The 52,411-nt window shown below is 36.9% G+C and overlaps 3 protein-coding genes across 5 annotated transcripts; 2 read left to right on the top strand and 1 right to left on the bottom strand.

The window, feature by feature from the left end:
• The first annotated feature begins 14,025 nt into the window (after positions 1-14,025).
• On the top strand, positions 14,026-21,288 carry LOC145608194 (uncharacterized). Its single transcript, XM_081663805.1, has 6 exons — positions 14,026-14,915; positions 15,321-15,532; positions 19,921-20,197; positions 20,289-20,374; positions 20,483-20,574; positions 20,662-21,288. The coding sequence occupies exons 1-6, from the start codon at positions 14,430-14,432 to the stop codon at positions 20,925-20,927; spliced, it is 1,419 nt and encodes a 472-aa protein (XP_081519931.1). The 5' UTR covers positions 14,026-14,429; the 3' UTR covers positions 20,928-21,288.
• A 3,818-nt stretch (positions 21,289-25,106) lies between these two features.
• LOC145607829 (protein DEHYDRATION-INDUCED 19 homolog 4-like) lies at positions 25,107-29,903 on the bottom strand. The gene is made up of 5 exons (XM_081663426.1): positions 29,572-29,903; positions 29,021-29,163; positions 27,745-27,822; positions 26,756-27,015; positions 25,107-25,582 (listed from the first exon to the last, which is right to left on the bottom strand). Exons 1-5 carry the CDS (start codon positions 29,648-29,650, stop codon positions 25,477-25,479), a joined length of 666 nt encoding a protein of 221 aa, XP_081519552.1. The 5' UTR covers positions 29,651-29,903; the 3' UTR covers positions 25,107-25,476.
• Positions 29,904-38,386: 8,483 nt separating this feature from the next.
• On the top strand, positions 38,387-44,168 carry LOC145606775 (two-component response regulator ARR2-like). 3 transcript variants are annotated; one of them, XM_081662606.1, is made up of 6 exons: positions 38,387-39,188; positions 39,754-39,906; positions 40,003-40,377; positions 41,116-41,189; positions 41,292-42,443; positions 43,551-44,168. In XM_081662606.1, the coding sequence occupies exons 1-6, from the start codon at positions 39,008-39,010 to the stop codon at positions 43,617-43,619; spliced, it is 2,004 nt and encodes a 667-aa protein (XP_081518732.1). In that variant the 5' UTR covers positions 38,387-39,007; the 3' UTR covers positions 43,620-44,168. The 3 variants fall into 3 exon arrangements, with proteins under 3 accessions (XP_081518732.1, XP_081518731.1, XP_081518730.1); XM_081662605.1 differs by having other exon boundaries at positions 38,388-39,188; positions 41,113-41,189; positions 43,554-44,168; XM_081662604.1 differs by having other exon boundaries at positions 38,388-39,188; positions 41,113-41,189.
• The last annotated feature ends 8,243 nt before the right edge of the window (positions 44,169-52,411 follow it).

The following is a 52,411-nucleotide window of genomic DNA, read 5'->3' as shown; positions in this document are numbered from 1 at the left end:
AGTATTCTAACACTTTTGCTTTCTGTTTTTGCAGCGGAGGCGTACGCCATGCTTGACTCGGCCCAAAAAGCGGAGGTTGAGATGTCCGAGGTGGACTTGGCCAGATACAAGGCTCGCTTCAAGATGTACGAGCAACTCAAAGAGGTAAACACTTAGCTTATTTTTTGAATTTCTCATTTCTTAATGCGTCCGTTCTGCTATATTGGAAGGAGCCTACTTCCTGAGTTTGCACGGACGCTCTATGTCCGTTCATGCATGCTGGCAGGGAGCCCCTTTCCCAAATCACACGGACGCCATCAAATTGTTCTAACTTGGTATTTTTGCAGACCTCCTCTTCCACCCCGAAGGCCAGGCGGAAGCAGTCGGCCACGTCCACTCCAGATGCGAACGCATCCAAGAGGAGAAAGACGGTTGCTTCCAAGACGTCTTCTCAAGCAGCGGCCATGGCAAAGTCGCAGACTGCTACAACGCAGTCTAAAGGAGAACAACCCCGGCTGACACAAAGCGGGGCCTCCAAGCCCACGGAACCTGTTGCTGGTCAGGTCCGTGAGGAGTCCGTCCCTTCGGACGGTGGGGATAGGTTAACCCCAGAACAAATGACCGGTCGCTGGATCGGGACGGTGCTGGTCAACCCGCCGTCCAGCGACGCTGAAGGGAGCCGTCCGGAGGAGGAGGAAGCTCCTTTACCGCCTCCTCCCACCAACCTTTCTCCTCCAACCTTCTCCACTGGTTAGCCATCTTTTTCCTCACTTTTTATAAGTCTGTTGTAAAATTCAGCTAACTTCTCTTACACGGTCGTCCGCAGATATATCAGAGGAGATGCAGTTGAAGGTACCCGGCCAGTCACTGACTGGCGCGGACAGGAAGGCCATGCGCGAGGCCATGGTTCGCGCGGTCCCACAAGCGCAGCGTGATAAGCTGCGGGGGATCAACGAAGGCTTCCTCGGCCCCATGCTGAACTGCAGTGCCGAGGTATACTTCTATCTCCTTATGTTTTTGCTCTCCAACACTTAGCCAACTTTTTATATTGTTGACTGAGTTTCTTCCTTCTGTCCGCAGCTCTTCCTCCGTTTGAACGCCTTCCTAGATTGGAAGGACAAGGAGAATGAACGGTTGAAGAACGCTTGGATTGAAATCAGGAAAGCTGAGGACGCTGTAACTGGGACGGCCGCCGTCCAAAGGGTACACTTTGAGACCCAAATAACCGCGCTGTCCGACAAAGCGGCGCGGCAAACGGAGGACCTGGTCAAACTGGGCCAGGCACTCGAACAGGAGTCCTTGGCCAGGGAGGCCATGAGGGTTGAGAGGGACGAGGCCGTCCTGGAAAAGGAAAAATGGCGGTTGGGCTTCGAGGCGTCCGAGGCCCTGAAGAGCGAACTGAAGATGGCACAAGCCAACCTTAAGTCTGCGCTAGATGAAGCGGACGCGCTGAAGGCCGAGGTGGAAACCCTAAAGAAGTCCCTTGCGGACTATGAGGAGCAACTTAAAACTCCTCGGCCGATCAGCGTTGAAGAAGTCATCCGCATCGAGCAAAATGCAGAAGACAGGCTTAAGGCATACTTCTATGATGCCTTCAACTTGATGGTGGACGAAGGTGAAGCCGCCTACTACGAGGAACGCTTCAAAAAGCGGCTTCAGTACGTCTGCCTTAAAGAAGAGGCAAGGAAGGCCGGCATGCCTCCTCCAGAACTAGTAGTTACTTCCCCCGAGTCCGGAGAGGACGGGGATGAGGAGGAGGAGGAGGCGGACAAGAAGGCTGCCCCGGCCAAGGACGCCAAGATAGCGGAGGAGCCTGCCACAGATAACACGGCTAAGTAGAGCTCAGGTCCTCCAGCAGCCGTCTGCTCAGCTTTCCTTTTCTTTTTCAGCTTACTGTGTACTTGGTTTATTTTGTACTTCTTTTTTTTTTTTTTTTTTTTTTTGAGGCCGCCTGTACAAGCGGTTATGTAGGCATTTCGGCCGCCTTTGTGCGGTCTTATTAATGAAAGCTTTGTCCGCCTTATGGCGGCTATTACTTCTGTTTCATACTTAGCAATTTTTGCAAATTTTATGCTTTTTGCAAGTTTTCCGTACGTCTCAGTATTATGCCTTTTCGTACGTTCCTAGGGGTATGCCCCTTTATTCGGTGTTCGCCTAGTCCATTTTCTAAGTGGTTTGATTAACTTGGTAGTTTTTATGCCTTAAAAGGGCATGACGGCTAGCAGGTTAATCAAATCATAGTAATGATTGCCCTTAGGCTAGGTGAAGCACCGAATTAATTTAATCGGTCGTTCGGCTATCATTGTACGAGTGGTCCGTTGAATCTATCGCTCGGACGTACCCTAGAAATCCTGAGTATTATCTCAACTCAGAGATTCCTTGATTGGCCGGGCTAAATGCCTAGGTATGCCCTTGCCCTATTTATAAAGGACACTTGTTTTCTACACAAGTTCGGGATACCTTGCCTCAATCGTCCGCCTAGATTTGGGCGGACGCATTGATCTCTAAATTAAATCAGCTCTTTTTTCTCTTTTTTTTTTTTTTTTTTTTTTTTTGGTGTGTGGCCGAGTTGCTATATTGGGAGCAACCTTGCTTCCTTTTTAACTCGGCCATTCAAAAAGAATGGTGGGCCGTGTTACTATATTGGAAGCAACCTTGCTTCCTTATTAACTCGGCCATTCAAAAAGAATGGTAGGCCGTGTTACTATATTGGAAGCAATCTTGCTTTCTTATTAACTCGGCCTTTAATCATAAAAACAACAAATAATTCAACAATGCCTGACTTCATTAATTTGTTGTGGCCGTACGGCTTTAATTACAAGGCTCGGTCAGTAGACCTAGCTGTATAAACAGCTTTTTGGCTAAGTACTTAAAGAAACTAAGCTCAAACATGATACTTCTTCAGGTTATCAGTGTTCCATGTCCGTGGGATCTTCCGGCCATCAATTGCCTCAAGGCGATATGTGCCGTCTCGGACTTCTTCCCTGATTCTGTACGGTCCCTCCCAGTTTGGAGTCAACTTGCCGTCCTCATTGGCACGGCCAACAGCTTCCATTTTTCTCAGCACTAGATCCCCCATCTTGAGCGGCCGTCTAGACACTCGGCGGTTATATGCCCTTGTCATCCTTAGGCGATAAACTTCATGCCTAAGCGCCGCATTGCCCCTAGCTTCCGGAAGGAAATCTAGGGCGGTCTTCATGGCCTCCCAATTGGCCGATTCATCATAAAGCATTACCCGCAAAGTGGGCTCATACATTTCAATTGGGAGTACGGCCTCAGCTCCATAGACCAAAAAGAATGGAGTCTCCCCTGTAGAACTCTTTGCTGTTGTCCGTATGGACCATAGCACATTGACCAGCTCGTCTGCCCATAGGCCGCCTGCTTTTTCAAGCTTGCGCTTGATCCCATTTGCAATCAACTTGTTATAGGCCTCAACTTGACCATTGGCTTGTGGTCGGCCGACCGAGGCAAAGCAATGGGTAATGCCTTGGTCGCCCAGCCATTCTTTGAGTTGACGTGTCTCAAATTGGGGTCCATTGTCGAACACCATTGACTGAGGCACCCCATACCGAGTGATAATGCTTTTCCAAATGAAGGCTGACACATCCGTCCATTTAATGCCCCGGACGGCCTCAGCTTCAACCCATTTGGTGAAGTAGTCTACTGCCACCAATACATACCGTCTCTGGCCGGATGCAGGAGTATACGGTCCCAAAATGTCCATGCCCCATTTGGCAAAGGGAAGTGGACTACTGATGGCTGATAGGCTATTTGCTGGACGATGAATAAGGGTTGAAAATCTCTGGCACTTGTCACATTTTTTCACCATTTTCATGGCGTCCGATTTTAGGCTCGGCCAGTAATATCCCAACTGTGTCGCCTTTTCAGCTAAGGCTCGGCCTCCAATATGCGAACCACAATGCCCCTGATGAAGGTCATCCAACACATCATGCCCTCTTTCGGGAGTTATACATTTAAGGTAAGGCTTCACAAAGGCTCTTTTGAATAGCTCTCCGTCCTTCATCTCAAACCAGGCCGCCTTCCTCTTCAATAGCCAACCTTCTTTCGGATCGTCCGGAAGTATTCCATCCCTTAAGTAGGAAATGATTCCGTCCATCCAGGTTGAACTTCTATCTATTATATGAACGGGCTCGGCATCAATGCTCCTTTTTTCCTTTACCTCCCAAAACACTGATCTAGGAGTATCACATGACGCCGAGGAAGCCAATTTGGAGAGGGCGTCCGCTTGATGATTCTCTGAACGGGGAACTTGCTTGAGAGAGAAAAGCTCTAGGCCTTCGGCCTCATTTTTAACTAGCTGCATGTACTTCATCATGGCCGGCTCCCTGGCCTCAAAGCCACCATTGACCTGATGGACTATTAGCCGGGAGTCCGAGCATACTTCAATTTTGGTTGCCCCGGCCGCTTTACACATCCTTAGGCCGGCCAACAATGCTTCGTACTCAGCTTCATTGTTTGACGCTTGGAACTGAAACCTCAACGCGTACTCATACTTGTCTCCCTCAGGAGATTCACATATAATACCAGCGCCACACCCGGTCGCTGTTGCACTACCATCCACAAACACTTTCCAAACTCGGTCCCCGGCCGACTGAAGATCAGGCCGTGTCATTTCAGCCAAAAAATCTGCAAAGGCTTGCCCCTTGATTGCCTTCCTTGGCTCAAATACAAGGTCAAAACCTCTGAGCTCTAAGGCCCACTTGAGCATGCGGCCACTTGCCTCCAAAGTTGAGAACGGCTTCTTCAAGGGTTGGTCTGTATAGACCACGATTGAATGTGCTAAAAAATATGGCCGCAGCTTCTTAGATGCCATGTACAAGGCCAGGCCAAATTTTTCAATTGGAGGGTACTTCAGCTCAGCGTTGTGAAGTACATGGCTGATAAAATACACTGGGACCTGATGGCCGTCTCTTTCAGCGAGAAGGACGGCACTTAGAGAGTGTTCAGAGATGGCAAGGTAGATGTATAGTTTCTCATTCTTGAGCGGACTGACGAGGCGAGGCATTGTATGCAAGTGATTTTTCAACTGTACGAATGCTTCCTCGGCCTCCTCTGTCCACTCGAACATGGCTTTCTTCTTTATGGTTTGAAAAAAGTAACGGCACTTATCCCCTGACCTTGACAAAAATCTTCCAAGGGCTGCTAAACAGCCGGTCAGTCTTTGCACTTCCTTGACTGTTCTTGGAGACTTCATGTCAAGGACGGCTTGAATTTTTTCAGGGTTGGCCTCGATTCCACGTTGATCAATCAAAAATCCGAGAAACTTGCCGGACTCAACACCAAATACACACTTCTTTGGATTTAACATCATCTTATGCCGCCTGAGTTCGGCGAACGTTTCTCGTAGATCCTTGAGATGGTCGGCCGGCTCTTTTGACTTGACAATCATGTCATCAATGTACGCCTCCATGTTACGGCCGAGCTGGTCTCTGAAGACTGTATTAACAAGCCTCTGAAATGTAGCAGGGGCATTCTTGAGGCCGAATGGCATAACCTTGTAACAGTACAACCCCTGCTCGGTCACAAACGCTGTTTTCTCTTGATCTTCTTCCCACAAAGGAATTTGATGGAATCCGGAGTATGCGTCCATGAAGCTCATGAGGGCGTGTCCGGCTGTAGAATCAACCAAGCGGTCGATCTTAGGCAAGGGGAAACTATCCTTAGGACACGCCTTGTTCAAGTCCGTGTAATCCACGCACATCCTCCAAGTCCCATTCGGCTTTTTCACAAGAACTACATTGGCCACCCAATCTGGGTAAAAGCATTGCCGAATGAAACCGGCGTCCAGCAGCTTTTTTACCTCTGCTGCGGCCGCCTGATTCCTTTCTTCTCCGTGATTTCTCTTCTTCTGGCGGATAGGCTTTATCAAAGGATTCACGGCCAACTTGTGCACGGCCAGGTCAGGACTTATTCCTGGCATTTCACCAACTTCAAATGCAAACACATCTTTGAATTCTCTTAACAGCCGCACTAACTCATCCCCAAGCAATTCCAAGGCTATAGTGCCGACACTAACTGTCCGTTCTGGGCGGTTGGAGTCAAGCACTATATCCTGGTGGCTGCCGGCCGGCTGGGGCCTCAACTCATCTGGCCGGCCGACAGTCATTAGTTGCTAGGCTTCCTCTGTCCTGGTCGCCTTACGCTTCTGGCCGACCTGGTATGCTGGGAGTGAGGTTCCTTCCTCCTTTACCTCGGACGACTTTGGGCCGCGTGCGGTTGGCTTCACGGCCAGCTGATTACATTCTTTGGCCTTTTTCTGACTTCCTTGAATTGTTCCGATTTTTCCATCTGACCTTTCAAACTTGAGCAACATCAAGTGAGGCACTATGACCGCCTTGGCTGCATTGAGAGTAGGGCGGCCAAGGATTACGTTGTACCCAGTCAGCTCTTTTACCACAAGGAAACGGACGACCATGTCTCTTCCTTCCCCCTTCTGCCCGAAACGAATGGGAAGGTCAATCCGTCCGACTGGATGAATGATATTCCCCCCAAATCCTACTAAGGGATGAGTTATATCTTGGAGAGCATCTTCTGGGAAGCTTAAATTCCTCAAGGCAGAGAGACTTATGATATCGGCCGAACTGCCCGTATCAATCAATACCCGTCCCACCTTCAAATTTGCTATTTTCATTACGAAGACCATGGGATCATTGTGCAAAGCTCTGACCTCACCACGGTCAGCTTCACTTATGATCACTTCAGGAAATGGCTCGGCTTTAACAACGTCCATTTGCATCACATTTGACAGGTTTCGAGCGTCCTGCTTGATTCCTTTCATGGTAGGGCCGCCTGAGGCAAAGCCTCCTGATATGACGGCCACAAAACCTGAATCAGTGCTATTCCCATCATCTTCCTTGTCATTCTTCTTTTCGCTTTGTTGCTTTTTCTCGGACGTGTTGTCTGTCCGTTTGAAGGTGAATTTGGACTTGGTCACATAGGGTTTCAGCAGACCCTTGTCGGCCAACTTATCCAACAGTCTCTTCAAATTGATACACTCATTCGTGTCATGACCCACATCCTTGTGGTAATGACAATACTTGTTTTTGTTTCTGTACTGGGCTGAGCCTCTCAAAGGCTGAGGCTTCTCAAACTCAAACTTGTCTTTTATCTCCATCAAAATAGAGTACCCATCCTTGTTGAACTCATACTGAGGCTCGTATGTCTTGGTTTTCTTTGACTTGGGTTGCTGGTCATCAGCTACCCAGATTTCTTTTCTTTTGTTTCTTTCTTTCTTTCGGCCGGCCGAGTCTTGCCGAGAAGATTGTTTCTTCTCAGCCCCCTTGGCCGGCTGTTCTGATTTGGTGAGCGAACAAAAATCCGCGGCCTCTATATAGGCTTCGGCTTCCCGCAATACACCTGCGTATGACCGAATCTTTTTCCTTACCAAATCAAACTTAAAACCATTATGCCTTAATCCCCGGAGAAATTCTGAGTAGGCCATTTCATCCGGAAGATTATGAATTTGGGCTTTTTCTTGGTTAAACCTTTGGACGTACGAGCGTAGTCCTTCATTCTTTTCTTGGACAATTGTAGCCAAGTTGAGACTTGTCTTTCTTGGTGGGATGTTGTATGAGAAGTTTCCCATAAACAACAAACTGAGGGTGGTAAAGCAATTGATGCATCCGGCTGGGAGGCTGTTAAACCAATCCTGAGCTACCCCTTTGAGAGTGGCCGGGAAGCATCTACACCATGTAGCATCATCTACACTTTGCAAGTACATCAGATTCCTGTACGAGGTAACATGCTCTTCTGGGTTGCCCGTACCATCATAGGCACCCACTAGTACACTCTTGACTTTTGCTGGTTGAGGAGATGCTAATATGTCTTGCGAAAACGGAGGCGGCTTATCTCCCAAATTCAACAAACGCATCTGCCAGTCAATGGGCTGAGGCTGAGCGGACGTTCCAGCCAGGTAGGGAGTCTGGCCGAACATCTGACCATACGGCCCATTTTGCCCAAAAACTTGGGGAGTTGGTTGCATCCACCCATTGAGTACCTGAGGGGGCTGATATGGCAACGGCTGAACTGGTCGGGGAGTAATAGTATGACTCTTGCTAGAAGCAGCCGTGTTGGTGTATTGGGAGAAAGATTGGTTGGAGACTCCCTCCGGCATGGTTGGGGTAGAGGCCGTGTCAGAATATGCGGCCCTCTCCCTTTGTTTGTGCCGAATGTAATCCCTTGCATCCTTAAAACGCTGGGACGGTTCAGCCTCTACTCTTTTTGGCTGTCTGCCCCTCCCCCCAGCCGACTGTGTTTTTGCCAGCAGGTCAGAGAAATTGGTCCGAGGGACTCGAGGAGACCTTCCGTGCGGACGACGGAATGGGGTGTTACCAGCATCGGTTGCATTGGTCTTGTTGTTTGCTTTCTTAGAGATACTTCCTCCCCCTTTTTGCTGGACAGCCGCTAACTCCTTGCGGAGCTTAGTCAGCTCGGCCATTAAAGCAGCTGGTGAAGGTTGTTCGGCCTCTTCAAATGAGGCGGTCAAAGGATTGCTTGAGTGTATGGTAGTACATATGTCCTCTACATATCCATCCTCGCCTGGACGAGGTCCAGGATTAGGTGCCTGACCGTCTATTGCCATAACGGACGAGTATCCCCACAGACGGCGCCAAATATTTCGGGGTTTTTTGTGATTCCCTCGGATACTGGTCACGCTCTGCTGGCAATGAGACTCGGACACCTGCAAAATAACGAATATTCCGGTGTACGGAATATTCGCCTCCGACGCTCAAGTTAGTGAACGGAAACGGAAAAGGCTAGAGAGAGAAAGTAGAGAGAAGATGGAGCTTTTTAATGCTCTATATTTATGTTATGTCGCCCAATCCCCTCCCATCATAAATGATTGGGGTATTTATAGGGGTGAGAACATGTACCCTTCTAGGGTTTATACCCTAGAATTTCGTGACATGATTGGCTGCACAATCAGAAGTCGCCACGTGTCGTAAAGGGCGCCGTTTTACGGCTTTCAAGGTTTTCTCGGGATTTGGGCCTGAGGTCATCAGGGCCCTTTTCTCTTTCTGATTTTAGCATTGGGGCATTTAGAGATGGCTGACATGTGTCACTATGACCAGTGGACACGTGTCACATTCTCATAGGGCCACGCGTCACCTGTTTATTGGGCCACGTGTCACTATGAGATTGGGCCACGTACCTGGGGTATTTTTACCCTAAACAATAATGGCTTAACTGATATGTGTAAATTAAAATAGTAATAGTAATTACTCATCAAATTCTCATTTATTTGAATTTATCTTATCTGCTTATTAGATTTTATATAAATGAAAATAAGGTGGACATAATAGACCTAAGTGATGTGGCTCACTTTTATCCGCAATTATTAACCAATTTGTGGGTAAGATTGTGCACTTGCACATAAATTTACTCTCATGATGAAGTAAGAAGACAATACTTCAAATTTTCATGATTTTATTGGTCCACATTTATAAACCAAACACTTTAAAAGTGAGGTTAGCTGAATATTAGGGATTGGGGATTGAGCCCCAACCCAACAAGGCATCGCAATAATATAAAGTGCGATCATTTTCATTATACTCCGCAATTTATATATTCATTATTAATTTTATTCTCATTGTTTGTTACAACCACTCGATTATTTATATATTTTCTTTCGTTTTTGATAATTTGATACTCTTAATACAGATCTATTTCCAAATTTAATTGATGCTTTGATGTGTAACCTAGCTAGACTGCTAGACATTAGACACTAGACAGCTACGAGAAGTATCAAGTACATACCTTATGTACGTTTGTAATATCTAAGCAGTTTTGTTTGTTACACAAGAATATTCTAGGAGAATCTTTTGATTCAGAGTTGAATGATGACAAGTCTCCAATCAATCAATTCGTGGCTACAAATGCCAAACCCAACAAATGTCAAACTTACTAATTCATTTCATATGTGATGAGATTTTGATCAGTGTGTTTAAGTGTTTTGTATTTTAGCCTTCTAATGACCTATTCCAATATTGTATGAATGTACTCTTCCAATATACGAAGTACAAAGCTAGTCCAATTCAATTATGAGTAAAAATGTCCTTGGCTTGTCTGATTAGCTCATAGCTAAATATTTTGAGAATCTTATCTAGTAATCATATACAAACCGAACTAAATCCGATCAACTTATAGTTGTGACAAGTCTAGTGGTAATTAATGAATAAGATGAAAACTAACTACGGAATTACGTGACAAAAAGTGATCAATGGAACTCTACATGCTTTGATATAAAAAGGAATTCTAAAAGAGACAATGTTAATTAATTCTCAAATAGACATTTGGATACCGTTTAATATTTTCTCGCTATTTTGCTGTTATAAGTGACTATATCTATTAATAACTCGATTTTACATGACTATATAATCTATTACATATAAAACACAATATGTAATTGAAATACTGAAAAGCACTTTACATAAATATCATCGTTAATAGTCCATGTAAAATTTAGAAAACAGATCGATAAAGTAATAGCACAATAAGTAAAAATATTAAAACATCCATTCCCAAAAAGGCAAAAACTATGATCATCATGAGTTCATGACAAAACATGCATGTTGACATCCAAGCACTTGCTATGTGTGTGTTTCAAGAACCTCTTTCATAGTGTGGTTTTGTGTTTCTTAAGAAGTGGGAGAAGCCGATAATTTAATAATGTTATCACTTAATTATTATCAATATCATGTTTCATGTCCATGACTTTGTTTTTTGTGGATGCCAGCCATTTCATGGTTTGTAAACGTGCCAATGGACCCTCTTATCTAAACCACATTTTCAATGGTAAAATCTCTTTCTTTGAAAAATAATGCTTATATAACAGTATTTATTAATTATATTATACACAATGTTCATATAATTATTAAAATAATACGAATATAAAATTAATTTCATATGGAGCAACGTAGCAATTTTGATTTACACAACTGCACGTGTTAATATTGTATTCTTGTTAAATATCCCCACCCAAAAATAAAATAAAATACAAAATAAAAAAAATAAAGTGTTGGGATAAATTTTTTTTGTTCTTAACAAGTTAATGAGTCAAAGCCAACTGGAGGAAAGAGAGGGAGAGAGATTTAAAAGAAGTAGTTGGGGTTTGAGTTTGACAAGCATCAATTTTGTCTATGTTTACTTATTTAATTTTCTAAATGGTGGAGTCACAATGTCACATAACCTCACATTACCAATTTCGTACATACTGAAGTTGCTCAGATTGTTACATTTCTTTCAATTCAGATAGACGATATTGTGTAGGTAGGGTTACTAGGGTACTAGAGGAAATTGGGGAGAGTGGGCCACAATTGTAAGATGTCAATTGATTGTTGGTTTGGTTGACAATAAAATTCATATTAAGGGCGTGTTTGACAGTAACTTTCGAATAATAGCTTTAGCTTTTAATGCGACTTTGATCAAATCAAAATCCTACTCATAACTATTTACCCGTTATCTTCGAATATTAACGTACCCTGTATTGCAAATTTGCAATATTGCAAGAATAAAAGTACTTCATTTATAGAAATAGGAATGTGTCATGTTCAATCATTGTACATAATGTTCCCTTCAACTCCCTTTTGTCAATAATGTCAATATTCAACTCTACGTGGCGAACAAATGTTAATACTAGTGCTAAGATTTTTTTCCCTCTCTCTTTCTCATGTTCTCCTTAGTGATAAAGGATCATTGAATCAAATAAAGAATATACTTCATGTAGATCCATTACTAGTTACATTAATGAAGATGTGAAAGAAAACGAGATGAAGAGGGTGTATGTGGAATGGAGGATATGAGATTCCTTGATTTTACGATGCATAAAATGTTACATCTTTCTAGCAAATAGAAAATGAAAAGTAAAATCTCTAAGGAAACTCGAACTTATAACTTATTTATATTCATCTTAATCTATACATGCAAGACTATTAACTATTTTAAAGTAATCCAACATAATAAGAGGATTGCATTATTTTTACCATGTAAAGAGTGATCTAATTTCTTAAGCGCTATAAAATCAACATCATTACTTCATAAGGAAAAAAACACTCGTAAACAAAGATTTTCATTAATTATTGAGTTGAAAATTCACAGTGTGACACATAGTTTTGTCATTCTTTTAAACTTAAAGCCCCTACAAAGAAAGTCATCTTAATAAAACTTTATATCGGAAAAGTCATTCTTTAATTTTAGAATACTCGTATTATATATTTAAGAAGAAAAATATCTTGTTAAAATGAAAAAATTACCAATATATTAGTTTTAAATCGCCAAGATTAGTGTGCTTTACATTATTCATGATGATGCAAGTCGATTTCTTTTTCTTTGTCCTTAAAAATGATGGTGATTTTTTTTTTTTTTTTTTTTTTTTTTTTTTTTTTTTTTGACGAGAAGATGATGGTGAAGTTAAATGATACTTGTAATTGATTTGGAGTGGGGAAGTAGAGATGTCACATAAGCAAATCATAATCTTCATGTACTTATAAGATAGTTTAATACTAGTAGAAGTTAATTAATGTATTATACATTTGCTTAATGCCCTTAAACTAAAGAAGATCCTTGCAAAGAAAACGACACATTTTGGACTTAGTCATCCCTTTATTTAGATTGAGTTTAAAAACCTAATCAAATTTTATAGACTTTTCTTTTACTATTATATTACTTAATATATAGTCTACTAAAATGGAACAAAACAATTTGATGACTAGCTTTTACATCATGTTATCTATTTTCGAGTTGGGAAAATGTAATCGTTAGTCGTTATAATCTAATAATAAACACAAGACATGGAAAACTAAATACAGACTATTGCATTCTATTTTAGGATGTTTATTACATTGATGTGATAATTTGATTTTCTTATATATGTAACTGCGAAAGTAAGAGATGATATATATTTGTATATACTTCAGTATCTTCTTATTCTTTTATATATGTGAATCGAAAAGTTTCCATTCACCAAGTGACATGTAGAATGTACGAAGTAATAGACAATTCAAAGCATAGATTGCATTTTCCACTATTACTGATTTTACTCTAACAAAACAAAACAAAATTATCATATATACTGAACTTTTACAAAAAAAAAAAATTATGGACACATAACCTTTAGTGTTATAAATAAGCATTATCTTTCAAATTTCTAATAATAATGAAAAATTGTTTGTATAAAAAAATACACGTTATTATTAACAAAAATCGATGCATCAACTTTTTATATAACGTCCTATGGCTATTATATTGCATAGCAAGTTACGAAGTATAATTTAATTAATTTATTCAAAGTGAAGAAATTTGTCATGTAATGCTCTTTTATGCATTGAATTGGAAATATAACAATTGCTTGCAAAATCTCTAATCTAATTTGTATTCAAAATAAAAAACAAAATTACTAAATGTCTTTTGCATCATTATCACACTTGTCTTTTCTATCACACAACCATAACTATTTAGGATCAATGCAATTAAACAATATAAATCTGAGAAGTTAATATATAGTCTAGAATGATCAAAAAGATAAATTTTCAACTCATAATTTAACTTTGTATAGCAACTTCGACAATATTTTGACTCTTTAATAAACCGAATAAAAGAGGATTTACTAGAAATCACCAAAAAAAACCATATCAATCTTACTCCTTTATACTACACTTGATAGTGAGTTGGTACCAATATCCAAACCCTTATCCACTCTTAGCCATATTTGCACACTCACTTACTAGTCATTAACTACACCTAATTAGCAATTACCCCCCTTAATCAAAAATCAACCAATAATTAAGAAGCTTCCTCAACTTAACTAAATATCCCAAGTAGACCCCACAATACCACACAAATTTTCACCACATAAACACACAACATGACACGTGTCACAATCTAAACCCAAGATCAAAATCTAGGTAAAAAAAGAGTTCCATAGTAGAATAGTCTAGACTCAACCACACCATAACCTTTCTAAGTGAGTCTGATAATTCCACTCTTTTGTCCGCGGCGTTTCGTCTCCAACAACAATCACTCCCCACACAAAATTCCACCATTTTCTCTCTCCTCTGCAACGACTCCATAAATTATGAGTAAAAATTAAATTAAATAATAATAAAAATTTAATCTTTATTTTTGTGAGAAAGAAAATTAAATCTTTTGGGGTTTTCCTTTATTTTGTACTAGTATTTTAATTTTGGTTTTATTAATAATTCTAAAATAAGTGTGAGGGAAAAAAAAAAGGGGAGAAATTAATCTCATCGAAACCCTAGAAAACCCGAAGAAGAAGAGCTAAAACCCTAGTTTTTATTTGGGGTAAGAGAGAGAAAGAGGAAATCCGAAATCTGAGATTTTGGGTTCTGAAAGTTTCGATTTTTCTAGGAAAGTTTCGGTTTTTCTGGGAAATTTGTGGTTATTTTTGTTGATTAATTAATAATCAAATAAAAATGTCGACGGCATCGTACGGTCGTAGTCGTAGTGGTGATAGGTTTTACAATCCGCCGGCGGTGCGACGGCAACTTCAGCTTCAACAACAGCAACAACAACAGCAGCAACAGCAACAGATTGTTGTGCAACAGCAACAGCAGAAACAGCAGGAAAGAGATGAGATTAAGAAAGAGAAACATCATAATCAGAATCATCAGAATCAGAATCATAGCAACCATAATCAGGCGCAGTTGTCGGCGCAACAGCAGCAGCAGAGGCGGCAGAAATCGGGGGTTGTTGCGGTGGAAGTGGGTAATCAGCCGCAGTTGGAGAAGAGAGTGAAGAGTTCGTCTTCGTTGTCGGAGAATCGAGTGGAATCGGATGATTGTGCTTCCACTGCGACTACTACGACGACACCGGGTGCTTCGGTGTCGTCGAATTCGACGAATTTGGATCGTTTTTTGGAGCATACTACTCCGTCTGTCCCTGCTCAACACTTCTCTAAGGTGTGGGATTGATTTCAATTGGATTTTTGTTGTTTTTGTTGGTTGATTTAAGTGGAATTAGATCTGATTTTGTTAGGTGTTGATACAATGTGGGGTGATTTGTGAAGTTGTTATTGATCGGTTTGTGAAATTTGATTGTTAAGGGTTTTGGGTATTTTGTTAGTTGATTAATTGGGTTTAGATAGTGTGAATTTGGTTGTTAAGGGTTTTGAGTATTTTGTTAGTTGACTAATTGGGTTTTGATAGTGTGAAATTTAATTGTTAAGGGTTTTGGGTATTGTATTAGTTGGTTAATTGGGTTTAGATCGAATTCTGTTGCTACTTTCTGTGTTTGTTGTTATATGATAGTATTTGTAGATTGAAGTGTTGGTTAGTTGAGTAATGAAAATTTGTTCTTTAATTTAGACGAGCATGAAAGGATGGAGAACTCGGGACGATGAGTTTCGACTGTACTTCGTGCTTGGCGATCTCTGGGAGTCGTTTAAGGAGTGGAGTGCGTACGGGGCAGGAGTGCCGCTTTTGTTAAATGGTAGTGACTCTGTTGTGCAGTATTATGTTCCATATTTATCGGGCATTCAGTTGTACATAGACCCATCAAAGCCCTCCCCAAGAACCAGGTCTGCTATTTATTTGTTTTTATTTTTTGCCTCTTATCATCTTGTGTCAATGCCTTTCCTTTGATATTGTGAATGTTTCGTATCAAATTGTTTTTTACTATCTGATTGGATGATTATGCAAAACTTTGTTGAGGCTTGTATGTTTGGGAACTAAAATTACTTATCAAGTATGCCTTTTCTAGCCTTCCACAAAAGATAATAAGTAGTAAAACATGTTCATCAGATTAGAGAATACAGTGCCTTTTGATGTGTTACAATATGCTGATGAGCTCAATGTACTCATACTTGATACTACTATTCTTTTGGTCTGTAGAAGTACATATTATGAGCAGATATGAATGTCTACATTATACTGATTACAGTGCTGACATGATCCGGAAGGAATTTTAACAATTGTGAAGCATGGGGTATGGGAAAGGAGATAAAACAGATATAGTGGATATTCATGAAATAGCAGTGAAGCACTTGTCTTGAACATTGATTTAGATGAATAGAAAAAAAGATGCATAGTATTGAGTACTGACTACTGAGTAACTCATTTTTACATGAATTAGCAACTATCTCTTATTACAATTTTTATGCTTATCCAGCAATTGCTTTATGATTTGAAAATGAAATCTTGAAGGGAAAGGTTATGCTTATGCCTGATCAATTTATTAATGTAGTTTTGCACTCCGTAAAATTTAAGCCTTGAATACATACTCTTGTGTGAGGGATTTCTATTTCTAAGGGCCTTGGGACTAGATTGTATTTTCGAAGAAGTTAGGATCATCAGTGAATAAAAAAGCAGTCTTTGGGCTTTGGGATTCCCATTTCTAAGGGCCTTGGGACTAGATTGTATTTTCAAAGAAGTTAGGATCATCAGTGAATAAAAAAGCAGTCTTTGGGAAAGTTATTCTAGAGATGAGATTTACGTTGTATTCACCAACCATGTTTTATCTTAATCTTTAATTCTCACCCTCTTTCTCTTTGCAGTTTGTATGGGGTCTTTTTGTTCTTGCCACCCTATGGAATTATCAGTGTGCTGAAAAAATTTAGGTTCCAATTTGAATGAGCTTGAGCTATGTGTTTTTTTGCCAACTGCTGTTAGTTATTCAAAACTTTAATTAGATGATTGAAAATTCTAACATTTTATCTTTGAAGCAAACATTTTCACCGGTGTTTTTGTTAGTGATGAGTCTTTTTACCTTTACTTAGGTTTTTACACTGCTTGAGAGCATAGTGGAGACAGAAGTTTCTTTAGTATAAATGTAAAAAATAGGGTGCATTAAATTTGAATGCACAGTCATTTTAGTAATTGTTTGTTTGAGGATGAGGCATCTTTTTCCATTCGGAAGTAACTTGGATGTCGTCATACATATATGTAGAAGTTATTGTATGTGTGGAAGATGATTTTAGAAGTTACTAAAGTGGTGTAGCACATAATTCTTTTTGGAGAACACTCATCCCATGATAAACTTGTAGGTGTTCCCATTGTGAGGTGGATCACTTCATTGTTTTTGGAGTACATCCATCCTTTGTCCAACGTCCAAGTATCCCTGTTTTGGTCTTTTTTGAGCCAGAAAAGGATTAAGCATCTCTCCTAATAGTATAGCAATGTGAGAGTTGTGTGTAAGCTTGCCAGATAAGAAAAGATTAAAAGAAGATGATGCAAATGGCTTTACATGCTTAATTGTATCAACCTGTACATAGTTGCATTTGGGACAATGCTCTCCGACCATTTTAATTATTATAGTTCTTTTGAATAGGATAACATTTCATTGCTCTCTAAAATCTTCGATGGATAATTAGTGGGAGAGGTCAGAGCCGTTTCGGTTTGGTTTAGTAGGAGTTGGGAGAGGCTTAAAAACAGTCTTTTGAAGTTTGGAGGTGTGGTTGGCATTAGTCTTAATTGGAAGGTTGGAGAAGTAGTGGCTCTGAAGGCTAAAGGTGTGGTTGGCTGGTTGCTGTTGTGCAAGAAGGATAAGTTTGGCTGATAGGGGGAAAGGGTGTTGGCTCTCTAGGTGTCAATGTTGGTGGTTGGTAATTATGTGGCTGGTGCTCTTGGCTGACTTGGCATATGATGCTCGGAGTTGCTCTTCATGTAGAAACAAAAACTTGAAATGAATGTAAATTTTTTTTGATTGGTGTTGGTAGTACGCAGGGAAAAATTACTTTTGAGTTTGTTCCTTTCATCAAACTAGGGGAAGAAGAAAGTGAGCCAAACTCTGGAAATGAGGAGAAATACCCCTTTTCCCTTTCTTTAGCATCGTGAGCCAAACAACTCTTAGGATTCGCCGATTCGATGGCATAGAAGTACAATTGGTTGGGTTTGAGGACATTTATGAAGCTGTGGGCTAGTGCAAGGGCCTTTTTTAAAATTTAAATGTTCTTATATTAAAAGTAATGCATGGACTTCGGGGATAATGATACAGCTAAAAGTAGCTCCTAGATTGTGAAGCATTCTGCAAACTATTAATAAAGTTTAACAAGGCAAATGGGGCATTCCTAAAGGACAATGGAATATGATTACGTATGAAGAAAGTTGATGTTTAATCTATATCTATGTTCCTTGTTAGTGGGTGAACATTATATACAGGTAATGGGGCCATATTCTGGATAGAAATGAGATGGAATGTGATGCTGATATTATTATAAAAAGAAGACGTGATTACATATATAACTTTTTAGCTAAAATGGCGTCAAACACGTTTATGCTACAGCTAATTTCCATCTGTGTTTGATGTTAACATGTCTATCAGACTATCACTCTATCAGTGGAAGTGTATGGTACTTAATGACCTACTGTATCACTATGAGAGTGTTAGAGGCTTTCATACGTAGTATGTTAATTGTCAGGGTTGTAACTTCCACAGTTAGACCTGTTAAAGCATTAGCAGACATCATTTACCAATCAATTAATTCGTACTTGCAAACAAGTTGGAGGCACTATATGGTTCTTGATTGGTGTTACTCTGTGAGACAGGCACCTGAGCAGCCAAGCCTAATTGATTATCTCAGAATAATTGATAGCTGTGGATAGGAATTTTTTTACTCTTGCAACTGTAATGTTTTCATGTGCTAAAGAATCTGTTTAGCACCCCTCCCTTACTTCCCCCCAAAATTCAAGAAAATTCAGCACCACTACAATCTGCTAAACTCCTAATTCTTTGTTTGTTTACCTCGTATTATTTACATTAAAGTATATCTCTATTCTTTAGCTTTAACCTGCTTTTGGTTGCAGATATAGTTTGATGCCCACTATATATGATTATATGCATAGTATGGTTGTAGCTTGGTGGTTTCCCATCATTTATTCCACAATAAATTGAATGATACCTTTTCTGAATTACTTTCTTTTTTGAGGATATTGCTTTTAGACAAAGTCTAAGCTAGTTTGGAATGTTTATAGTGGACTATATTGGTTATTTAGTGCCTGATTCATGGGGATGTTGTAGGAATTGAATAAGGAAAAGCTGAGAGGGGCCTTGAAATCTTATACCCCCTATGTCCTTGAACTGTTCTACCTACTTTACATTCATGTCCATTCATGTATATATTCCACCCATTTTGCTTTGTTCTATTTTAGGTATACAATAATTGCACCTTTCCACACTCTTTAATCACTTTATACTACACCCACACCCACTCACCCTTTACAAAATTCTTTTAAACCATGGATTGAATAGAACATAAAGAAACGTGGGTATTACTATTGCCTTGCCTTTTTTTAATCATAGCTCACTTAGTCGCACTGTAAGCAGAGCTAACACAGAGGGAGTGACTTCTTGTAAAATGTTGAATTATTCTAGATCTATCTAATGCGCTTCTTTCAGATTAGGGCTTCATTTTGTGCTTCATAAGGTTAAGATTGATAATTTGCTAGACAGTCTTGAGTTTTTGCGTCAATTTGATCATTATGTGTATCAAATGATTAACCCTCTGCTAATGCTTACACCTATAATATTCTGGGATGGGATTTATATTTATGCTGGAAGTGTTGTGCCAAATATTCTTATTATGTGAATAAGAAATAAAAATTGGCTGTATGATGAGAAATTTCATAGTTTGATGCTTATGTATATCATTTTCTTTCAGATTGCTGCTTATGGTTAGGATGTCTACTGGTCATTAAATGCTTTATCTTCTTTCTCTCTCTCTCTCTCTCTTCATCTCTTGTCTTCATAAAGCATTTAATGACCAGTAGACATCTGCAAATTCTTTGACAAACCAATTCAGTAAAAAAGAATATAGTGAAAGATAGACCTACAAAATAGTCAGTATAAACAGACCAAGCCATTTGCTTCGATTCATATCCAGTTTATGCTGTTTTGAGTGTCTTAATGTTTCCCCTTCGCACTATTTTTTTGCTTACCCAAATGTTTGATATTCTTTTGAGTTTGTTGCAGAATGCCTGGGGAGGAGAGTGATGAGTCATCTAGAGAAACTTGTAGTGATGGCAGCAGCGATTGTGAAACAGAAAGAGGACCTTGCAACTTTGCTGCATGGAACCAGCAGGATCTTGCAGATTCTACTCTGCAGGATATGAAGGCACTTTCACTGAGATATAAACCCTTCAATGGTTCATCTAGCGATGAAGGGGAATTTTCTAATTCTCCCGGTGTTCTTACCTTCGAATATTTTGAGCATGATCCTCCCTATAGTAGGGAACCATTGGCTGATAAGGTTGGTTCTTCTGTTAATCCGTTATGTTATTCTTTCCCTAAACTGTTAATTACTTGTTCACCTTAATTAATTTTGAGCTAATATTTAACAGATATCGCTTCTTGCGTCTCGTTTCCCGGAATTAAAAACATATAGGAGCTGCGATTTGTCGCCATCAAGTTGGATTTCTGTTGCTTGGTATGGGTTTGCCAGTTTTTTTGACTTGCATTTATTAAATTGTAGGTAAATTATTATTTTTTTAGCTTGTGGCTTACCATCATCTTTCCACTGTTTTTTTGGAAAAAGGTACCCGATATACAGAATTCCAACTGGTCCAACTCTCCAGAACTTGGATTCCTGCTTTTTGACGTTTCACTCCCTCTCAACACCTCTTCGTGGTATGTCTCAATGGTTTTTGAAACTGGCTAGTAGCATATTATTCTCTCCTATTGTGCCTGATGGGATGACATCCCCATTTTTTACAGGTGGACAGAGTGAGTGGCAAAGTCATAACAGTTCTTGTCCAAGGGAGATTCCAAATGGCGGCTTTAGTATGGGTCTTAAGATACCATTGCCTATATTCGGCATGGCTTCTTATAAGTTTAAAATCTCCGTTTGGGATCAAAATGGAGTCGATGATTCTCAGAAGGCCAATTCCCTGTTGCAAGCTGCTGATGAGTGGCTCCGGCTTCTAAATGTCAATCATCCTGATTACAGGTTTTTTGTCTCCCACAACTTTAACTGGAGATAAGTGCATGGAGCTATTATATGAACCTGTGAAAGAGTAGAGTTAATAGCTGACTCCTCTGCTCAGCTGACTATATGTATTTTAAGTTGTCGGCTGAGTATGCAGAATCCCCTCTCGCCTTTGTGTTCCTCTATCTGCAACTTTGGTTTTGCATTACTTGTATTTTCAGAGGAAGTTTTAGAAACATCAGCTTTGGTAACTTACAAGCTCTACTGGCGGAAGATGAAGTTATCCCCGTGTAATTTGCTAAATAACTCGCTGTACCAAAACTTTCTGATGTGATACAGTTGTTTGAGGATGGGATTCCTGAGAATTCCTAGGCAGGTTGAAAGTCTGTGGACTTTCGTTTGCCCTTGTATGACTATTGACTAGGTTCTGTTTCGGAAAAATGAGTAGATATCATATGAGCAAGTTATTATTTGTACAAATACATGCTTTGCTTGGAATGAATAGGTTTCTGGTCGTTTGTGCAAGCTTTCTGGTGTTAGAACACTGATGAAATACCCTTTCAGTTTTTACAGGAAACTAACTGAGTCTTACCTGTATAGTTTACCAAAATTGACTTGAGATTTTTTAATACTGGGAAAGAAAAAAAAAAAAACATAGGTATGCTATTGAGGGACCTTGAAAAATGAAATTGTGTTTGGGGATCTGAATCGGCATCTCTAAAAGATGCAAGAGTGTCATGGCTACATAATGTAAGCACAATGGAAAATGGGAAAGGCTACCGCCAACGAATCGGGTAGGATTTAAGGGCTAATTGACCAGAATGGGAGGAAGTCTCCTACATTAGGCTAAAAGCCTCTTTAGTTTTGTAGATGTGACAATTGGATAGTTTAGGTTTATATAATGAGTGACAATTGGATAGTTTTGGTTTATATAATGAGTGGAGTCATTATTGAGTGATGATAGATGAGTAATTTGGTTTTGTTTGTAGTTGAGTGTAATAATTCTAGGTAAATTTTGGTTCAAGACCTTTCAGGCTTTCAAGTGTAAATTGGGTATGCAAAGTGTGAGTTATAGTGCAGTCTGAAACATGGCATACGAATGAACTTGGTCTATCCTCCCAACATAGGTGACATTTGATCTTACACTAGTTAGTAGTTACACCCAAGCTTACCAGTGTTGATAAATTGGGTTATGGAAAGAAAGAAATTATGCTTGAATTTTGTTAAGAGTGCGTTATGCAAGTGGTAATGCTAGAGCTCCTAAGACCCTTAAGACATTATGATTAAATATGAATTAGCTGGTTCCGGGCACTATTAATGACTCCCAAAGCCCTTTGGAAACCCTTGGAAATACTTGGATGCATAATCTCGTCTTTTGAAAAAATGATATACGGAGGCAAAATATAAATGCTATACTACACGAAATCAGAGCAATTTAAGAGGTGTTGGGACTCGTGTCGAAATTTCACGTAACATTACGGGATGCATCACGGTGTCATATAATATTGTTTCGACCCATATGTGACAAATATTCGGCTAAGTACATGCCTCATTAAAGCTTACAGCCAATACAAGAAGCGTATACGAAAACGAGTAAATTGACCGTTTTAAGGCAAATTGGATGGTTCCATCCACCCAATTGGACTCTCGGAGGGTGTTTGGGACCATGGTAAACATCTGGGCAATTTTTAATTTCGGGAGAAAAAAGGTCAAAAAATTCCAAAACAAAAGGCTAATATCCATGCTTTTTGAGGAGTTTTTTAGGTTACGGCGCCCGGTGGCAAAAAGTCTTGAGACCCTAGGAGATACATTTTAAGGTCATATAATCCCGTTTGGAACCATATGTGACCACTAGATAATGTCATAAATGTCCGTGGTAGGCTTGAGCTCACAAAATTGGTGCAAGTTGTGAACGGATAAATTGACCGTTTTAAGGCAAATTGGATGGTTTAACCCACCCAATTGGACCCTCGAAAGGTGTTAGGAACCATGGTAAACATCCAGGAAATTTTTATTACAGGTCGAAAAAAGGTCAAAAATTCCAAAATTAAAGGCTATTATCCACGCTTTTTGAGGAATTTTTGAGGTTACGGGGCCCAGTGCCGAAAAGTCTTGATACCCTAGGGGATACATCTTAGGGTCATATAATGTCGTTTGGAATCATATGTGACTATTATATAATGTCATAAATGTCCGTGGTAGGCTTAAGCTCACAAAATTGGTGCAAGTTGTGAACGGGTAAATTGATCGTTTTAAGGCAAATTGGATGGTTTCACCCACCCAATTGGACTCCCAGAGGATATTTGGGACCATGGTAAACATATCGGCAATTTTTATTTTCAGGTGAAAAAAGGTCAAAAAATTCCAAAATTGAAGGCTATTATCCACGCTTTTATAGTTATTTTTGAGGTGACGGGGTCCGGTGGAAAAAACTCTCGAGACCCTATGGGATACATATTAGGGTCATATAATGCCGTTTGGAACCATATGTGACCATTATATAATGTCATAAATGTCCATGGTAGGCTTGAGCTCACAAAATCGGTGCAAGTTGTGAATAGGTAAATTGACCGTTTTAAGACAAATTGTATGGTTCCAACAACCCAGTTGGGCTCCCGGAGGGTGTTGGAGACCATGGTAAACATCTGGGCAATTTTTATTTCCGGGCGAAAAAAGGTCAAAAAATTCCAAAATTAAAGGCTATTATGCACTCTTTTTGAGTAATTTTTAAGGTTATTGGCCTGGTGGTAAAAAGTCTTGAGACCCTAGGGGATATATCTTCAGGTTATATAATGCCGTTTGGAACCATATGTGACCATTATATAATGTCATAAATGTCAGTGGTAGGCTTGAGCTCAAAAAGTTAGTGCAAGTTGTGAACGAGTAAATAGATCGTTTTAACGCAAATTGGTTAGTTCCACCCACCCAATTGGACTCCCGAAAAGTCTTAGAGACCATGGTAAAAATCTGGGCAATTTTTATTTAGGGGTGAAAAAAAGCCAAAAAAATTCCAAAATTGTAGGCTATTATCCACACATTTTGAAAATTTTTGAGGTTACGGGACCCGGTGGTGAAAAGTGTTAAGACCCTAGAGGATACATATTAAGGTCATATAATGCCGTTTGGAACCATATGTGACCATTATATAATGTCATTTATGCCTAGCCTAGGATGCATCATAGTTGCGCACTTTGTAGCTTTTGAGGACTCGCAGGACCCTTAGTATGTTTGCCTTTTGGGGCAGCAAAACCGTTGTGAACTTGTGACCCCAGGTCAGTCGAGGCTACCCCTGGAGTTTAAGCATATCAATAAGCGGAGGAAAAGAAACTTACAAGGATTCCCTTAGTAACGGTGAGCGAACCGTTAACAGCCCAACTTTAAAATCGGACGGCTTTTTCGTCCGGATTGTAGTCTGGAGAAGCGTCCTCTACGGCAGATCGGGCCCAAGTCCTCTGGAAAGGGGCCGCCAGAGAGGGTGAGATCCCCGTTGTTCTCGGACCCTGTCGCACCACGAGGCCTTGTCACCAAGTCGGGTCGTTGGGGAATGCAGCCCCAAGTGGGCGGTAAATTCAGTCCAAGGCTAAATACTGGCGAGAGACTGATAGCGAACAAGTACTGCGAGGGAAAGATGAATAGGACTTTGAAAAGATAGTCAAAGAGTGCTTGAAATTGTCGGGAGGGAAGCGGATTGGGGCCGGTACTCGTGCTAAAGCACGTAACAAAGCACGGAATATATTCATTGTATATATATTTTTTTTTTATTAGTATGATATTATGCATTTATTTTGTAAATATGATAGTGGAAGTTACTAAATTTGTTTAGTGGAAGTTATAGGATTGGAAGTTAAAATTGAAATTAATAATTTATTTTTTTGGGTAAAGTTAACATAAATTGAGGATTGAAAGTTTGAAGTGTTGTAATTAAAAGTCGTAAAAACAACTCTTAAATTATTTAAAAAACAACTCTTAAATTATTTAAAAGATTTTCACTATATTCTCAATGTAGAAATACAAGATACAACAGTTTGATAATCAGGACATGGAACGAAAGAGTGAGCGTAAAATAGCTTTGGTTGTAACATGCACATGTTCAGCCTAATGTAAGATTAGTAGGAGATAGAAGAAAGAGTGAGCCTCTGACCTCTGTTAAGTAGCTTTTGGGTACAACACATATAGCGTGTAGAATTTATTATCTTTCAAGTTAGCATGCAGAATGATTCAAGTAACTCGATGCTTGGTTGTCTAAGAGGAACCGTTCGGATAAATAGAACATTGTTCTTGTTCTTATTTTGAAGCTTATTACTGCCATTGCGGTACAGAATCTTTCATGGAAGAAACAACCACTAGAAGCAAGCGATAACAGGTAAGATTACATATGTTATTCCACCTTTTAAAATATTGCACTTGCATAATCCGTCTAAATACAACAAATACAACATTAACTTTGAACATTACCCTGAGACCTAATGATATTCCCCCCATCTCTCTCTCGCTCTCTCTCTCTCTCTATCTCTCTTTCACAAGTTACAACATTGGTTTCAATCCTCTTGGCTTTTCCCTTTCCCTCCTATGGCTCACGACATCTGCAATCTTGGCCATCGGCTTTACAAGATGTCATCAAGCATAGTGGAGAGCAGCAATCCTCGGACAAATTCACACTTCCTAGCCTTTTCTTCATGCTCCTTTTCTGAAAGCACAGAATGCTGGGAACTGCATATTATGCAAATCATTAGCATATATCTCATTTCATAACCTCTTAACAAACGAATACAGATTTTTAATGTAAATATTCAAAATGCATGGAAGCTCAAATGGTAATCTCATGGAATGCAGATGGAAGCTAAAAAGGAGACAATTCGTATACATCTAATTTCATTTACTATACCTTTTTCGAAAATAAATGATCATGCTTTCTATCTTGATCAGCCAGCTTATATTTCTAAATACGAGATAAAACTGAAATTCCTCTTTCATTTGCTTACAATGCCGTCCATACAAACAGTTCAGGGGAGCATTGATTCATTGAACATTCATACAAATCTTACATTCTTAATTTACTGCAGTTAATCTTTTTCGTATCAGATTTTCAAGCACATTATTTACATCTTCATTAACCAATGTTCAGTCAATCACAAGGTGAAGTGATTTTCCCTATGCTATAATTCCCACAAAATATTTAAACCCCAGAAATGAAGCACGCAAAGCATAAATAACTTGACAAGGACAAGATAAATTGTTATCAATTTTCATTTGCTAAATATGTTCTACGAGAATTAAGACTGTTCATAGTCATTCTTACAGTATAACAGCATGTTTAGTCCCCAGAAAGAATGCAAATAATGCATGCACAATGCCAACACACAGCTAAGAGCAACCAAACATGTTACTTTGTCCCACTTTAATGAGATAAAGATGGAAGGCTTGGCTAACAAATCAAAACAGGTTTTAAGAAGCTACATAATGAATTATTCAATTTGAAAAAAATGTGTAGCACAATACACAGTTATATGGGTCCTCCAGAGGACTTGATGTGCTTATTAAACATCTGGCATATAATGTGATGGTCTCCAAAGTTGGCACAAGATCACAATCCAAAACTAATTATGCAGAAGAAAAGGTCTTTTTTTTCATGATTCATATTACAAAGAAACAGCATGATTATAGGCGCTCAAGCGTCGTATCAGGATATTTAATGGCTTTTCATTCATTGTCCTTTCCCCATTTATTTGTGAGGTGGGATTGGGTGGGTCAGGGCATTGTGTTACATCAATCAGAGCATGAGCATAAACAATACTAATAATCATTACTTAAAAATATATATATGGCAATTAAAAGACGTTTCCTTTCCAAGAATAAAACATCAAATGAGATGGTTTATCTTACCTTTCAACTGTTTCCTCCACAGCTTGTGGAAGCGGGCTTGGTTCCTTAGAAGAACAAGGTTCTCCCTTTCCAAGTTCTTCTGCAGAGGAAGAGCTGTATATAAGTGAGGACAAGAGAGGATCAGGATCTGGATTGGACGAAGAAAGAGAGAAAGAGGACCCTCCGAAAAGGGATTGCCTATTTCCTTCTCGCAATTCCTTTCTCAATATGCTAAACATTGAATTTGGAACACCCCTGCGCAACCTCCTTCTGCGCTGAACGTAATCTTCCAGTCAAGGAAACACAATAAAACACAACTTAACTTCATATAGGGTGCTTCAAAGGAGATAACAACCAATAACAAAGATGGAACTATTCTCACTAGATAACCCCATTTGTCTTTGTACTAAGGTATTTTTTATCAAACAAACAACACGCTTATATATATGAAATTTTGTCATACTCAGCTAATCCACTTTTAAATTATGGAGACAGGATTAGTTAAAACTAAAAAGAGCTTACTTCCGACAAATGAGACTAGAACTTACTAATGAGGTTGCAAAGATAGGAAGTTAAGCTTTGACTTAGACATGAGAATAATCTAATGGCTAAAAACTTGAGCAACTTATAGCTACAGAAAAATATGCAACGCCACATTGAGCCAAGTAGGCTCCAAAAGTGATAAAGGCTACAATCAGGTCCAAGTACTTTTGTCATAGTCGATTTTGGTTGAGTTGTAAATGAAAACCCACAGATAAGCAATCTCATACTATATCTTCATTTACACCTAGAAAACAAAAAATTTCCTTGACGAATTGAGGATAAAAAAAACAATACTACAAAGCGCAATTTGTTCTAGGCAGGCTCTATCATACAAAAGAGAATTATGTTTATGAAAGAAAAGTGCCTCATGTCACTGAGACCTTTCATGGAACACAAGGAAAAATCAAAATTATGATGATACAAAGTAAACTTCAAAAAACAGTTTATAAAAAAAAAAAAAAGGATATCTTCAATATATTTCCATGCTGCATTGTTATGTGACCAACCATGTCCATTCCTACCCTCTTTGCACAGACAGGGCAAACCTGCAAGAAGTAAAGCAATTATGTGCATTAATTCAGTATCAAATAAAGCCAGAACTAGTTATGAATTTACAAGGCCACACATGTTTCACAAAGATCTTCATTATGAATTCCCTGTGAAAACTACAAGAGTAATAAAAAATGAGTGGAAGTCATCACATTTCACATCAACAATCTGTTCCCTAATGATCCATATACAAGAGAACGTAGATCAGTCTAGCAACACGTCAAGCAAAAAAAGGGGTAAAGATATTTGACCAAATAATTCTCATTTACAAAAGGAGAAGGGAATTTGACGTTGTCTTGTCATTACATGCCACGAGGCAAAGAAGTCTCACAATAAATGAAATCCATGGCCTCCAACATCCACCACATTGCATATCTACTCAGAAAAGCAAAAAAAAAGGCAGAAAAGGAAGCATAAAATTACAAGAGACAGGCTAGGGGAACATTTGTCCAAAGCATGATTATCCAAATGTTATGCATACACTAATGGAAAAAAGGCCTAAATTTTTGTCATATCTATGTCACAAGACCACAAAACCCGTGACGACCTCCAGTATCAAAGATGTCACTCAGGTCATGAAGATCTAAAATTGTATCACAAGATCACATCCAACACATATTCATGCAAAGGCAGTATAGTATACCATAACACCAGTACATGATTACAAAAAGCTTCCCCATTTGAACTTACAAGCTAATTAACATACCTAACATTGTAGACATATACATGGGTGGGACATCTATGCAATACAGTTCAATTCAACACCAATGATCCAATAAGTGTCATAGAAGCATCAACAACTATCTTCATAGATTTCTACAACAAAAGGGTGTGAAATTACATCATGCTCCACAAACAATTCATAAACCGAGCAACACAATCTCTGATTCTCACACAACCTTACAATGAAGCCACAGCCCCAGCATGAATGAAACCCACATGAAGCCCAGCAGCAAAAAATCATGTAAAGGTCATAAGTTTAAGTAACTTCTAATAAAGATGCACATGTATGGCGTAATGCAAAGCTAATGAAAGCTTCGAGTATATGATCAAAAGGCTAAACTAACGTATCCTACAATGGACAAACAAGTCCCGAGTAGTTAGAGGAATATACTAGTTTACTAATAAAATAATTACAGATTATGAACACCTTAATTATATGCTATACTATGATGTAATGTTAAGGATAATTACCCCATTTTTCAACTCCACTTGATGTTCTTCATCCATATGGCAAAACAACCCCACGATATCGAACTCATCAGCACAAAATGGGCATGAAAACTCTTGTTTGTAATCATCTTCGACCTCTAAATCATCACCTCCCAAATAAGCCTCTGTTTAAAACCAAATTTCCCAAAAGTTCATTTAATTAGATCATCAAATTCAGCTTAATCTCACCAACCCCAGAAAACCCTCTTTAAATTATACCAAATAATAAAAAAAAAAAAAAAAATAAAAAAAATAAAGTTAAAAAAAAAAAAAAACATGAAATTCAACAACAAAAATCACCTCAATTCATCAACTTTTCCTAAAATGGATAGAAACCCAATTTGAGAAATTAAGCAAAGCAAATATAAAGATAAGATTTTTCACCTAATTTCTCAAATGGGTCCCCCACAAACCCTAAAAAAACTCCATCGTTTCTCACATTTCAAGGCAACCAACAAACAAAATTTGGGGAAAAAACCGAAAATTGCAGAAAACCCAGAAAAATAAAAACAGCCCCAGAAATAAATACTAACCAGATCGAAGTTGGTAACGTCTGAAAGACGATGATGAAGAAGAAGAAAGACGAGAGCTCCATAGATCACCACCGTCCATTTTTTGATCTTCTTCTTTCTAGATGATGAAGAAGAAGATGATCAAACAACAACCCAGAAAAATTCACTTCAAATTTCTTCAGAAAATCAGATAAATTCAACAAAAAGGCACCTGCTTTGTTGAAAATTATCGGAAATTTTTTATCAAATTTTTGTGGGTGAAACCCTAAAAAAATTGTGCAAAAGAGAGAAGAAATGTCCAGGAAATTGAGGAGGAGAGAGAATGAGCTGAGGCAACAACACTCTCTACCGACCTTCCTCTCCTTCTTGTATGAGGTACAGATAATTTATACACTCACTTTTTCCAACGCTATTTGCCCTTTGTTTTTGATATATTTACACTTTTGCCATTAACCGCCTTTGCTTTCCTACCTACATTATTTATGCAGACGTTAATTAGGCTCTATTCTATCCCATTACAAAAACGAGAAATTATTTGTCTCTAATAGCTTGTGTTGGTAAGGGAGACCGCGTGTTCGATCCCTCATAATAATAATTGGGAAGGAATTAGAACACAATCATTGAGTCCCGTACTCTAATTAGTCCGAAGGGTAAACCTATGAAACACCAAAATAAAAATAGTCTGGGTCTTTTATGATATAGTTACGCTTTTGCCATTAACCGTCTTTGCTTTTCCTACCTACAAAGTACATTATTTATGTAGACGTTGATTAGGCTCTATTCTATTCCTGTACAAAAAAAGAGAAAATTATTTCTAATAGTATCCCAACAAAAGGTCGTCTCTTTAGCAATTATTTCTCTAATAGCCTGGTGTTGTTTGGTAAAGAGATTTTTGAAGAGCTTTTAGCTTGTCAAACACTATTAGAGATTTTTGAAGAGCTTTTAGCTTATTAAAAAATATCAGACATTTTTTTTTAAAAGCAAAAAGAAACTTATATTAATCAATCGAGAAACATTCATATCTGCAAGGGTATACCAAAGGCCAAAAAGGGCAACAAAACAAAAAAAGGGACAGAGGGAGTACTTACCAAACACTTTTACACAACCATCTATTTATAACTAGCTAGTCAAATTATCTAATATAACCAACTAGTCAAATCAGTTTATGCAAGCATCTATATCAACCAACTAACAACTAATTACCAAACAATAAAACAGGGCCATCTTTTACTTCCTCCGTTTCTTTAATACTAACACATACTTTTTCATGGTATTTAAGAAAAGTAGAATTAAGACGAATTAACACACATAAGATAAAGGTGGGAGATTATTAAGAATATAGTCTAGTGGACCATAAGCTTTATCAAATAAGGATAATAGTCCACCTTTCAATAATTTTTATTTAAAAAAAAATACAATTATTATGCGTTGCAAGTATTACAACATTTTTAATTAAGAAAAGTGTTCAAAATATTAAAAAAAACGAAGAAAATATGAGTTTATGATTATAATAATGTGAATTGGCCTGGTAAAGGGGGGCCTTCCATAGGGGTCGGTTGGAGTCTAATCCCCTGTAAATCATTTAGGTTAAATTTAATTATTCCCTCTGTATATTATAATTGCAATACTTTGGTCGATAAGAGGTTTTATGTGATTGAGTTGAAAGCGTTGTAATAAAAAAGGACGATTATAAAAAATGTTGCAATTAAAAAAAAAAATAGAGAGTTTAGCTTTATTTTACTTGTTACATGAGACATATTGTTATTCTATTATTTGACTTATTATTTGCATCAAAAAAAAAATTTACTAGTATTTGACTTATTATGTTTAGGTTCAAATTTATCTGTATTTATCAATTGTCAGTATTTATCAAACTTATACTTATATTACTTAGGGCCTGTTCACATTTACTTAATTTCAGTTCAGCTCCAATTAGTTCAGTTCAGTTCCAATCAGTTCAGTTCAGTTCAGCTCTTAATTTCCCTCTCACATAAAATATTCATTTCAGCTCAATTCAGTTCAGTTCAGTTCAGCTCCAATCAGTTCAGTTCAGTTCAGTTCAGCTCAATTCAGTAAATATGAACAGGCCCTTAATTTGTGTTAATAAGCGTTGGATTGAACTTATTATTTTTTTTTATCTATAACACAAAAGAGGTATCTACCATAAACAACTAAAATAAAACTTTATACGGTATATTTTTAATTTTTTGACATAGGAAAAACATGAACTTTGTGGAACCACCCTCATGAGGGCCATGACTACTTTCATCCCAACATGTCAAAGGTGCGTAACTTCGAGGCAGCAAAACAGAACATTTCCACAACAATTTGTGACTTTGAGAAATGAGATGATGTTGAGGCTACCATACCACATTGATGTTTGATTGTAACAAAAACTATACAATGTCATTGGATGGATTTTTATTTTGTAATGAAAAATGAAAAGATTGACATTCTTCTAATATCATTTTACTTGCACCGTTTAAATCAACTTTTGTGTGAGTTTTTTTTTTTACAGAATGAAACACGTAATTAAAATGAGACAGAGGGAGTATAATAAGGAACAACGAGGATTTTATTAAGGATTAATAAAAAAGATCGAAGTGATATATATGTACAAATACTATGTATATATTTTAGAAGAAGATGAGAGATGAATTTTAGCGAGGAAAATGTATTGTCGAGATAATGAAATAATCTATGCAACTAACCTAGGGTTTTGGAATAGAGAGTTGTCACGTGAAAAGTCTTACTTATACAAATAAGGTTTTATGCGTGTGATTGCATTGTGCATAAATGGCATATCATGTGTGGTTTATTTCTATGCATGGAAGACATATATATAAGTCATCGTTCAGGTGGTAACTGAGCGTAAATAAATGTAAATGTGTAAGCATGTGCGAATCAACGCATCAATGCAATTTTAAATAGCTTACAAATTTTGATCAAAAACTCTAAATAAGGCACACATTATTATTTCGTACGTGTTAATCATGAAAGCCTAATTTATAATTTACAACAATTACAAGTGTTTAATTGACATAATATTCAATTTATGCCCTCCATATCTTTCATATTAACGAAATTCCGGTTTGTTACATGTCTAAGTAAAGTTATTCCAATGGCTATTATGATGCCATGTAAGCTAGTTCTAATAGATGTGCCATCATTTAAGTTGTATGATCCAAATCTTGTGTTAAACACAAAACTTAGCAACCTAAAAAAGACATATCACATATATAGTACTTCATATTAATAAGTCATAGACCTTTTTAAGATATAAGCAAGCATGGAACATGTGTGCTTCCATAATAACATGTACTTACCCTAAAGTATTTTTTGAGCCCGCGCAAGATTAGTTTAATTAAAATGTCACTTGAGCGTTGAATTATTGTTAATTGTCATTATGGATCCTTTTCTAGGGAAATAAGAGACCAGATATAGGTGTCTACGGTTCACACACATCCATTGTTATTTCTTACTTGTTACTTGTACTACTAATTCATCTGAATAAAAAATAGCCTTTAGCGGTTTAGCCATGTTTAATTTAAGGCTCGCTTTTCAAACCTAAATTTTGCGGGTTTGGAGACAAAGTTTTCGGCCTGATCATAAGCCCGACTCAAGGCGTGCTAGATTTTTTAATGGTTTTTTTTTTTCATAATTAACAAAAGGAAATTTTGACTTTTACCACCAAAAAATTTGGACAAATTGTTTCTTACCACCTACTCTTTTAAAAGTTGTATTTTACCACCAAATAAAGTTCCAAAAATTGTTTTTCACCACCTACCGTTAAGAAAACCGTTAAATCTAACGGTGTTAAAAAAAAAATTCGATTTTTGTGCCCAAAATATGTTCTTTATAGGTTTATGGGGGCATTTTGGACCTGTGGGTCCAATTTGAGGTCAAAATCGATAAAAAAAATGATCGGAAATACCTCGTTTTGCGTGTTCACGCAATTCGATGTATTTTTAAACACGCAAAACGAGTTATTTCCGATCATTTTTTTTATCAATTTTGACCTCAAATTGGGCCCATAGGGCCAAAATGCCCCCCCTAAACCTTTGAAGAACATATTTTGGGCACGAAAATCGAAGAATTTAAAAAAATTCCGTTAGATTTAACGGTTTTCTAAACGGCAGGTGGTAAAAAACAATTTTTTGAGTTTATTTGGTGGTAAAATACAACTTTAAAAGAGTAGGTGATAAAAAACAATTTGTCCAAATTTTTTGGTGATAAAAGTCAAAATCTCCTTAACAAAAATCAAAAGACAGAACGTTATCTTACGAATCTAACAATAATATACAATGTTGAAGTTGAAATACATTCCGTAGTTTGGGGCCAGGCCACTTTCTTTGCTTGGTTTGAGTAAGTTACACTTAATAATTACAAACAAAAATATTAATCAAATTGAAAGAGAAAAGGAAATGTCATATTAAAGATTCCAAAGTATATACTAGTTGTATGATTGGGTATCACACTGGTTTACTATTATATGACTCAAACTTATTTAAAGTAAAACCTGCTTAATTAAACAAGATTAAGCCGTATTTTGAGCCCTTTTTCCAATTTAATTAATTTAAGCCAAGCGGCTAAAAGAAAAACCTAAATAAATTGGAGAGATTCTTTTGCTTTAATTTATTTTTTGTATTTTAGAAATATACTAATGTTAGTGTACATGTACGTGATTCTTCATTATACTTCCACTCTCTACTTGTGTCGTGATTACCCTAAAAAGACAGTATTCCATTGCTATTCTTAAGTAGTGCATGTGGGATTACCAAAAAATGATGAAGTATCATTGCGAGGCAACTACTTATATGCAATTATGCAACGGGTTTATTGTATACTTGTACTCCCTTTGTTGTTTGTTTGGATTAAATGAAATTTTAAATTTGACGTATACGTTTTTAAAAAGTCATATAGTGATGGGATCTAATTACAAATATAAAGTATAATTAGTAAAGTGTGTTTTATGTTTGTATTGTTAGAGACTGAGAGAGATAAAGGCCGGGTAAGAAAAACTAATAATGCGAGTTGGGTTAGTTGGAACCAACATTCAAACAAATTTGGGGAATTAGTGGAAAAATCACCTTGTAACTTTGAGCTCACGGGTTTGAGTTACACCAACTACATTTGTTTAGAAGGGGATTTCTTACCTCCCCACTACTCTCAAGCATTGACTTGGAGAGAGATATCAATATGACAAGGGGTAATGAGTCTTTAGTAAAAGTTCTCAAACGAGATTCCATTAGATTCAATATAATTAATAAGTGGTGTTGAGTCTCATTTAATCCGATCTGATATGATTTAAACAATATTTGTTCAAATAAGATGAAGTGAACACAACTTAAATCGCAATCCTTAGGAATAAAGAGGGTTCAACTATAGAGATAGGTTGATGTTTATAACTTATAAGAAAGTTCCATGTAATTCACAATGTATTTTGAATATATAAAAAAGAGTGACATGTGTAGGCTTATAATGTTATCTATATGCATACAGCTAATAAGTGACTAATTGACCTTTGTTTAGATGATAAACTCATAGTTTAAGAGCTACTTACGAGTGAAATTCTCTACGTTGAACGAACAAGTTCGCCGGCGCACGTAATTCTTGTATTATTTGTTTTGAATATCAAAGATGATTAACCAAAAAAAAGAAAAATACATGCCATCACTTACATAGTACGGACAATATTAATTGTACTTATTTAATAAACATGCTGATTAAACTAAATACTGTAATTTTCATTGAATTAGTCACGTACTTTTAACAATTTTTTTTGTCAATACTACCCAAATCACATGATTATTACTCTAATTGATGAAGGCAACTCTTTTTTGGCGTTAGTTGTTCTAATTATATTTTTATTTTCATTGAGTAGCTTAATTAGGAGGAGAGTTTCATGCATGTTATATTGTTATCTTCATAGAGTATAAATCTCTATTATTTACTATCGCTACTAAGAACGTCTTTGTGCCACATAGACGACGTCATGTCACCTACTTCATCTCTCATTATGCCACATCATCACTACTCAAAAATAATGATAAGGGGATTCGAACACCCAATCTTTTATAAGAAAGATAGTTACTTAACCATCTAAGCCAATCATAAACTATGTTATTAACAATAAAATAAATGTTTATAATTGATAATCACAAGGTCTAATTAAAGTAGAAACCGGTGCAACGCCCGGGCTACACACTAGTTATTATAGATTAAATAATTGTACAATGACAAACAAATAGAGGCCATAGAGCAATTAGTGATGAAAGTAATTGTAAGTTTATAAAAAGGGAAAAAAGGGACAAACATAATAAATGAAACGAATGAAGTACGGAATACTACTCCCTCCGTCCCCTTTTGATAGTCTCTTACGTGTATTTTTCACGGGAATTAATAAACACAAATAAGTATAATAAAAGTACATAGAATTCTTAGGTTTTTTTCTTTCAAGAATTTTATTAGGTTTTCTTGTAAGAAATTGGAATTACAATTTACAATATTTTTAAGATTTATCATAGTGGAGGAATATTTTCTACAAAAAGAGATGTTTTTAGTAAATTTCCTATTTTTTTTGGTTTTTTAAATATAACATTGTCTTTTTTTCGGCTCTAGAAGTTTGAAATAAATTGAAATACGGAGTATATAATTTTCAGAAGATAATACTACTATACTAGTACTTTTTAAAAATGAAAATACACGTGTCAAGATGGGGAGAAGTACAAAGGATTGAAGAGAAACTGAACGAAGAGAAGTAACAGACTTGAGCCAAAACAAACGAGATAACCTTCACGAGAATCAACGAGGTCTGGCCAAAAAAAAGGCTTTGTTTTGTTTTCTTTTGTATTTTTATTTTATTATTAAAAAACAAATTATAATAATAACTATAATAAAAAAATCTGTTATACGTAATTATTAAAATGAAAAGTAGAAATTACTGGTAGCTTTTTCTCCTGGAAAACCCAAAAAGTGGTGAATCAAAAGCTTAAAAAGTTTATATCCAATGCAAAAATTTTGATATTATGAAACAAAGTGTGGGTGTGCCTAGCCTTAAAGAGGTCACGTACCATATGCAAAGACCTATTCTTACTACTCACTACTAGTCTACTACTATATCTATATGTAATTTTAGACTATCCCCTATCATTTTGATTTCAATTAGGGTTAGGTCAATTTTTATTTTTTGTTTTAATAAAAAATACTTTAATTGGGTTTTGTTAGAAATTGAGAATTATTCCCGTCAAAAAACAAAAAAGAAATTGAGAATTATTGATTTATTGTGGGTAATAATTTGCTTGTTTGATTTTTTATTATTATGTTTCAAATGCACCATCTTACAATAAAATGTTGTTTTTATAGAGACTAATTTTTATTAAATACGATTTATAGTACACGAATAAAAAAATTGTCATAAACTTGAGTGCTTTATAGCCTTTATTTAATTAAATTGCTTACTATAAATGCATTGAATGTGTAATGATTCATTAAGATCATACTCTATACTAATAAATTGTTTTTCATGAAGAGGTTATTTACATGGCATGGATGAGTGTTTTGTAACCTCAATAAATGTCAATAATTCGATTCTTAATAGATACGGAGTATTGTTCAATTCATGGCACCAATAATGCCTTGTTTTTACTTTTCTTTTCGAATTGTTATATGGATAAATTACTAATAGCTATTAAAGGTTGTTTCATTTCTTTGAAGGGTCGTATTTTCAGCAGAGTTCATGGATATTTTACACTTTTACTCCCTCCTTGGTACATTAAAAGGAAGTATTTTGCATCTTTTATCCCTTTTATTTTATAGGTCAAAGTTTAAAGTAGGTACAAAAACCTTAAAATATATGAGAGTGAGGGATAGCTCAAGTGGTTAGAGCTCCCTCCCGATTCCAGGAGATCCTGGGATCGATTCTCACCCCGCCCTTGTGGCTCTCTAAATACCAAAAAAAAAAAAACCTTAAAATATATGAGTTGACTCTATACTCCGTTCCTAATAATTATGAATACAAGTAAGGAATGTAATTAAATTCTTACGTTTCTAATGAGTACTTTTATGAATTTTTTCCATACTGAAAGATAAGACATATCTTATGAAAATTAATGCGAACAAAGTTAGAGGAAGTAAGTTAACCAAGTCAAGTAGCTTGTGGATCATCTAAGCATCTAGTGACCATTATCTCCAAGAATTATGGCAAAACCCAATATTATGGTAGTTAAAACAAAATTTAAATTTTAAAATCTCCGTAATGCTGAATCCAAGTTCCGCATGCTTATAAATTACTTAAACATCACCAACCACAAGTTTTTAAAAACAAATTAAATACTTTGTATCAATTTAAACTTGAAATTTATACCTAAACAATATATCCAAACATAATTATATCACGATTCTGCCTTCAATGGGCATGATCTTCAACCAATCACAACCTCTTTAATTAAAGTAATTAGCTACTAATTACAATTATCATTCCACTTCCACAATTAACATTACCATGTTGAGTAGTAAGTCACCTTTTGGTAATTTTCATGATCTCAAATTTCAAACTTTAAAACCCCATGTGAGAGTGAATTATTAAGGGATGAATTATTAGTATCTCATTAAAATGGGAAACTTTAGATATTTTCAGCTCATATTGACAGCAAGTTGCTAGATAAGATAGTCGGCAAATTAATTTTCTTACAAAATTACTTCCATTTTTTATTTTTCCAATTGGTAAATTTTTTTAATTTCTTGAATAAACCTATAAAAACCTCACTTTCACAACTAGTGAGATGAGATTTGTTATTTTAGTACCGTATGTTTATGAGCTGGATCCACACTCATCAAACAGACCCACTTTGTAATAAAATAATCAAACCCCATTTTTTTTTTTTTTTAATTTTTTTTTTCTTGATGATGATTTTACCCAGAAGTATTGAATTGCAGAAAGCCATGTCTTCAACCTCATAATTTTTAATTTTTTAATTTTTAATTATATAAAAAAACCCATCAATTTTATTCCTTCTTGCTTTTATCCCTCTTTCACTTTCTCTCCCTTCAACCTCACTTTCTCTCTCCTCCCCTTTTCTCCTCTCTCAATATTTCGGGAAGATCTTAACTTGGGTCCGTTCAATTTTCTGAATTTGGAACTGGGTCTCAAATATTTTCTCTTAAATCCATCAAAAATCCAGTCTTTCACCCAGTCAAAATCAGTAAAAATTCATTAGAATCTTATACTCAAGAGTTCCATTTTTTATTTTTTTATTTTCTCTTCTGTATCTTCAAGATTCCATTTGAAGTTACAATATTTCAACTGGGTTTGTGTTTAATTTTAATTAAATTCATGCTTAGTTTACTTTCTTCATAAATTTGATCTTATTTTTACAATTTCTTGGGTTTTTAGGACTTAATTTTTGGTGGGTCAAACCCATTTCTTTTGGGTATTTTTAATAAAATTTTAGATGAGATGAATTTGGGTGGTGGATTAATGGGATCCATGGCTATGTCTAGTTCTACGGTTAGCCGGAAATCGGCGGAAGTTGTTACCGGCGACCAATTTCCGGTGGGTCTCCGAGTACTTGTGGTTGATGATGATCCAACTTGTCTTACCATCTTAGAGAAGATGCTCCGAACTTGTCGGTATGAAGGTAAAAAAAAAAAAATTAATTTTTTTTTACCGTGAATAATTATTATTATTTTTTTTCCAATTATTGGGTTGTAGTTTTTGTTGATCTAATTGTTATTTTGTTGATTTTTTGTTTGTATTTTTCATTTTTGTTGTTAATTTAATGTTTAGAATTATAAATTTTTGGCGGGTTAATTAGGTTTTGTGATTTGATTTGTTTGTTTTGTGTGATTGACTTTTGATTAATGAATTTTCAGTTGAAGAATTTGGTTTTTAGATGTGGTAAAATGAATGATTAATTGATTTTAGTTATATGTTTTAAGAATTTGATGAATTTGGATGTTGGATATGTTTTGACTTGTTTTTTGTATGAGAAAGGAGTATGCCGGATTTGTTGGTGGATTTTCGAGGATTATAATCATTTTTCTTTTAATCATTTGGCACTGATTTAAGGTTGTTTAAAAGGTTTGACTTGTAGATAGTTTGGATGAATTTTTATGTTTCAACGGTTTCAAGTTTTTGGATCATAGATTAGTTATTTTTCCCTTGATTTGCTATTGAATGCCGGAAAATTCTGTCTGTTTCAGTTACCAAGACAAATAGAGCCGAGCATGCCTTGAAAATGCTCCGTGAGAACAAAAACGGGTTCGATGTCGTGATAAGCGATGTGCATATGCCCGATATGGATGGGTTTAAACTCCTTGAGCAAGTTGGTTTGGAAATGGATCTACCTGTTATCAGTAAGTGTTGAAAAATTAGTGCTATAAGTTGATGCTGTATACTTAATTTCTGGTTTGATTTCACAAATTCCTGTGCTAACATATGTGATGAAACAGTGATGTCGGCGGATGATAGCAAACAAGTTGTCATGAAGGGAGTTACTCATGGAGCTTGCGATTATTTGATCAAACCTGTGAGAATTGAGGCACTTAAAAACATATGGCAGCATGTGGTGAGGAAGAAGAAGTATGAGTACAAAGATGTTGAGCAGTCGGGTAGCTGGGATGAAGGGGACCGACAGCTAAAACATGATGATGCTGTCTCATCCCCTGCTAATGATGGGAGTTGGAAGAATTCAAAGAGGAAAAGTGGCGAGGATGATGAGGCTGATGATAAAGATGATACAACTACACTCAAGAAACCTCGAGTTGTTTGGTCAGTTGAGCTTCACCAACAATTCGTGGCTGCTGTTAACCAGCTCGGCATTGACAGTATGAATCCCTTTTATATAATTACACTTATTTTGTTTCCATATGCAAACAAATCTGCATTGATCTTCAGGAAATTTGCCTTGCTTAAGCAGCTGACAAGTCATATTCTAGTAATTCTAGTTCATGATAATTTAAGGCATCCGACAATTTCGGAAGTAAATGTGCATGCTCATACATATGATTTTATTTTGTGATAATTTAGAGCAAGTAAATACTATGAGGAAAATAAAATACAAAACTGAACGGATGAAGGTGTTCTTGGCTATATTATGTACGTTGCACTATTATGAAGGTCAAACAAAGTTCTAGGTTCTCTAGTTACATCTCTTTGTTGTCATATGAATATGTTTTTAACAAAGTCACCTCTGACTGAATGTTTTGTTCAAGGCTAAAGCTGAAGTGTTTGAACTGTTTGAGCCTTGAAAGTTAAATTAGTATTGTTATTCTGGCATCTAATCTGCTGATCTTGGTCGCAGTTCGATTGCCACACCCTGTCTGGATTAAAGGGGAAAATACAAAGTTTCGCAATCATCTTAAACCTAATTAAGGGGAAAGAGAGAAAGATATAATGTCCCATTCTAAAAGAGAGCTTGTTGTTTTGTCTCTCTGCCGGAGTTAATAATATCTAAGAACCAATGAACCATGCCTAGAGAATACTTCTCAGTTTTTTTTATATTCCAGATATAATATGTTTCTGCTCCCAGCTTATGTTTTCTGTTATCTGATTGTGTTCAGAAGCTGTTCCAAAGAAAATTTTGGAGCTGATGAATGTTCCTGGGCTTACAAGAGAAAATGTTGCTAGCCATCTTCAGGTATCTAATTTCTTTTTAAGTCAATGGTAAAGAACAAAAAATGTAACTTCCAACTCCTTGTTTCCTTCTATCTGGACTCAAATCTTGTGTTGGCTGATGCAGAAATACCGCTTGTATCTGAGAAGGCTGAGTGGAGTATCTCAGCATCAAGGTGGCTTAAACAGCTCATTTATGCCCCAAGACCCAAGTTTCAGCACGATGTCATCCCTGGGAGGTATTGATCTCCAAACTCTTGCGGCCACTGGTCAACTTTCAGCACAGACTCTTGCAGCATACACAAGACTTCCTCCAACTATTAAACCTGGCATTTCAATGCCATTTGTTGACCAGAGAAACCTGTTTAGCTTTGAAAACTCCAAGTTAAGATATGGAGATGGACAGCAATCGCAAATTAGCAATGTTAGTAAGCAAATGAACCTGCTGCACGGGATCCCGACAACCATGGAACCAAAGCAACTTGCAGGCTTGAATCAATCTGCACAAACCCTTGGGAGCATGAACATGCAAGCTAATGCTTCAAGTAGCCATCAGAGTAGCTCTTTATTGATGCAGCAGATGGTCCCACAACAAAGGGGACACATTTCAAATGAAAGTATCAGTAGTCAAGTTCCGCGGATTCAACCCTCAGTAGGGCAGCCATTGCAGTCAAATGGGAATGGTAATTCAGTTCTATCTAGAAATGGTATGCCCTATGACCCTGTTAATCAGTCTGCCTCGGTGGTAGATTTCTCTGTGAACCATATCCCCGAATTACCCGGTAATAGTTTTCCATTAGGGAGTACCCCTGGTATAACATCTATCACTTCAAAGGGATTTAATCAAGAGGAAATTAGCTCTGATATTAAAGTATCAAGAGGATTTGTTGGGAGTTATGATATGTTCAATGAGCTTCAGCATAAGCCTCAAGAATGGCAGATGCAGAATCCTAACATGGGCTTTGCAGGGACCTCCCAACATGTTCCATCTGTGCAAAGCGGTGTAAATGTAGCACCCTCAATCATGGTGAATCAGTCTTATGTCCCTGCTCAGAAGAATGAACAGAATGGACATTCCATTGCCGGGAAGCCAATGTATTCAACCGGATTAGAAAATCAACATGTGGGAATGCAGAACGTTAATCAAAATTACAACAGTATACATGTTAACAATTCTTCAAGGGTAAAGGCGGAAAGTGTTTCTGATGTGGTGAACCCAGGGGCTAACCTTTTCGACTATAGTCCGGATGACATGTTGAGTACCATAATGCTGAAGCAGGTAAGGAATAGGTCTTAGTTATGCTTTTTTTAAAATTTTTTTTTTCTTTTCTTTTTTTAATTAATTTTTGGTAAAAATAGTTATGCTTTGTTAATACTGAACGCAATTGAGGAAATAATTATTGGATTTCAGTTCTCTACTCGTGATTTTTATGCTTCTTTCTTAAATTTCTATTTCTGCCTCACTTTTTTTTATAGCCAGAGTATATCTTTTTTAACAGTATTTTGGTGCAACTGCTTTCAGAACCAGTAGTTCATTCTTACATAGTTACATCTCTATTAGATAGTTTAACATCACATTATCCTACACAATCATATCTGTCATTATAAAAGTCTTTTGCTTAAGTTATCTTAAATCTTCTCTCATAGTAATGATAACAATTATGTGCAGTAGCTTCTGTCGCTTAATTCATATGTATATTGGTAAAAGTTTTTGTAGATGGAAGTTTTTTGAGATAATAATCTTATCACAAATGCCAGGATTAGAATTGGTTTTTTGTAATTTTGGTAAAGTTTGACACTTCCATTCCACCCAATTGATCCAAGGCAATTTTCCATCCGTCTTCAAAACAAGTGGACATATATATAGAAACTACTATTTGGTTTATGTAAACCTTTTTTGCCCATTAAGCTAGCAAATCATTTGGTGGACCTTAGTTATAAGTGTTTGATTTGTCTAGGTAGCATACACTGTAGAGTAAAAATCTTTGTTGGTTACATCATATATTCTAATCATCTATTTCGGAAATGATTTTGGCACACCATAAATTGATTTTGGCACACCATAAATTGATTTTGGCATACCTTTTGTGAGAGCATGGTTTTATATGCTCTTCTCGTATGGAAATGTGCCAATACCGATCAAGGGTGTGTCAAAATCAGTTTTCCATCCATCTGCATATTTATTCTCCTCTTACGATTTTTTTTCCCCTCCATTAATTTCTCTTAATTTTTCATTAGTATCTTTTTTGAAACTTCCATACACATTTCCACATACTCAGTTTTGTTTGTGTGTGTATGGTGGGTTTAGCCGCCTTTTAGTGCACACCTATTATTGAGGGCTCTTGCCTTTGACCATAACTCATCTGAAGTTGTGTTTGGTTTCTAGCAGCAAGAAGGCATCGGGTCTGGGGACTTCGACTTCGATGGGTACACCTTGGATAATATTCCTGTGTAGAGGAATATGTAACTGTTTAAGGTCTGGTGACATTGTGAATGTACATAGCCGCTGCTGCAAATTGGGAGGAACTTTATTCATCAAATTTTTAAACCAAGCTTCTGGACCACCATTTTCAGCTAGAGAACGGCTTTCTTGGCTGGTATAGATTTAGTTATTCACTTATTTGGTACATTTCCAAAAGTTTTGAATGTTTTCCAGCAGCTTGGGTTTAGTAAGAAGTGACTTTATTTAAGGCCACTATTCACCTTTCTTTTAAGGGTGTTTGTCGTCGTGACTCTGCATAGCTTGTTCATATGTGAAGGGGTGGGAGAAATCTGCAGATTTGCTAGGAGTTTTTCTTTTCTTCTTTGTTTCTATTTACTGTTGTTCTTCTAACTTGAATAACAAAAGGTTGATTGTCTAGTGTTTAGACTATGATGTACAAATTTCATTCGATTGTCCAGGACTGCGAGGGTCTTGAGAAAAATTTTCTTTTGTTCCCTGTTTCGTTCCTTTTGTATCTAAAAAGTTTGAAGTTTTTTGTATGAAAAGTTGCTTTTTGATGAATGACCCACTAGCTTATGTCTTTGTATTCACTTCCTCACCCTTAAACTCATTTGAGTTTTAACTTTCATTTTTCATAATTGATCAAAGTATATTAGGATGATATTACATGAAGCAGAAATCCTGGCGATAGTTATGCTAGGTTGCTGTTCCGGCGTAATAAAACGCCTGGTTGATATATTGGCTTGCTCTACTTTAGTTTTCGTCCGGTTTTAGTAGCTAAACATTTTCCTTCTCTTATTTTATCCATCTTCTTTCTTTGTATCCGTCCACCCATCTTTTTACGCTCTTTTTCTTACTTTTATCTACGTCTTTTTTACACCCACTTACCACATCAATACAATCTCTCCCCTTGCCTTAATTTGACGCAAACAATAAATTTCATGAACCGTAAAAAACAGAGGTAGTATATGACTATACAGGTAAACCGTTTTACCCAATCATTGTTTTACACCGGTGACAAAAACGTCGTCGCTGTCAAACGGGTGTCTGTTGGTACATTCTGAAGAAAACCAAAACTCTTTTACCTCCCTCAGTTACATTCAAACAAGCAGTGGCTTTATATTGTAAAGGGTAAAAAGGGGGACCTTTTCCTGGTTGAAAGAATGTAGTGGTATCCAGGTTGTGTTGACAATGGACCGCAATCTACATGGTTGGGATACCTCATGTATACTTGAAGCTCTTTAGTTTTGTACCCTTTTTTTATCTACAAAAACATGTTTTCGTAAAAGTAGTGAGTTAAGTACCAAGATGCTTAGCTCACATACTGTTATGTGTCCCTGTCTTTGATCTGATAAAGTCGGGGCGACCTAAGGGAATCCGGTTCTGTCTTTACCATGGCTACGGAAGGATAAGAATCGCGATAATTTTACACTGGTCTTGTGATTCTTGTCTCTTGGTTTTATGTTGGTTTCATGCTCTTGATCCTTGTCTTGTGCTCTTGATTCCTCCTTTAAGGACCAGTGTCAAGGACATTGGTCTAGCGATTCTTCGAACAATTGGCGACAACTGAGTATGAATCTCAAAAGTGGTAGAATATAGGGAGGTTTAGATGGGGTGAACTATACGAGAATACTCTAAAAGAGAGAATTGAGAGAAAAGTAACGAAAATGCTTCAAAATTACGGAATACCTATTAAAATTTTGGCGCACATGGTAAACTAGTCAACTCTTGACCCAATTTGACTATAAAGTATTTTCATAGACTAACACGCTATGCAATCTGAAGTTAGCCAAATTGACTCGTATTTGATCGAATTTCTAACTATATTTGAAATTGGATGACACGCGTGTTAATTTCTCTTAGCTCCGCTCCTGGCTCGATGCGAACATATTTATATTACATGATAAGGGAGTTGACACTAAACTTGAATATGGACATCATCCGCATAAGCTCAAATAACTTATCATTAGAAATGTCATTAAAAACAAATTGATTATAACTTAAGTAATTTAAGTGATCCATTTATCATCTCTATTATAAAGACTCATAAGTAGTGGGTGGATTATGGATTCATGATGACATTAAGTTTGATAAAACCTTTTTTTATCAGAAATTATTAAGAAAGCCATTAAGCAAAAGCCTACCACAAATAGATACGTGCAGCTTCATAAAGTGAAATAACACAAGAAAACAAATTGATGACACATTGTTTTACCATCACCATATTTTCACCACTAACGTTTTTTCCCCCTAACATTAGTGTACTTGTTTAAATAAAATTATATTAAAATAATTAAAGTAGAGTCCAAGGATTATTACGAGTATACACACGTTAAAACAAACAAAATCTTATATAATGTATAACAAATGAGAGTCAAAGGTAATTGTGTGAATAACGTCAAAAAAATGTCACAAGACTCACAACGCATTAACTAAAGAGACTTACACAATGCTCGCTTTTCTTAATATTATGCCTCTGTATAACTTAATTTGTTATTTTCTTTAGGAAATTTTGCAAAAAACCACCTTTTAAATCTTGTTTTTTGCATTTAACCACCTTTTAAAAAAAATGTTGCAAAAAACCACCAGTTTTAAAAATTTTGTTGCAACTTACCACCAATTCAATGTAAAACAATTGATAAATTTGGCTAAAAAAGTGGTAATTTGCAACAAAATTTTTGAAATTGGTGGTCTTTTGCAACATTTTTTTTAAAAGGTGGTTATTTGCAAAAAACAAGATTTAAAAGGTGGTTTTTTGCAAAATTTTCTTTTCTTTAACATGTACTTTGTAATAAAAAGAGACTTACACCATGCTCACTTTTTCTTGATTATGGTTGATATGATGAATTATTGGATTTGTTCTATTTGTATATTTTTTTTTTATTTTATTTTTTTCTGGTAAAAAGAATGAATGGTCGAATGAATTACTTCGTGATAATATTTCATGGCATTTTACAAATTTTATGCATGCTTTGGCAGTTTAGAATAACTATATGTAGCAAACAAGGGTTATTTTCATTTTACAGTGTATATTAGGCTGTTTTATACATACTTACGAAATAGCTGGATTAGTGGACAACGTTGCCCTAATCATTGAACATCTCACTACCTTGTTTATTGGCTTTGGACTTTGGAATCATGGGACTTTTGTATGATAATACCTCCTGTTTTTTGGATGTTGTCAACATAATGTAACAACTTTAAAATCTCGTTTACAATTTTACATTATTACTCTTATGACATTCTCTATCATATAATCATATTCTGTATTATGATTCATTTGACTTACATATTTGCCAAAACAAAACTTTGGTCGTTAATAACCATATTTATGTACTTTTAGTAATAGACATCACTATATGTCATGAGTTTCAAAATAGAGTCAAAACTCATTCTTGGACTTAGTGGACATCTTTATCGGTGTCTTATGATTTAAAACCTCCTAATATGACCCTAGAAGTCATCGAACACATTCAGTTCATTTTTTGGAAAATATCAAAAATTGATCCGAAATCGTGTCTTATATCCTTTAATTTTGGACAAATTTACATTTATTTATACTCGGAAATAAAAATTACCGAGATGCTTAACATGGACCCTAATACACCCCGGGAGTCTATTTGGGTGGGTGCAACCAATCAATATGCCTATAAACGGTCAATTTACTCGTTTGAAACTTGGACCGATTTCGTGAACTCAAGCCTACCACGGACATTTATGACAACAAATAATGGTCATATATGGTTCCAAACATTATTAAAAGACCCTAATATGTATCCCCTATGGTCTAAACATTTTTCGCCACCGGGCCCCGTAACCTCAAAAATTCCTCATAAAGCGTGGATAATAGCCTTCAAGTTTGGAATTTTTGGACCTTTTTTCGCCTGGAAATAAAAATTGCCGAGATGTTTACCATGTGGTCGTCCCTATTACCCTCCAGGAGTCCAATTGGGTGGGTGGAACCATCCAATTTGCCTTAAAACGGTCAATTTACCAATTCGCAACTTGCACCGATTTTGTGAACTCAAGCCTACCACAGACATTTATGACAACATATAATGTTCATATATGGTTCCAAACGGCATTATATGACCCTAAGATGTATCCCCTAGGGTCTCAACACTTTTCGCCACCGGGCCCCGTAACCTCAAAATTTCTCAAAAAGTGTGGATAATAGCCTTCAATTTTGGAATTTTTTGATCTTTTTTTGCTTGGAAATAAAAATTGCTGAGATGTTTACCATGGTCCCTAATATTCTCCAAGAGTCCAATTGGGTGAGTTGAACAATCTTATTTGCCTTAAAAATGTCAATTACCAATTCGCAACTTACACCGATTTTGTGAACTCAAGCCTACCACGGACATTTGTGACAACATATAATGGTCATATATGGTTCCAAACAGTATTATAAGAGCCTAAGATGTATCCCCTATGGTCTAAACATTTTTCGCCACCGGGCCCTATAACCTCAAAAATTTCTCAAAAAGCGTGGATAATAGCCTTCCATTTTGGAATTTTTTGACCTTTTTTCGCCTGAAAATAAAAATTTCCGAGATTTTTACCATTGTCCCTAATACCCTCCGGGAGTCCAATTGGGTGGGTGGAATCATCCAATTTGCCTTAAAACGATCAATTTACCAATTGGCAACTTGCACCGATTTTGTGAACTCAAGCCTACCACGGACATCTATGACAACATATAATGGTCATATATGGTTCCAAACGGCATTATATGACCCTAAGATGTATCCCCTACTGTCTCAACACTTTTCGCCACCGGGACCCGTAACATCAAAAATTCATCAAAAAGCGTGGTTAATAGCCTTTAATTTTTGAATTTTTTTGACCTTTTTTAGCCCAGAAATAAAAATTGCTGAGATGTTTACCATGGTCCCTAATACCCTCGGGGAGTCCAATTGGGTGGGTGGAATCATCCAATTTGCCTTAAAACGGTCAATTTACCAATTCGCAGCTTTGCACCGATTCTGTGAAGTGAAGCCTACCACGGACATTTATGACATTATATAATGATAATATATGGTTCCAAACGGCATTATATGACCCTAAGATGTATCCCCTAGAGACTCAACACATTTCGCCACCGGGCCCCGTAACCTCAAAAATTTCTCAAAAAGCGTGAATTATAGCCTTCTATTTTGGAATTTTATGACCTTTTTCGCACTTAAATAAAAATTGCCGAGGTATTTACCATGGTCCGTAATACCCTCCAGGTATCCAATTGAGTGGGTGGAACCATCCAATTTTCCCTAAAACGGTCAATTTACCAATTCGCAACTTGCACCGATTTTGTGAACTGAAACCTACCACGGACATTTATGACAACATATAATGGTCATATATGGTTCCAAGCGGCATTACATGACCCTAAGATGTATCCCCTAGAGTCTCAACACTTTTTGCCACCGGGCCCCGTAACCTCAAAAATTTCTCAAAAAGCATGGATAATAGCCTTCAATTTTGAATTTTTTGACCTTTTTTAGCCCGAAAATAAAAATTGTCGAGATTTTTACCATGGTCCCTAATACCATCCGGGAGTCCAATTGGGTGGGTGGAATCATCCAATTTGCTTTAAAATGGTCAGTTTACCAATTCGCAACTTGCATCGATTTTGTGAATTGAAGCCACGACGGACATTTATGACATTATATAATGGTCATATATGGTTCCAAACGGCATTATATAACCCTAAGATGCATCCCCTAGGGTCTCAACTCTTTTCGCCACCGGGACTCGTAACCTCAAAAATTCCTCAAAAAGTGTGATTAATAGCCTTCAATTTTTGAATTTTTGGACCGTTTTTAGCCCGGAAATAAAAAATTCCGAAATGTTTACCGTGGTCCGTAATACACACCGGGAGTCCAATTGGGTGGGTGGAACCATCTAATTTGCCTTAAAACGGTCAATTTACCAATTGGCAACTTGCACCGATTTTGTGAGCTCAAGCCTACCACGGACATTTATGACAACTAATAATGGTCATATATGGTTCCAAACGGCATTATATGACCCTAAGATGTATCTCCTTGGGTCTCAACACTTTTCGCCACCGGGCCCCGTAACCTCAAAATTCCTCAAAAAGTGTGGATAATTGCCTTCAATTTTGGAATTTTTTGACCTTTTTTTGCCTGAAAATAAAAATTGCCGAGATGTCTACCATGGTCCCTAATACTATCCGAGAATCCAATTGGGTGAGTTGAACAGTCTAATTTGCCTTGAAAATGTCAATTTACCAATTCACAACTTACACTAATTTTGTGAACTCAAGCCTATCACGGACATTTGAGACAACATATAATGGTCATATATGGTTCCAAACGGCATTATATGACCCTAAGATGTATCCCCTATGCTCTAAACATTTTTCGCCACCGGGCCCCGTAAGCTCAAAAATTTCTAAAAAAGCGTAGATAATAGCCTACCATTTTGGAATTTTTTGACCTTTTTTCGCCTGAAAATAAAAATTGCCGAGATTTTTACCATGGTCCCTAATACCCTCCGGGAGTCCAATTGGGTGGGTGGAACCATCTAATTTGCCTTAAAACGATCGATTTACCAATTGGCAACTTGCACCGATTTTGAGAACTCAAGCCTACCACGGACATTTCTGACAACATATAATGGTCATATATGGTTCCTAACGGCATTATATGACCTTATGATGTATCCCCTACTGTCCAACACTTTTCGCCACCGGGACCCGTAACCTCAAAAATTCATCAAAAAGCGTGGTTAATAGCCTTTAATTTTTGAATTTTTTTGACCTTTTTTAGCCCGGAAATAAAAATTGTCGAGATGTTTACCATGGTCCCTAATACCCTCGGGGAGTCCAATTGGGTGGGTGGAATCATCCAATTTGCCTTAAAACGGTCAATTTACCAATTCACAACTTTGCACCGATTCTGTGAAGTGAAGCCTACCGCTCACATTTATGATATTATATAATGGTCATATATAGTTCAAAACGGCAATATATGACCCTAAGAGGTATCCCCTAGTGTCTCAACACTATTCGCCACCGGGCCCCGTAACCTCAAAAATTTCTCAAAAAGCATGGATAATAGCCTTCTATTTTGGAATTTTTGACCTTTTTTCGCACTTAAATAAAAATTGCCGAGATATTTACCATGGTTCGTAATACCCTCCAGGTGTCCAATTAAGTCGGTGGAACCATCCAATTTGCCCTAAAACGATCAATTTACCAATTCGCAACTTGCACCGATTTTGTGAACTGAAACCTACCACAGACATTTATGACAACATATAATGGTCATATATGGTTCCAAACGGCATTACATGACCCTAAGATGTATCCCCTAGAGTCTCAACACTTTTCGCCACCGGGCCCCGTTACCTCAAAAATTTCTTAAAAAGTGTGGATAATAGCCCCTTCAATTTTTAAATTTTTTGACCTTTTTTAACCCGGAAATAAAAATTGCCGAGATGTTTACCATGGTCCCTAATACCATCCGGGAGGCCAATTTGTTGGGTGGAAACATCCAATTTGCTTTAAAACGGTCAATTTACCAATTCGCAACTTGCACCGATTTTGGGAATTGAAGCCTACCACGGACATTTATGACATTATATAATGGTCATATATGGTTCCAAACGGCATTATATGACCCTAAGATGTATCCCTTAGGGTCTCAACACTTTTCGCCACCGGGACTCGTAACCTCAAAAATTCCTCAAAAAGCGTGGTTAATAGCCTTCAATTTTTGGACCGCTTTTAGCCCGAAAATAAAAAATCCCGAAATGTTTACCAAGGTCCCTAATACCCTTCGGGAGTCCAATTGGGTGGGTGGAACCATCCAATTTGCCTTAAAACGGACAATTTACCAATTGGCAATTTGTACCGATTTTGTGAATTGAAGCCTACCACGAACATTTATGACATTATATAATGGTCATATATGGTTCAAACGGCATTATATGACCCTAAGATGTATCCCCTAGGGTCTCAACACTTTTCGCCACCGGGACCCGTTACCTCAAAAATTCCTCAAAAAGCGTGGTTAATAGCCTTTAATTTTTGAATTTTTTTGACCTTTTTTAGCCCAGAAATAAAAATTTCCGAAATGTTTACCATGGTCCCTAATACCCCCGTGGAGTCCAATTGGATGGGTGGAACCATCCAATTTGCCTTAAAACGGTAAATTTACCTGTTTTCGTACATTCCTCTTGTATTGGCTATTAGCTTTCACGGGGCCTGTAAGTAGTCGAATAATGGTCATATATGGGTCGAAACAATACTATATGACCCTGGGATGCATCCCGCATTGTTCCATGAAATTCTGACACCGGGTCCCGACACCTCCTAAATCGCTCCGATTTTGTGTATTTACAGCATTCATATTTGGCTTTTGTATATCATTTTTTCATTCGCTAAATTATGCATTCAAGTATTTCCACGGGTTCTCAAAGGACCTTAGGAGTCGTGAATAGTGCTCGGAACCATCTAATTGATCCTTAATCATTATGTCTCTAACTCTTTGGGAGTTGTAAATAGTGCCCGAAATCATGTAATTTTAAATTTGATATTGAAAGTATGAGTCTTGACTAATTCATTCACATATTACATAAAATTACATAATATCATGTATTTTAATATTAATTAAAAAAAAAAACCTTTTAAAAAAATATAAATAAAAAAATCAAGTCAAATTGATACACGTACAATATATAAATAATAAAGAAGTCAAACTACTGTGTTCAGTAAATATAAAAGGGCCATTTTTTTTTAATGTAAAAATTCCTTGAAGGGAAGATCATTGGGGCATTTG

The sequence above is a fragment of the Chenopodium album genome, chromosome 23, assembly GCF_948465745.1.
Source record: "Chenopodium album chromosome 23, dcCheAlbu1.1, whole genome shotgun sequence".
Lineage (NCBI taxonomy): Eukaryota > Viridiplantae > Streptophyta > Magnoliopsida > Caryophyllales > Amaranthaceae > Chenopodium > Chenopodium album.
This window is presented reverse-complemented; position numbering and strand designations above follow the sequence as displayed.

What these genes read in the sequence shown, in the direction of transcription:
- LOC145608194 (XM_081663805.1), top strand. Translation starts at nt 14,430, where the DNA reads ATGTCGACGGCATCGTACGGTCGTAGTCGTAGTGGTGATAGGTTTTAC. An exon ending in GGGAACCATTGGCTGATAAG is followed by an intron (nt 20,198 to 20,288) that starts GTTGGTTCTTCT and finishes AATATTTAACAG; the next exon opens with ATATCGCTTCTTGCGTCTCG. An exon ending in CCTCTCAACACCTCTTCGTG is followed by an intron (nt 20,575 to 20,661) that starts GTATGTCTCAAT and finishes CATTTTTTACAG; the next exon opens with GTGGACAGAGTGAGTGGCAA.
- LOC145607829 (XM_081663426.1), bottom strand. Translation starts at nt 29,650, where the DNA reads ATGGACGGTGGTGATCTATGGAGCTCTCGTCTTTCTTCTTCTTCATCA. An exon ending in AAGTGGAGTTGAAAAATGGG is followed by an intron (nt 27,823 to 29,020) that starts GTAATTATCCTT and finishes TACTTCTTGCAG; the next exon opens with GTTTGCCCTGTCTGTGCAAA. An exon ending in AGCATGGAAATATATTGAAG is followed by an intron (nt 27,016 to 27,744) that starts ATATCCTTTTTT and finishes CTGGAAGATTAC; the next exon opens with GTTCAGCGCAGAAGGAGGTT.
- LOC145606775 (XM_081662604.1), top strand. Translation starts at nt 39,008, where the DNA reads ATGAATTTGGGTGGTGGATTAATGGGATCCATGGCTATGTCTAGTTCT. An exon ending in CCGAACTTGTCGGTATGAAG is followed by an intron (nt 39,189 to 39,753) that starts GTAAAAAAAAAA and finishes TGTCTGTTTCAG; the next exon opens with TTACCAAGACAAATAGAGCC. An exon ending in AATGGATCTACCTGTTATCA is followed by an intron (nt 39,907 to 40,002) that starts GTAAGTGTTGAA and finishes GTGATGAAACAG; the next exon opens with TGATGTCGGCGGATGATAGC.